Below are 72,089 nucleotides of genomic sequence, written 5' to 3'. Positions count from 1 at the left end.
TCCAATGGTTTAGACAGGGCAGAGTTTGTTAAGTGTGTCCAGGATGGATTCCTGTCACAGTATGTTGACAGGCCAACAAGGGCGAATGCCATACTAGATCTAGTACTAGGTAACAAACCGGGTCAGGTCACAGATCTCTCAGTGGGTGAGCATCTGGGGGACAGTGACCACCGCTCCCTGGCCTTTAGCATTATCATGGAAAAGGATAGAATCAGAGAGGACAGGAAAATTTTTAATTGGGGAAGGGCAAATTGTAAGGCTATAAGGCTAGAACTTGCGGGTGTGAATTGTGATGATGTATTTGCAGGGAAATGTATTATGGACATGTGGTCGATGTTTAGAGATCTCTTGCAGGATGTTAGTGATAAATTTGTCCCGGTGAGGAAGATAAAGAACGGTAGGGTGAAGGAACCATGGGTGATAATTGAGGTGGAAAATCTAGTCAAATGGAAGAAGGCAGCATACATGGTGTTAAGGAAGCAAGAATCAGATGGGTCTATTGAGGAATATAGGGTAGCAAGAAAAGAGCTTAAGAAGGGGCTGAGGAGAGCAAGAAGGGGGCATGAAAAGGCCTTGGCGAGTAGGGTAAAGGAAAACCCCAAGGCATTCTTCAATTATGTGAAGAACAAAAGGATGACAGGAGTGAAGGTAGGACCGATTAGAGATAAAGGTGGGAAGATGTGCCTGGAGATAAAGGTGGGAAGATGTGGAAGTGTACAAGGCCCTCTATGAATATTTCTCTTTGGTATTCACCAACGAGAAGGAACTTGATGAAGGTGAGGACAATATGAGTGAGGTTGATGTTCTGGAGCACGTTGATATTAAGGGAGAGGAGATGTTGGAGTTGTTAAAATACGTTAGGACAGATAAGTCCCCGGGGCCTGACGGAATATTCCCCAGGCTGCTCCACAAGGCGAGGGGAGAGATTGCTGAGCCTCTGGCTAGGATCTTCATGTCCTTGTTGTCCATGGGAATGGTACCAGAGGATTGGAGGGAGGCGAATGTTGTCCCCTTGTTCAAAAAAGGTAGTAGGGATAGTCCAGTTAATTATAGACCAGTGAGCCTTACGTCTGTTGTGGGAAAGCTGTTGGAAAAGATTCTTAGAGATAGGATCTATGAGCATTTAGAGAATCATGGTCTGATCAGGAACAGTCAGCATGGCTTTGTGAAGGGGAGATCATGTCTAACAAGCCTGATAGAGTTCTCTGAGAAGGTGACCAGGCATATAGATGAGAGTAGTGCAGCGTATGTGATCTACATGAATTTTAGTAAGGCATTTGACAAGATTCCACACGGTAGGCTTATTCAGAAAGTCAGAAGGCATGGGATCCAGGGAAGTTTAGCCAGGTGGATTCAGAATTGGCGTGCCTGCAGAAAGCAAAGGGTTGTGGTGGAGGGAGTACATTCGGATTGGAGGGTTGTGACTAGTGGTGTCCCACAAGGATCGTTTCTGGGATCTCTACTTTTCGTGATTTTTATTAACAACCTGGATGTGGGGGTAGAAGGGTGTGTTGGCAAGTTTGCAGAAGACACAAAGGTTGGTGGTGTTGTGGATAGTGTAGTGGATTGTCGAAGATTGCAGGGAGACATTGATAGGATGCAGAAGTGGGCTGAGAAGTGGCAGATGGAGTTCAACTCAGAGAAGTGTGAGGTGGTACACTTTGGAAGGACAAACTCCACGGCAGAGTACAAAGTAAATGGTAGGTTACTTGGTAGTGTGGAGGAGCAGAGGGATCTGGGGGTACATGTCCGCAGATCCCTGAAAGTTGCCTCACAGGTAGATAGGGTAGTTAAGAAAACCTATGGGGTGTTAGCCTTCATATGTTGAGGGATAGAGTTTAAGAGTCGTAAGGTAATGATGCAGCTCTATAAAACTCTGGTTAGGCCACACTTGGAGTACTGTGTCCAGTTCTGGTCACCTCACTGTAGGAAGGATGTGGAAGCACTGGAAAGGGTACAGAGGAGATTTACCAGGATGCTGCCTGGTTTAGAGAGTATGCATTATGATCAGAGATTATGGGAGCTAGGGCTTTACTCTTTGGAGGGAAGGGAGATAAGAGGAGACATGATAGAGGTTTACAAGATATTAAGAGGAATAGATAGAGTGGACAGCCAGCGCCTCTTCCCCAGGGCACCACTGCTCAATACAAGAGGACAAGGCTTTAAGGTAAGGGGTGGGAAGTTCAAGGGGGATATTAGAGGAAGGTTTTTCACTCGGAGAATGGTTGGTGCGTGGAATGCACTGCCTGAGTCAGTGGTGGGGACAGGTATATGGAGGAATTTAGGGTGGGAGGGTTATATGGGAGGCAGGGTTTAAGGGTTGGCACAACATTGTGGGCCGAAGGGCCTGTACTGTGCTGTACTATTCTATGTTCTAAGACTCTGCCTTTAACCTGAGAGCTCTTGACAATATTCCTCTTTGCACCATTTCCCCCAACCCTGACGCTCCCTGGTCCAGCAACAAATTGAAAACAATACAGCAAGGAACCTCAGCCTTGATTTCATGCTCAAACAAAAATGTGTGTCTGCAGCAAACACAGAGCAACATTCAGCAGGTTGCAATGAAATCCCTCTGTATTCTTCTAAATTCCAGTGAGTACAGGCCCAAAGCTGCCAAACACTCCTCATGTGTTAGCCCCTTCATTCTCGTGAACCTTCAATGACAACCCATCCTTTCAGAGATGTGGGTCCCAAAACTGTTGACCATACTCTAAGTGCGGTTTAGCTAGTGTCCTATAAAGTCTCAGCATTATCTCCTTGCTTTTATATTATATTCCCTTTGAATGCTCATTGCGGCCAGAAAGTTCTATTTTAACTTCATCAGTCCACAGGACTTGTTTCCAGAATGCATCAGGCTTGTTTAGATGTACCCTTGAATCTTTTGAATAGAACTTTTTGGCCACAATGAGCAAAGGTATGTTTGGAGAAAAAGGGGTGCAAAATTTCATGAAAAGAACCCCTCTCTATCTGTTAAGCACGGGGTGGATCGATCATGCTTTGGGCTTGTGTTGCAGCCAGTGGCACAGGGAACATTTCACTGGTAGAGGGAAGAATGAATTCAATTAAATACCAGCAAATTCTGGAAGCAAACATCACACCGTCCGTAAAAAAGCCGAAGATGAAAAGAGGATGGCTTCTACAATAGGATAATAATCCTAAACACACCTCAGATCCACAATGGACTACCTCAAGAGGTGCAAGCTGAAGGTTTTGCCATGACCCTCACAGTACCCCGACCTAAACATCATCGAGAATCTGTGGATAGACCTCAAAAGAGCAGTGCGTGCAAGACGACCCAAGAATCTCACAGAACTAGAAGCCTTTTGCAAGGAAGAATGGGCAAAAATCCCCCAAACAAGAATTGAAAGACTCTTAGCTGGCTACAAAAAGAGTTTACAAGCTGTGATACTTGCCAAAGGGGGTGTTACTAAGTACTGCCATGCAGGGTGCCCAAGCTTTTGCCTCGGGCCCTTTTCCTTTTTTGTTATTTTGAACTGTAAAAGATGGAAATAAAAAAGTTTTCTTGCTTAAAATATTAAAGAAATATGTCATCTTTAATTTTATGCCTTTTGGAAATCAGTTCATCTTTTACTCGCTTAGCTATTCATAGTAACAGAAATTTTGACAAGAGGTGCCCAAACTTTTGCATGCCACTGTAAATGACATCCATGACTTCTCCTTTGTCCACCCTGCTTGTTACTTCCTCAAACAACTTTAACAGATTCATCAGGGAGGATTTCCCCTGACAGAAACCATGCTGACTTTGACTTATTTTATCATAGAAACATAGAAACATAGAAAATAGGTGCAGGAGTAGGCCATTCAGCCCTTTGAGCCTGCACTGCCATTCAGTACAATCATAGCTGATCATCCAACTCAGAACCCTATACCTGTCTTCTCTCCATACCCCCTGATCCCTTTAGCCACAAGGGCCTTATCTAACTCCCTCTTAAATATAGCCAATGAACTAGCCTCAACTGTTTACTGTGGCAGAGAATTCCACAGATTCACCACTCACTGTGTGAAGTAGTTTTTCCTCATCTCAGTCCTAAAAGGCTTCCCCTTTATCCTCAAACTGTGACCCCTCATTCTGGACTTCTCCAGCATCGGGAACAATCTTCCTGCATCTAGCCTGTCCAATCCCTTTAGAATTTTATACATTTCAATCAGATCCCCCCCTCAATCTTCTAAATTCCAGAGAGAATAAGCCTAGTCGATCCAGTCTTTCATCATATGAAAGTCCTGCCATCCCAGGGATCAATCTGGTGAACCTTCTTTGTACCCCTTCTATGGCAAGAATGTCCTTCCTCAGATTAGGGGACCAAAACTGCACACAATACTCCAGGTGTGGTTTCACCAAGGCCTTGTACAACTGCAGTAGTACCTCCCTGCTCCTGTACTCGAATCCTCTTGCTATGAATGCCAGCATACCATTCGCCTTTTTCATCACCTGCTGTACCTGCATGCCCACTTTCAATGACTGGTGTATAATGACACCCTGGTCTCGTTGCACCTCCCCTTTTCCTAATCGGCCACCATTCAGATAATAATCTGTTTTCCTGTTCTTGCCACCAAGGTGGATAACCTCACATTTATCCATATTAAATTGCATCTGCCATGAATTTGCCCACTCACCTAACCTATCTAAGTCACCCTGCATCCTCTTAGCATCCTCCTCAGAGCTAACACTGCCGCCCAGCTTCGTGTGATCCGCAAACTTGGAGATGCTGCATTTAATTCCCTCATCTAAGTCATTAATATATATTGTAAAGAACTGGGGTCCCAGCACTGAGCCTTGCGGTACCCCACTAGTCACTGCCTGCCATTCTGAAAAGGTCCCGTTTATTCTCACTCTTTTCTTCCTATCTGCCAACCAATTCTCTATCCACAGCAATACCATACCCCCAATACCCTGTGCTTTAAGTTTGCATACTAATCTCCTGTGTGGGACCTTGCCAAAAGCCTTTTGAAAATCCAAATATACCACATCCATTGGTTCTCCCCTGTCCACTCTGCTAGTTACATCCTCAAAAAATTCTATGAGATTCATTAGACTTGATTTTCCTTTCACAAATCCATGCTGATTTTGTCCGATGATTTCACCGCTTTCCAAATGTGCTGTTACCACATCTTTGATAACTGACTCTAGCATTTTCCCCACCACCGATGTCAGGCTTACTGGTCTATAATTTCCCGGTTTCTCTCTCCCTCCTTTTTTAAAAAGTGGGGTTACATTAGCCACCCTCTAATCCTCAGGAACTTCAATTTACCTAACACCACTTCCCTACTAACATGTATTTACCTCAGTTCCTCCATCTCACTAGACCCACGGGCATCATCACTCTCCAAGTACAGTACCTCGAAACCTTATCCTTAATAATAGACTCCAACACTTTCCCAATCACTGACGTTAAGCTAACTGACCTATAGCTTCCTTTCTTCTGCCTTCCTCCTTTCTTAAAGAGTGGAGTGACATTTGCAATCTTCCAGTCCTCCAGGACCATGTCAGAATCAAGTAATTTTTGCAAGATCATGACTAATGCATTCGTTATCTCTTCAGCAACCTCTCTCAAGACTCTGGGATGTAGTCCATCTGGTCCAATTGACTTATTCACCATAAGACCTTTGAGTTCGCCTTGCAGTTTTTCCTTTGCAATAGCAATGGCACTCACTCCTGCTCCCAGAAACTCATGGAACTCTGGCACACCGCTAGTGGCTTCCGAAGTGAAGACAGATTCAAAGTACCCATTAAGTTCATCTGCCATTTCTTTGTTCCCCATTGCTACCTCACCAGCATCATTTTCCAGTGGTCCATTATCAACTCTCACTTCCCTTTTACTCTTTATATAACTGAAAAATTTTGAACTACACAGAATATAAATATTGGATTGGGTACCTTTGCTCAGGGCCTATGTTACCATGCTCTAATATTCTTCCAGTACTCAGTGCATCCTGTGATCGTCAATATGCAAAGCATTTTAAGGCTCTGAAGACTTGAGAATTCCCAGAGGTGAAAAACAGCATTTAGCATTCACAGAAAAAGCAGGAACACAACCTGTGAGTTCCACACTTTGAAGCTGTTTAAAGAGCTATATGGCCACAAATCTCACTGGAGATGCTTACACATCTTCCAGAGATCTCAGACAGAGCTCAAATTAGTAAAGACTGTTAACACATGAGATTCTGCAGTTGCTAGAATTCCAAAGCAACACACACAAAATCCTAGAGGAACTCAGCAGCTAGTGCAGCATCTATTGAGAGGAATAAACAGTCGACATTTCAGGCCAAGACCGTTCATCGGTCCTGGGAAGGAAGGGAGAAGTAGCCAGAAAAAGAAGATGGGGTGTCATGATTGTGATCAAGGTCACCGGGGAGACACTGAAGCTAGTGATATTGAAGTCTTTATTCATCACAATAAGCAGGCATCCTTCTGGAAACACTCATTGTAAGGTCTCACAAACTCCAAAACACATCACATTTTTATACCCTTAAGGTCAAAGGTAACAGTACCAAAGTCAAAGTCAAATCAAAGTACACTTATTATCAGATAATGTATAAATTATACACCTTGAGATTTGTTTGTTTACAGGCAGGCACAAAGCAAGAAACCCGAAGAACCCAATTTAAAAAAAAGACTGTAATCACTGCACAGAGAAGGAGAAAAACAAACACATCATGCAAACAACAGATGCAAATGACAGTATTCTGAACCAAATTTAGTCCTTAGATCTGCTCCCCAGAGCAGCCAGAGTAGTAGGCCCAAGCCTTGAGCTCAGTTCATCATATTAAAGGGGGGAAGACGTCGCAAAACTCACAGAGATGACAGCCACCAAAGCGAGGAATGAATGTCATTCACTTCTACAGCAATACCACCTTCGTCTGTGACTGTGTCTTGAATATGTTGTGGTCCTGCTTTGTGATACACCAGTATGGCTCATCCTTCAAATCAGCTTCACCTCCCCTTGCTTCATCATTGTTTGTGGTGATAGTTGACCACAATTTACTTCAGAAAAGGTGTTATTAGTAATGTCTGTTGTCGTATTTCTTGCCTTCTGGACTATTGGTAAGCTGTCACACAACTTCAATAGCGTCATCTTAAACTGGTAGTTACAACCAGAAGTAAGTGATACAAATACAATTTCAATAGTTAAAATGACATCGCATACTTCTATAATTTGGATTGCCAATGCTTCCTTTGAATTACAATAAAGTGGTCACCATTTTTCAAACCGCATCTCTTAGTCTGTGGGCCAGCCTGTGCTTTTAACTTCAATTTACTACTTGCAATTTACAATGTACATCAAGAGCTAAACAATAGACACAAAATGCTGGAGGAACTCGGCAAGCCAGGCAGCAGCTATGGAAAAGAGTAAAGAGTTGACATTTCAGGCTGTCAAGAACTAGAGACTGGTTCTTGTTTGAATTATTATCTGCTGTGTTCACATAACTCCAGAATACTCGTTAACAGAGGGGAAGGAGTACAAGCTGTCAGCTGATGGCAGAGATTGCTGTTGTTTTTGGTGTTGGACAGTTTAACTGCCAACAGACTTACTTAATGAATGTCCCATTGGCAGATTGTCCTCCAGCCTGGGGATCTCCCCTCCAGATGATCTGCCAATTCCTGACAGTTTGTACCTCACTGCAGATTGTGAAGCAGACAACCCTGGGTGCAGAGATAAGAGTGTGAGGGTGATGAGGGACATCTGGGTGGTCATAATGAAAGAACATTGATCATAGTGCTGTGAAGCTTTTTACATATTTGCCTTATTTAGTGGCATAATGTTATTTTTCCACAATTACTCCAGAGAATATAGAATAATGCATCCTCTTGGCATACATTCCATTCACTAGCACATCGTCACCTCCTTCAGGGAGCCTTTGCACTCTGTCCTCCATGGCAACTATAGTTTGTATTGCTGCCATCTGGCTACCAAGGGGAATATGCCTTTAAGGCTTAACAGCCTTCTCTGATTATTTCACAGCAATGTGGTGACAGCTGTGATAAATTGACAGTGCTTTCATCTGGATGTGTGCAAAGCATGATGTAACACACTTTATGAATTATATTCATAAAAACATACAGCACAGAAGATGGCCATTCAGCCCTCTGTCCATGCCACCTCAAGATGGACGTGTTAATCCTTCTTCTCGGGTTTTGGTCCATAGCCTTGCAGGTTGTGGCTTTTCCAGCATGGTACTTTTCAACTCTGGTGAGAGTTTCTGCCTCCATTGCCACTTCAGTTCCCCAGCGTCCATCGACAGAAAGGCCCCTTTTGTCTCAAGTTCTCTCCAGTCTTTCTAGCCATTTATTTAAATATATGTTTCCTAGTTATTAACATCTGTGCTTTATGAAACAACTCCTTACAGTTTAACTGTCAGAAACTTACAGAAACTTGTATATGTTTCACATTTTTTCCCTAAATCTTTGTACTGAAGAAAACCCCAGCCTGGACCGTCTTTACTCATTACTAAAGTTTTCCAGTCCTGACAACATTTTTGTGAATCTCTTCAGCACCCTCTCTATTGCTTTTATATCCTTATTGTAGTGTGGTGACCAGAAATTAACAAAATACAAGCTATAACAATGAGGGGGTGACCTCATTGAAACCTATGGAATGGTGAAAAGCATTTCCATAAGGCAGAGGATTAAAGTCAAAGTAAGATTTATTATCAGAGTACATACTTGACACCACGTACAACCCTGGCATTCTTTCCCTGTGGGCATACTTAGCATATCTATAGAACAGTAACTGTAAACAGTAAACATCAGGGACTGCTAATGATAAACAAACTGCAAACACAGATATAAGTAAATAGCAATAAATAATGAGCATGAAATAACAATACAACAGAGTACTTAAATGAGTGTAGCTATCCCCTTTTGTACAAGCGTCTGATGGTTGTGGGGTAGTAACTATTCTTGGACCTGGTTGTGCGAGACTTGAGGCACCTATACCTACTTCCTGTTGGCAGCAGTGAGAAAAGAGCATGGCCTGGGTGGTGAGGATTTTTGATGATGGATGCTGCTTTTCAACGGCAACGTTTCATGCAAATGTGCTCACTAGTTGGGAGGGTTTTACCCATGATGTACTGGGCCAAACCCACTACCTTTTGTAGGATTTTCTACCCAAAGACATTGGTGTTCCCATACCAGGCCGTAATGCAGTCAATCAACAAACTTCCCACAACACATCTTTAGAAATTTGCCAAGGTTTTCAATGACATGCCAAACCTCCGCAGGCTCCTGAGAAAGTGGAGGTGCTGTCGTGCATTCTTTGCAATAATATTTATATGATGGGTCCAGGACAGGTCCTCTGAGACAGTGACACCCAGGAATTTAAAGTTACTGACCCTCTCCAACTCTGATCCTCTGATGATTACTGGCCCGTGGACCTCTGGTTTCCCTCCCCTGTAGTCTACAATCAGTTCCTTTGTCTTAGTGACATTAGGTGAGAGGTTGTTGTTATTACACCACTCAGCCAAGTTTTCAATCACCTCCTGTGTGCTGATTCATCACCTCCTTTGATACGGCCCACAACAGTGGTGTCATCAGCAAACTTGTATATAATGTTGGAGCTGTACTTAACCACACAGTCATAGATGTAAAGCGAGTAGGGCAGGGGACTAAGTACACACCCCAGCAGTGATCCTGTGCTGGTAGAGATTGTGGAGGAGATGCTTTTGCCAATCCAAAGTAACTGGGGTCTACAAATGAGGAATTCCAGGATCCAATTGCACAAGGGGGTATTAAGGCCCAGGTCTTAGAGTCGATAAATTCTTGTTCGGTCAGGGCATGAAGGGATATGGGGGAGAAGGAAGGAGATTGGGGCTGAAAGGAAAATTGGATCATCCATGATGAAATGGTGAAGCAGACTTGATGGGCCAAATGGCCCAATTCTGTTCCAATGTTTTATGGTCTTATGGTCTAATTAATGTTTTCGACAATTCTAGAAAAATGTCCTCCTTTGCCTTTGCCATTGACAGCATCATGACGATGATGATGATGATGTTGACTCAGGCCTGAGAGGCCAGCGTCAGGCATTTTCATGCCTAACAAGGCTTGGATTGGAAGGCTGCCTAGGGCGCCATTCCTCGCACAGACATTTCGCAGTATTTTTCTTTATTTTACGAGGTCAGGTTGCGAGCTCAACACTCAACCCGGCACGGATGGAAAGCATACTTGGGAGCGGCCCGACTGGATTCAAACCCAGGAACCTTTGTTCCGGAGTCTGGCGCTGATGTCACTGTGCCACCAGCCGACCAAAATATCCCATATTCCTTTTTAACCATCTTATCTATGTATCCCACCACAATCAAGGATTTATTGACATTTTGCACCAAGGTCCCTCATTCCTCTTCACCCCTTAGTGACCTACCACTTATTGTGCGTTCCATTGTCCTTTGCTCTGCATCACCATCTGCGTTTTCCCCATTTCCCCAGACTGACTCCACTTGCCTCTTATGTACCTATTGCCCTTTTGGTGTGCATGCTATAACTTTTGAAGATATACAGTTCTTTTTGGAACTTAGCTTCACATTTATCCAGGATACCTATCTTAAATAGTCAGGATTAATGAGTAGCCCTTTAACAATTGGTACCTGTCCTTCCCAGCTTACAAGTTTATGTACAGCCCTTACAAGTAAGTGTGCATTTGAGATATCAGCAAAATGTGGTCGATAGCTGCTGAGGGGCTTCAGGCTGGGAACTCAATTTGCAGCTAAGTTTCTGATCTGCAAACTGTTTGGGTTATGAATACTTCATTGGAATGGAATCCTGCCTTAGTCAGGGAGGGCAATTTGGTGTTTCAGATCTGAATTGAACGCTGTGCAGAATACCCAGAAGACATCCTTTCTGAGTCCGAGGTGCTGAGACAATTTGCAGATCCACTGACGTAGCCATGGTAAGCTTTTATCCTGCAGCCTTTCTGGTCCACGGCATTCACCTGTTATTGATTACTATCGGGCTGCGTTCAGTGGCTAGCTGTGCACTCCTGCAGATCGCTCCTTTATGCAGTTTGAAGTTACCTGGTGGGATTTTAGCACTGCAACCTATGATGGAGGTCCAGCCTTGCACATCAACAGGGCCTTTTGTGTTGTGGTGGGATCATATAGGGAGATGTGGATAGAGCACCACAAGTCTCATTGACAGCCAAACGAACCATTCCAAAATGGCTTATCCAGAACTGTCAGGATTATTACCCGCTCTGGGCATTCTCAAATGCTTCCACAATTTCACAAACACACAGAGACTTCAAAAGCCCTTTGTTTATTATTCACACAGCAACGTGCAGTAACAATGCTGACAAATAATTATGGTCCTGTTATATAACAATCCAAGTAAGCATTGGCAGAATGTGCAAGTGAAGAAACAAGAGTGCAGCTGTTCACCTGGCCCAGCAGGGCTCCAGTGGCACTGTTAATATCTGGCATCAGAACCCTCTGGGTGATGTTGGAGTGCATCAGCCAGGGGCCTCCAGGAATTATTCAACAACAACTTGTATTATATGAAGTTGGTCTGAAATTTCATAATATATCCTTGAGGGGTACAGAGGCAGCAAGGTTAAGAATTGCAGAAGTTGGAGTCTTGGCAGCTGAGGGTATGGTGCCATTAAATTCAGAGTGCAAATATCTAAGGTGGTTGGAGACCTGAAGAATCTTGCAGAGCTAAAGCAAGATGAAGCTCAGTATCAATTTCATTCAAGATGAAGGTGGAAGACCAGGGAGAAGGATGGAGAGGGCAAGTGATCAGGGAGAAGGAAATGGAGAGAAGAACAAATGTGTTTAGAGATAACGGTGGGGGGGGGGGGGGGAGGGATACCAATTAACAGACAAAAATATCTTAAACTTAGAAAATGCCAATTGGTATATTTCCATTATCAGTTGGTCCATTGTTATCTTTGTTAGATGTCCATATCCATCCTGTTCCATTAATAATCAACTTTTCAAATTTACTGTTGACAGATTGTTACCATGGCAGCTATTTTCCCAGCAAGCCACAGTCTGGTCTTCCCTGTAATTCCCTGTCCCTTTGTCCACCTTAAAAACCTTTTACCCCTTTCCTAAGGTCTGCATTTTCTATTATCCACCCCTACCACATTCTAGAGTTTATCTATTGAGTTCCTTGCTTCTACTCTGAATTATTCTGCATTGTTGATGATTTTGAAACTCTATCTTAGTCTCAGTGGACTGTTGAACTCTAATTGCCATGTTTCTGTCTTCAGATGAAATCCTCCCACCCACCTGCACAGCTACAGCATCTGGTGTCTTCTTGCCTGGTAAGGCAATTCATAAAAGAAGCAGAATAAAATCCCCTTAAAACAGCAAAATATCAGAGAAGATTTTAAAGATGACTGTGAGCTTATAATATCATTGACAGCAGGCAGCTATACTCTGTTCTATAGCAGGAGCTTGTGAATTTATACTAACTTTGATGCAGCACAGGAGTATTATCAAGCAGGTATAAGAAGATTTGAGGGCAGGTGACCTAAAACTTACTCTATTTTAAGGAGGCAATGGAGGTGAATGGAAGGAACAGTTTACAGGAGTCCCAAAACCGAGAGCCTTGGAGATAGTTACAACCGTAATAGTTTTAAGCTTCTTCTGAAGCAGTCAGTGATCGTCTGTCACTGAGTCAGCACTGAATTTTGAAAAAAGGTACTTAGGCTAATTAGAATCAAAATTCATACTGGCTGGAGTATATAAATTAATATATAATCTAAATAAAAATAGAAAATTTCTATTTTCCTAAACTAGTTGAAATGTCATCCTTTCTGGCAATAATTTCAGCTACCTATTGTCCCTGCAATTGGAATTCTGTTTTCAACTATGTCCGACACACCATCCCAGCCTGGAGCCCTATAAGGGGAAGGCATGAGTTCCGACATCCAACACCCAACTATAATTAATTAAATTCCACTGATAAGGTGCAACTGATGCAGATGTTTTCACGTCCTTTGGGTCCAGGGATGCTCTATAAACTATGAAACTTGTGGACAGTGCAATTTGTATCTGCCCTCTTGCATTTGACACTGGGCACCGTTATTGCACCCATCATAGTCCCATTTATTTGAACGGTTTCACCAAGCTTCAGGCTGGTGGCGCAGTGGCATCAGCGCCAGACTCTGGAACAAAGGTTCCTGAGTTCAAATCCAAGTCGGGCCACCTCCCGAGCACGCTTTCCATCCGTGCCGGGTCGAGCATCGAGCTAGCCACTCAGCCTCGTAAAAAAAAAAAGGGTCGAGTCAGGAACGTTCATATCGTGACCCAGTCAATCCGAAAGGAGACCAATCCTGACACCACGTGCCAGGCAAATATGGCTGACTGTCTGGTGCGACATGATTAATATAAAAAAGATTAAAAAGGAAAGTTTAGGTAATTGTGTTATTTAAACTTACTAATTAAACGTAAGTATGTGGTGAAAGCTATTTGTGCAGCTACTGCATTTAAGTATGCTTCTGAAATAGTTATTTACTTTTATAATACTGATTATTTAAAAAATTTTCCAACTGTTTCTGAATTTCAGAAGACTACCAGGGGTATCAGTGGGCAGCACCACAGTTGCATTCTCCAACACCTATTCGGTGCTCATATTCTGCTTTAGCGTGGGCATGTTCTGTGAGCATTAGAAGCTCGGAGAACACAGAAGGCTGGTGTGGTCTTGAAGCTTGTGCAGGTCAAATGAGAGAAGCAGCTGTGGTCTGCAAGATCGGTATTTTAAATAAACAAACTGAAGGCTTATTGGAAGGCCTGTCTATTGTGCAGGTTTGTGCTTAAACCTCACAAGGGTCTTCTTTGTTTGTTATCTGTTTTATATTATTATCAGCTATGAATTATACTCCATTTAGTACCTTGCTTTTTCATAACAGGTTTCTTGTGCCGACACTCAGTCCAAATCTTCAACTCTCACTGCCATAGTTTGGACATGTTGGATCTAACTGTTTAATTGTTATTTTCTTTGCAATTTAATGCCTTTAATTGTCTGCTGTTTAACATGTTTCCGATTGGTCTCAATATGTATAACCAACTGTTCTGTATGTTCCCTGCTGATTACTTTTGTATGATTCTGGAAAGCTCTGGAAACTCCTCTGGTGCTGCATTATTCGAATAGAGGCTTTCTGACTCTTATCTGCAAATCTGAATGGAATGTTTCTTATCTCTATGTATAAACGGAGCTGACCACTAAGTCTTGCCATCATTGTCTCCTTTCGTCTTTTAATTCTATCTCCCTTCAATTCACAGACCTTATCACAGTCTGTATTCAATTTTCTTCATTCTCTTAACGCTTAATAAGTGGCTGTGAAGCAACAAGTTTTATGCCTCTTTCCTGTCTTCCAAAAAAAATCCTTGGATTAAAAACATCAAAATCCAATAGATACCTTTCTTGAAAGAGCTTCATAAATGATCAGGAAACTACTTCAGTTTCTCCGAAGTATTACAACCTACATGCGACAGCCCTCCAAGACAGTGCCACCATCTGAACTCCGAAAGAATTACAGGATAGCCAGGACATGGACTTGACAGCGGCCCCCTAGCAACTCAAGTGAGGATAACAGTGATAAAGCAATAAGATTGGAAGTGATGTCAATCCAAAGCTTGCTCCAGTAAAGACCAGGGAAGTGACACACAGGACTGAAGATGAAACCATTGTTAATCAATGTATTGACAAGCTAATTGAAGAACAGTAAGTGATCAGACAGTCTTGTGACTCTTAATGAAGAACAGCTAAAAGTGTTTCCGACTTTAAAAGTAACATGTCCTGAACGTACATTAAGAATCCCTAATACAAGTAAACTATGTATGTCAACGAGAAACACAAGATGACAGCCTTAACTCAAGAACATGGAGACTGATAACATCCTGTTTGTTATTACTCTGCCAAAGATCAGATTATGTACACTGATGGTCCCTCAACTATTGAGAGAGGAATTCGAACAGCTGGATGAACTGTTGTTTCTGGAACTGAAGTACTGATGTCAGGAACCATGGCTCCTGGAACCTCCACACAACAGGCAGAACTAAAAGCTCTGATTGAAGCCTGTAAATTGGCAGAAGGAAGATCAACTAGAGTACCAAGAACATGTGCAGTGAACCCAACAACTGGAATTATGGAAACAAAGTTTCACTCTGTAACATAGACAGATGAAGAATCGTGGGAATGGATGGATTATGGAGGTATGGAAATACTCATGGACTTGTAGCTCTAACTGTGATTTTTCTTATCTGACACAGCAGATGCATTCCCTAGGACACAATGGAGTGAAAAGGTGATTGATAGATTCTCCCAGTAATAGCGGAACCCAAAGTTCAGGGCACAAGCTTGACAAACATTTAGGAGATGCGTGACATTCGAGAAAACAAGTCATGGAGCAGGAGAAAAGCTACCACAATTAAATGCCCTTGTCCCATCTGGTCCATTTTTTCACATACAAGTGGTTTACATTGCTTTGCCAAAGCGTCAATGATACTGCGATGTACTGGTAATAGTGGACAAGTTTTCAAGATGGGTGGAAGCTATTTCAGCAAGAAAAGCCACTGGCACACACAAACAACAAAAACTCTGATCAAGGACTATATTCCTAGATGGGGATTACCATGACACACCGACTCTGTAAGGGTCACATTTCACTGTGAGTGTTTGTGAGGAATTATGTTGACTGGTGAACTTTGAGTGATCTTTTCATTGCCTACATCAATCGGAATCATCAGGACAGGCAAACAATTAAGTGAAATCATCAAACAAAAGCTGACCAAGTAACATAAGGAAGGTGTACCATGGCCTATGCTCTTGCTATAGTCTTGTGTAGCATCAGAGCAACCCAGACAAGAAAACTAATGTAATTCTATTTGAAGTGCTAGCAGAACATCCTATGTCATTGCCAGTAGCCCTCAATCTCAGAGAGGCTGATATACACATTAGGGCAGGCAATTTAGTTAATAATTGGAATTGGAAGTGCAAATCTGCAGAGAGATAGCAGGCAACTGCAGGAAACATAAAGTTGTGGTGGTAGGGGATTTTAATTTTCCATATATTGATTGGGTCTCCCATACTGTTAGGGGTCTAGATGGGATAGAGTTTGTAAAATGTGTTCAGGAAAGTTTTCTAAATCAATATATAGAGGGACCAACTAGAGGGGATGCAATATTGGATCTCCTGTTAGGAAACGAGTTAGAACAAGTGACAGAAGTCTGTGTAGGGGAGCACTTTGGTTCCAGTGATCATAACACTATTAGTTTCAACTTGATCATGGACAAAGATAGATCTGGTCCTAGGGTTGAGGTTCTTAACTGGAAGAAGGCCAAATTTGAAGAAATGAGAAAGGATCTAAAAAGCGTGGATTGGGACAGGTTGTTCTCTGGCATGGATGTGATCGGTAGGTGGGAAGCCCTCAGCAGAAATTTTGAGAGTGCAGAATCTGTATGTTCCTGTCAGGATTAAAGGCAAGGTGAATAGGAATAAGGAACCTTGGTTCTCAAGGGATATTGCAACTCTGATAAAGAAGAAGAGGGAGTTGTATGAAATGTATAGGAAGCAGGGAGTAAATAAGGTGCTTGAGGAGTATAAGAAGTTCAAGAAAATACTTAAGAAAGAAATCAGGAGGGCTAAAAGAAGACATGAGGTTGCCTTGGCAGTCAAAGTGAAGGATAATCCAAAGAGCTTTTACAGGTATATTAAGAGCAAAAGGATTGTAAGGGATAAAATTGGTCCTCTTGAAGATCAGAGTGGTCGGCTATGTGCGGAACCAAAGGAAATGGGGGAGATCTTAAATAGGTTTTTTGCGTCTGTGTTTACTAAGGAAACTGGCATGAAGTCTATGGAATTAAGGGAAACAAGTAGTGAGATCATGGAAACTGTACAGATCGAAAAGGAGGAGGTCCTTGCTGTCTTGAGGAAAATTAAAGTGGATAAATCCCCGGGACCTGACAGGGTGTTCCCTCGGACCTTGAAGGAGACTAGTGTTGAAATTGCAGGGGCCCTGGGTGAAATATTTAAAATGTCGCTGTCTACAGGTGAGGTGCCGAAGGATTGGAGAGTGGCTCATGTTGTTCCGTTGTTTAAAAAAGGATCGAAAAGTAATCTGGGAAATTATAGGCCAGTAAGTTTAACGTTGGTAGTAAGTAAGTTATTGGAGGGAGTACTAAGATACAGAATCTACAAGCATTTGGATAGACTGGGACTTATTAGGGAGAGTCAACATGGCTTTGTGCGTGGTAGGTCATGTTTGACCAATCTATTGGAGTTTTTAGAGGAGGTTACCAGGAAAGTGGATGAAGGGAAGGCAGTGGATATTGTCTACATGGACTTCAGTAAGGCCTTTGACAAGGTCCCGCATGGGAGGTTAGTTAGGAAAATTCAGTCGCTAGGTATACATGGAGAGGTGGTAAATTGGATTAGACATTGGCTGGATGGAAGAAGCCAGAGAGTGGTGGTAGAGTATTGCTTCTCTGAGTGGAGGCCTGTGACTAGTGGTGTGCCACAGGGATCAGTGCTGGGTCCATTGTTATTTGTCATCTATATCAATGATCTGGATGATAATGTGGTAAATTGGATCAGCAAATTTGCTGATGATATAAAGATTGGAGGTGTAGTAGACAGTGAGGAAGGTTTTCAGAGCCTGCAGAGGGACTTGGACCAGCTGGAAAAATGGGCTAAAAAATGGCAGATGGAGTTTAATACTGACAAGTGTGAGGTATTGCACTTTGGAAGGACAAACCAAGGTAGAACATACAGGGTTAATGGTAAGGCACTGAGGAGTGCAGTGGAACAGAGGGATCTGGGAATACAGATACAAAATTCCCTAAAAGTGTCGTCACAGGTAGATAGGGTCGTAAAGAGAGCTTTTGGTACATTAGCCTTTATTAATCAAAGTATTGAGTATAAGAGCTGGAATGTTATGATGAGGTTGTATAAGGCATTGGTGAGGCCGAATCTGGAGTATTGTGTTCAGTTTTGGTCACCAAATTACAGGAAGGATATAAATAAGGTTGAAAGAGTGCAGAGGAGGTTTACAAGGATGTTGCCAGGACTTGAGAAACTCAGTTACAGAGAAAGGTTGAATAGGTTGGGACTTTATTCTGTGGAGCGTAGAAGAATGAGGGGAGATTTGATAGAGGTATATAAAATTATGATGGGTGTAGATAGAGTGAATGCAAGCAGGCTTTTTCCACTGAGGCAATGGGAGAAAAAAACCAGAGGATGTGGGTTTAGGGTGAGGGAGGAAAAGTTTAAAGGGAACATTAGGGGGGTGCTTCTTCACACAGAGGGTGGTGGGAGTATGGAATGAGCTGCCAGACGAGGTTGCAAATGCGGGTTCTTTTTTAACATTTAAGAATAAATTGGACAGATACATGGATGGGAGGTGTATGGAGGGATATGTTCCGTGTGCAGGTCAATGGGACTAGGCAGAAGATGGTTCGGCACAGCCAAGAAGGGCCAAAAGGCCTGTTTCTGTGCTGCAGTTTCTATGGTTTCTATGGTTTCTAATTGTGTGAAATTAACCCAAACTGTACAGTCTTCTTCTCAACAGGTTTCTGCCACTTGGAGTGATCCAGCAGAAGGACACATTCTGAATCCTGGTGATTAGGTCCTGATTGAGAAACTGCATTAAAAAAAAACACTGGAAGCTCAATGGAAAGGTCTTTATCAGCACTGTTGATTGCCAAATCATCAATAAAGGCAGAAGGGTAACAGTAATTGGATACATGCCAGCCACTGCAAGCAAACAAAATTAATACCTACAAGGACAACAGGCATTTGTGGTTAACATGCTAGTAGCCTCTGCTATAGTGCTTACACTGCTGGGCTACAGTGAGCAAATTACTAACCAGCCAGAAGACTTTGAACAAAGTCAACAACTACTGGACATTCAACACACACAAAATGCTGGTGGATGCAGCAGGCTAGGCAGCATCCATAGGAAGAATCACAGTCGACATTTCAGCCCGAGACCCTTCGTCAGGACTTACGAGGTTTGTTCTAATCTTATTTATTGAGGCTATAATTCCGCTAATTTTCCCTACTCATAATGTGCCAGTTGAGATGTCTCATGATGTATACTTGTGAGTATCACATGAATTTGCTGATACTGTTAATGACTCCAGATGTTGAGTATGTCAATATATACCACACATGTCAAAATATTCACCAAAACTAGGCATTCCTGCAGATCTAGAACAAACATGCACTCTCTTCATTAAACATTCCAGCAATGGCAATGTTGACATTATGCCTATGATTCACTACCCTCAAGGGACAAATAAATCTACAATGATCATGACCCCCGCATACCATCATAAACTGGATCAATTGTGTAAATATAATCAGCATGATTTAGGAAATCATATCATATATGAACTATAGTCAGATCTGATATGATCATGTCTTATCTTGGGATGTATCTGCATCTAATGTTCATGACAAAGCTATTAAATATGTTCATGCATTCACTATAAAAGCTACCTTTTGCTTGTGTTCAGAAGGTACTATTCCAGTCGGGCATAGTTCATGCAATTACACTTACATTGTCCTAAATGGGTTAATGACTGGAAGTTTCATTGACCATATCCATCAGAAAAAATATTACAATTCAACAAGTATGCTGTCGAGTAATAAGCAACACACACACACACACACACACACACACACACACACACACACACACACACACACACACACACACTCACACTCACACACCTTACCTTTATCTCCCGAGTCTTGATGTAAACAAGACATTTTAGAACAAGATTGTTTTGCATCAGTCTTATTCCTATTTTATGGTGTCGCAAGGAGTATAAAAGAGTTTAAAAATGTTGCTACAGCCTTAGAAAGAGTAAATAATGACACTGTTGATGCCTTGGGAAAAGTAACAACAGAAAAGGTTGCCATGCATAAGATGATTCTTCAGAATCACATGGCATTAGAATCTTCTCTTAGCAGTTAAGTGGGCGAGGGGGTCATGCACAGTTTTAGGTAAAGAATGGTGTACCTGCATACTGTACCTGATGAGTCTGAAGACTTAACTAATTTGGCTGATCATTGTGTAAAGAAGCAGTTAAAATGCACCAATCTATTGGATTAGATTTTTCTAGACTCATTTAAGTCTCAGAAGCTTGGGTTGCTCAATGTTGTGAGTCATATTGTGCTAATCATAACTTACATCTTTTTGGCTTGTTTAAGAGTGATAAGTTAATAGAATAGTTCAAGCTCATGCAGGTGTGCCTACTAATCAGCCTAGCAAGAACACAAGTTTTTTCTGCCTCTGAATTTTGAGATGTAATGATTCTAAATGTGTGATTTAGAATCAAAGGGGTGGGGTACTGTTGGATCCACTTGTTTAATTGTTATTTTCTTAACAATTTAAAAATTTTAATTGTCTGCTGTTTAGTATGTTTCCTAGTGGTCACAGTATGTATAACTAGCTATTTAGTATGTCCCCCAGTGGTTCCATTTGTATGATTCTGGAGAGCTCTGGCAGCTTCTCTGGTGCTGCATTATTTGAATAGGAGTTTTCTGGTTGGCTGACTCGCATCTGTATATCTGAATAAAATGTTTCTTATCTGTGTGTATAAAAAGAGCTGACCATGAGGCAGCACCATCTTTGTCTTCTTCCTTCTATCTCCCTTCACATATTAGACATTTATCACTGTCCATTTTCAATATTCTTTGTTCTATAAACAGTTAATAAAACTATTGTGAAGCAACAAGTTTTGTGCCCCTTTCCTGCCTTTGGATTAAAAACATCAGAATCCAACAAATACCTTTCCTGAAAAAGCTTCATTGATGATCAGGAAACTAGTTCAGTGACCACAAAAAGTTTTAGTTTTAATGCATCATTTTTCTAACACAGTATGTTCTTGTTTCAAGTTATTTTCTGCTTTGTATTCTGAATGTGTGAAATGGACCAGTTTATCTAGCTCCCTGGCTATTCCCAGTGAGTCTTCTGTGCTGCTGAAACAGTGCTTATGGACTGGATTGAGTAAGTAACTTCAGACTCTGCACATACTTATTTCTGAAGGTCAAATTTTGAAGATCAGACAGAAGTAGTGTAGGAATCATTTCTATGAAAACATTTTCTTCTCTATAACAAAATGATTGTGATCAAACACAAAAGTATATATACAAACACTAAGGAACACTGACATTTTTAAGGCACATTTGAGAAGCTGTGGTAGGAGAATTGAATTAGAAAAGTATTAAGGGTAACATATAAATATTAGTTTTATCTAAAGATATTTTAAATAGAATCTACGATTTATATTGTATATTTTGAGAGCTCTAAAATCATCACTCCTCTTTATGTAATGGTAAATCTCCCTTTGTTATATTGCAGTTTGGGACCTTCTATTGTTTCAGTTATCCAGATCAGCTCAGCTTGTCTTTTCCCAGGACAAAAACCTTATAAAAGTGCTCGTTAAGCTAAAATAATGCCACAGAACTATCATAAGAGGAGAGACCTGCAGGCAATGACACCACATACCAGAGGCAATATGCCATCTCTGCAAAGCTCTGTGCATTCCATCTTCAAACAAAATCTACTAACATGTCATGGAATAAAGTGCACCTGTGACCTGGCTGACACAACAGTGGATGGCAAACTGTGAGGTGTTTCTAATATTTCAGCTCTATTCCAGAAGGAGCTCGATGCATAAATATTCATGGCCACGCTGACCTTTGCAGAGTGATAAAACAGGGAAATACAGAAATTCAGCAGTAAAATCAGAAAATGCTAGAAATTCTCATCTCCTAAACTAGTGCCTAGGGGGAGAGAAAGCAAGTTCATTTATTTTGAGTCAAAGTCATCTGAAAGGTTACCAGTCCTGAATTGATAACACTGGTTCTCTCTCTAGAGATCCTAGGATAACCTGATGATCACCCCCAGTGCGCTCTTTTTTTTTTTCTTATTTGAGTTGCAAATCAGGAGTTTAGTTACTTTTGTTAGATAAAGTTAGAACTAAAGTCATCCTAGCATGGATGTTCTGTCACCAAATCCAGATTCTGCTGTCACCAATATTCATTTGACTTTTGCAGCTTGCCTTCTCCTGGAACCACATTGTGTATCTAGGCAGCAGTCTGAGTACTAACCACGGGGCAATGGTAGGAGTTGTAATACAATAGAATGGGATCTTCCTCCAAGGAGGTACTGCCATTCACTTGAATGGTACAACAGCATTCTAATCAATCCATTGGACTAGTTATACCCTGCAGGCCCCTTCAATTGTTGGCATCCAGAGCCAATGACAGCAATCTTGGTTGGCGTTGCAGAAAATTGAACTTTCACTATCACACTTGGGCACTGGTTGGTTGCTGCCACTGCTACAGTGAATTTGGGCCATTGGTCAAAGGGCACCGTTCTGGTTCAAGCCAGCAATATGAAAGTTTGTCTCTCACTCCAAGGCTAAAAAGAAGGTTCTTTGAGCTCTACACCAACCTGCAGACAGAAACAGGTGAATTGATTATGGGGAGCAAGGACATGGCAGACCAATTGAATAATTACTTTGGTTCTGTCTTCACTAAGGAGGACATAAATAATCTTCCAGAAATAGTAGGGGACAGAGGGTCCAGTGAGATGGAGGAACTGAGCAAAATACATGTTAGTAGGGAAGTGGTGTTAGGTAAATTGAAGGGATTGAAGGCAGATAAATCCCCAGGGCCGGATGGTCTGCATCCCAGGGTGCTTAAGGAAGTAGCCCAAGAAATAGTGGATGCATTAGTGATAATTTTTCAAAACTCGTTAGATTCTGGACTAGTTCCTGAGGATTGGAGGGTGGCTAATGTAACTCCACTTTTTAAAAAAGGAGGGAGAGAGAAATCGGGGAATTATAGACCGGTTAGCCTAACGTCGGTGGTGGGGAAACTGCTGGAGTCAGTTATCAAGGATGTGATAACAGCACATTTGGAAAGCGGTGAAATGATCGGACAAAGTCAGCATGGATTTGTGAAAGGAAAATCATGTCTGACGAATCTCATAGAATTTTTTGAGGATGTAACTAGTAGAGTGGATAGGGGAGAACCAGTGGATGTGGTATATTTGGATTTTCAGAAGGCTTTTGACAAGGTCCCACACAGGAGATTAGTGTGCAAACTTAAAGCACACAGTATTGGGGGTAAGGTATTGGTGTGGGTGGAGAGTTGGTTAGCAGACAGGAAGCAAAGAGTGGGAATAAACGGGACCTTTTCAGAATGGCAGGCGGTGACTAGTGGGGTACTGCAAGGCTCAGTGCTGGGACCCCAGTTGTTTACAATATATATTAATGACTTAGACGAGGGAATTAAATGCAGCATCTCCAAGTTTGCAGATGACACGAAGCTGGGTGGCAGTGTTAGCTGTGAGGAGGATGCTAAGAGGATGCAGGGTGACTTGGATAGGTTGGGTGAGTGGGCAAATTCATGGCAGATGCAATTTAATGTGGATAAATGTGAAGTTATCCACTTTGGTGGCAAAAATAGGAAAACAGATTATTATCTGAATGGTGGTCGATTAGGAAAAGGGGAGGTGCAACGAGACCTGGGTGTCATTATACACCAGTCATTGAAAGTGGGCATGCAGGTACAGCAGGCGGTGAAAAAGGCGAATGGTATGCTGGCATTTATAGCGAGAGGATTTGAGTACAGGAGCAGGGAGGTACTACTGCAGTTGTACAAGGCCTTGGTGAGACCACACCTGGAGTATTGTGTGCAGTTTTGGTCCCCTAATCTGAGGAAAGACATCCTTGCCATAGAGGGAGTACAGAGAAGGTTCACCAGATTGATTCCTGGGATGGCAGGACTTTCATATGAAGAAAGACTGGATGAACTGGGCTTGTACTCGTTGGAATTTAGAAGATTGAGGGGGGATCTGATTGAAACGTATAAGATCCTAAAGGGATTAGACAGGCTAGATGCGGGAAGATTGTTCCCGATGTTGGGGAAGTCCAGAACGAGGGGTCACAGTTTGAGGATAGAGGGGAAGCCTTTTAGGACCAAGATTAGAAAAAACTTCTTCACACAGAGAGTGGTGAATCTGTGGAATTCTCTGCCACAGGAAACAGTTGAGGCCAGTTCATTGGCTATATTTAAGAGGGAGTTAGATATGGCCCTTGTGGCTACGGGGGTCAGGGGGTATGGAGGGAAGGCTGGGGCAGTGCTCTGAGTTGGATGATCAGCCATGATCATAATAAATGGCGGTGCAGGCTCGAAGGGCCGAATGGCCTACTCCTGCACCTATTTTCTATGTTTCTATGTTTAACTTTTTTTTCTAGCATCCCAATCAAATTGGGCGTGAGAGAGGAGGCAATTCACAGGTCTGTGAGAGAGATATAGAAAGGAGCATTCAATGGCTTTTGCTGTTTTTCCAGCGGCCCAACCAAATCAGGAGCTAGAGAAGCAAACTCACAGGTCTATCAGTGAGATTTAAAAAGGAACATTTATAGGCTTTTAGCAATTTCAAGAAGCCCAATCAAATAGTAATTCATTAGTAAGGAAATAAAAATAAGGTATGGACAAGCAGAACGGCCATTGTTGGAGTGGACCAGAGTTAGAGTGGGGATACTTTGGGCTTAACAAGCTTCAGCAAGGTGTGAATCTGGTCAGTTTCTTCTTCATTATTCATTCTTCATCTGTTAATACTTAGTTAGAGCAGTGAAAATAGCTTCAAGGGCTGCTGTGCTGTGTCCTTCGTGACACATGTGAGAATTCTGGGAGACCTCCAATCTCCCAGGTAATCACATCTGTACCAGGTGTACCAGGTGTACCAAGCTGCAGCTCCTCAGGCAATGTGCTAATGAACTGGAACTGCAGCTCGATGACCTTCGGCTTATGCGGAAAACTGAGGAGCTGATAGTTAGGAGCTACAGGAGGTAGTCACGACTAAGTTGCAGGAGGCAAATACCTGGGTGACTATCAGAAGAAGGAAAGCAAATGGGCAGCCAGTGTAGAGTACCCTGTGTCTGTTCCCCTTAAAAATAAGTATACCACTTTTGATACTGTGGGTGGGGTAGGTGTGGTGACCTACTGGGGGAACTGCTGTGACTGGGCCTCCGACACTGAGTCTGCCCCTGTGGCTCAGAAGGGAAGGGGAGAGAACTTAAGGAGCTAGCTGAAAAGCAGGGCCTCTAGGGTAGTAATCTCTGGATTGCTGCCCGTGCCACACTCCAGTGAGGGTAAGCATACGATGATTTGGCAGATAAAGGTGTGGCTGAGGAAGGGGTGCAGGGGCTGGTTTCAGATTTCATGATTGCTGGGATCTCTCCGGGGGAAGGTGTGACCTATATAAAAGGGATGAGCTCCACCTGAACCCAAGTGGGACCAATATCCTTGAGGACAAGTTTGCTAGAACTGTTGATTACATTAGATTAAATTAGATTATGAGAACACTCAGACCTCTTTTTATTGTCATTTAGAAATGCCTGCATGTATTAAGAAATGATACAATGTTTCTCTGGAGTGATATCACAGAAAACAGGACAAACCAAACACTAACACTGACAGAACCACATAATTATAACATATAGTTACGGCAGTGCAAAGCAATACCATAATTTGATGAAGAACAAACCATGGGCATGGTAAATAAAGTCTCAAAAGTCCCCAAGTCGATCGACTCCTGAGTCTCGATAGCAGGCAGCAAAAGGGAGAAACTCCCTGCCATAAACCTCCAGGCACTGACAACTGCCGATGCCTTGGAAGCAGCTGACCGCAGCCAACACTGAGTCCATCTGTCCAAAAACTTCTAGCTTCCAACCAGCCTCTCCGATACAGCCTCCTGAGCGAGCGCCATCCTCTGCCGAGCACCTTCGACCTCATCCCGGCCGCTGAAACACACAAAGCCAAGGATTTCGGGGCCTTCTGCTCTGGAGATTCCAGTTACCACACAGTAGCAGCAGCAGCAAAGCAGAGAGCTTAAACTAATTTGTCAGGGGATTGGGAACCGGAGTGATAGAGCTAAGGGTGGAGAAGTTGGGATACAAGCAGAGGCAGTGTATAGTGAGGCTGACAGGGAGGACGGGCAGATGATAGGGCAAAATTGCAGTCAGTGAGATGATGCAGTGTAACAAGGGGACACAATCAAAAAGTGTGATGAATACAGGACAGAAAGTGTTATATTTGAACGCATGCAATATATGGACTAAGGTAGATGATCTTGTAGCACAATTAGAGATTGGCAGGTATGACGTGGGCATCACTGAGTCACAGCTGAAGGAAGATTATAGTTGGGAGCTTAACATCCAAGGACATACATTTTATCAAAAGAACAGGCAGGTTAGGCAGAGAGGCCAGCATGGCTCTGTTGGTAAAAAAAATTAAATCAAATCCTTAGAAAGACTAACAGGATCAGAATCCTTGTGGGTAGAGTTAAGAAACTGCAAGGGTAAAAAGACCCTGATGGGAGTTATACACGTGCCTTTGAACTGTAACCAGAATGTGAGTTACAAATTTCTGTGGGAGATAGAAAATGCACGTGAAAAGAGCAGTGTTATGATAATCATGGGGAATTTCAATATGCAGGTTGAAAATCAGGTTGGTGCTGATGTTGGATCCCAACAGAGAGAATTTATAGAATGTCTACAGGATGGTTTTTTAGAGCAGCTTGTGTTTAAACCCACTACAGGATCGGCTATTCTGGATTGGGTGCTGTGTAATGAAATAGATTTGATTAGGGAGCTTATGTTAAAGGGACTCTGAGGAGGCAGTTTGAGAAGGAGAAGCTAAAATCAAATATTTCAGTATTTCAGAGGAGTAAAAAGAATTACAGAACCATGAGAGGGGAGCTGGCCAAAGTTAATTGGAAAGGGATGCTCGCAGGGATAACAGCAGAGCACTAATGGCTGAAATTTCTGGGAGCAACTCAGAAGGCACAGGATAGATACACTACATCCCAAAGAAGAAAAATTCTAAAGGCAGAATAAAGCAAACAAGTCTGACAAAGGAAGCCAAAGCCAACATAAAAGCAAAAGGAAGAGCATATAATAGAGCAAAAATTAGTGGGAATAGAATATTGGGAAACTTTTAAAAACCAACAAAAAGCAACTAAAAAGCCATAAGGAGGGAAAAGATGAAATATGAAGGTAAGCTAGCCAATAATATCAAAGAGGATACCAAACGATTTTCAGATATACAGACTAAAAGAGAGGTGAGAGTAGATATTGGACCGCTGGAAAATGACACTGGAGACATAGGGCTGGAGGACAAAGAAATGGCAAACTGTGGAAGATGCTTGCAATATGCTGTAGGTTTGAGAGTGTCAGGAGCAGAAGTGAGTGAAATAACTGAGATAACCAAGTAAAATTTACTTTTAACAATAAGGTGACATAATTTTGTTTAACTTAATGCATTTAAAACTGTATAAAGTGAATTCCAGATAATTGGGACATATCAGAATCAGTACATTTTGGTCCAATTAATCAGCTGCCCCAGTTAGCTAGAGATTCATGGAAATAGTTTAAAAAAAGATGAACTACTGTTGAACTGAATAAAAAATTATATATTTAAATGAAATGCAGAACAAATTAGAGCACTACCAATATTACTACAGTGGACTGTGAAGTCAAAAGTCCATCTTATACAAGGGTCCGTTAAGAACCTGATCACAGTGGGATAGAAGCTATCATTGAGCCTGGTTGTTGTGCTTTCAGGCTTTTGTATCTTCTGCCCAATCGGAGGGAGGAGAAGAGAGAATGTCTGAGGTAGATGTGGTTGTTGATTATGCTGGCTGCTTTATTCAGGCAGTGAGAAGTATAGACGGAGCCCATAGAGGGGAGGCTGGTTGCTGTGAAATGCTGAGCTATGTCTACAGCTTGCTGCAATTTCTTGTGGTCATGTGCAGACAGCTGCCATACCAAATTGTTATGCATCTAGACAGAATGCTTATTATGGTGCATTGATAAAGATTGGTGAGGGTCAATAGGGACATGTCAAATTTCTTTAGCTTCCTGAGAAGGTAGAGGCATTGGTGAGCTTTGTTGGCCATGGCATCAATGTGGTTAGACCAGGATAGCTATTGATAATGTCCATAACTAGGAGCTTTGAAGCTCTCAAACTCACCACCATTGATGTAGACAGGAGCATTTGCACCACCCCAACCCTTCCTCCCCCCGCCCTTTCTGAAATAAATGACCAGCTCTCTTGTCGATGTTGAAGGGGAAAATAATAAATTAATATATTTCTTTCAGATTTGTTTTAATGTGTCTAAATAATTCTTCAGTTTATCATAGTTTATTTATTTATTTTAAATTAGACATTGGACTTTAGAAAAATGTAAATAGAGATTCATGGCTTTGACAGGAGGTACAGCTGGCTGCAGAACTTTACCCTCTCTTAAAGGCTGTTCGATCATTCTTAGCCAGAACCTCAGCAGTGTATCTGCTCTGAGCTTTCTAAATATCTTCCAGTTGTGTAATTCTAAACACCTCCAAGGAGAACAGCTGTGCTTTTGTTTTCAGTTACAGAAAGTGAATAATTGTTGAACTCTGGTTTTATGTAATGAATTTGAGTTAGATATGGCCCTTGTGGCTACGGGGGTCAGGAGGTATGGAGGGAAGGCTGTGGCGGGGTTCTGAGTTGGATGATCAGCCATGATCATAATGAATGGCGGTGCAGGCTCGAAGGGCCGAATGGCCTACTCCTGCACCTATTTTCTATGTTTCTATGTTTCTAAATTATCATTACTAGGAAGAAGGTGCTTGGGAAACTGAGATGTCTGAAGGTAGTTAAGTCTGAACCAGATGGTCTACACCCCAGGGTCTGAAGGAGGTTGCTGAAGATATTTCGGAGGCATTAGTAATGTTCTTTCAAGAATTAGTAGATTGATGCATGGTTCCAAAGGACTGGAAAATTGCAAGTTGCTCCATTCTTCAAGAAGGAAGGGAAGCAAAGAAAGGAAATTACAGGTCAGTTGGCTGAACCTCAGTGGTTGGGAAGCTATTAGACTTGATTGTTAACAATGAACTTTCAGAGTACTTGAAGGCACATGATAAAATAGGCCAAAGTCAGCATGGCTTCCTTAAGGGGAAGTCCTGCCTGACAAATCTGGGGAATTCTTTGAGGAAATAACAGGCAGGATAGGCAAAGGAGAATCATTTGGTATTGTGTACTTGGATTTTCAGAAGGCCTTTAACAAGGTGCCATACATGAGGCTGCTTAGCAAGGTAAGAGCCCATGGTATTACAGGAAAGTAACTAGCATGGATAGGGCATTGGCTGAAAGGCAGGAGGCAAAGAGTGGGAATAAAGGGAACTAAAGGGATACTTTTTGGATTGGCTGACGGTGACTAGTGGTGTTCTTCAGGGTTCAGTGTTAAGACTGCTTCTTTTTGCATTGTATTTCAATGATTTAGATTTCAGAATTAATGGCTTTGTGGTTAGGTTTGCAGATGATACAAAAACTGGTGGATGGGCAGGTGGTGTTGAGCAAGCAGGGAGGCTGCAGAAGGACATAGATATATTAGGAGAACCGGCAAAGAAAAGGAAGATAGAAAAGTATACGGTCATGCACTTTGGTAGAAGAAATAAAGGTGGAGATTATTTTCTAAATGGGGAGAAAATTCAAAAAGCTGAGGTGCAAAAGGACTTGGGAGTCCTTGTGCATGATTCTCTGAAGGTTAACTTTCGGGTTGAGTTGGTGGTGGGGAAGACAAACACAGTCTTAGCATCAAATTTTGAGAGGACAAGAATATAAAAGCAAGGATGTAATGTTGAGGCTCTATAAAGCACTGATGAGGCCTCACTTGGAGTATTATGAGCAGTTTTAGGCCCCTTATCTAAGAAAAGATGTGCTGGCATTGGAGAAGATCCTGAGGAGGTTCATGAGAATAATTCCCAGAATGAAAGGGTTAACATTTGAGGAGCTTTTGGTGGCTCTGGGCCTGTACTTACTGGAGTTTAGAAGAATGAGGGTGGATCTCATTGAAACCTATTGAATATTGAAAGGACTAGATAGTGTGGATGTGTAGAAGATGTGTGTGAGTCCAGGACCAGACAGCACAGCCTCAGGGTATAGGGACATCATTTAGAAGAGAGTTAAGGAGGGATTTCTTTAGTCAGAAGGCGATGAATCTGTGACATTCTTTGCCACAGATTGCTGTGGAGGCTAAATCATTCAGTATATTTAAAGCAGAGATTCACAGGTTCTTGGTTAGTCAGGGTGTCAATGGTTATGGAGAGAAGGCAGGAGAATGAGGATAAGAAGGATAATAAATCAGCCGTGATGGAAAGATGGAGCAGATGTGATGGGCTGAATGGCCTAATTCTGTGCCTATATCTTATGGTCTTAATTTGATTGACTTGGTAAGTAATTTCCAGAATTCATAATATTTTAAAATCTTTTATCTTTTGTACCTATTCTGAAAATGGTTTGAGTGACTGATTAGCAAAATGTTTTAAAATGATGATTGTCCAAAAACCCCCATTTTAATGGGAGCTCTTCAGCAACAATTTCCTCCTTTTCCCTTGCACTTTTCTCCACCTAGCTTTGTTCTGCTGCATTTTGCTTCAGACTTTCTCTACGCATTGACTGTTAAATCAGATTATAGATCCACTAGCCTGAGGAGCCACCATCACTATAGGGACGTTGGCAAGCTCTTCAAGTATGGGAGCATCAGTTTGACTAGTGTCGTCCTCAGTCAGTAAATCCAGACTAACATTAGTGGAATTAGTAGAAACTAAGCTCATATATGAGGTACATTTAATTCATGACTTCAAAAGCTTCAGTCCCTTATCTGTAAAGTATTAATCTTGTGAACATGTTGAAAGTATACCTACTTCCTGAATTACGTTATTTAGTTGATAAAGACTAGGTCCATCATGCAAAACATCATGGTAGCAGTATGCAGGAAAGATTGAGTAATGATTAATGCACAACAGGTATCTAGATCAAAAACTTTCGGTGTATGCAGGACAAATGATTGAAGATTAAAAGCCGTAATACGGAGCTCTTTTAAGGAATGATTCAGAAGAAAAATTCTAGCAGTCTATTATCAACAGCATTGCATACAGCCAGGCACTATATCAAAATGCAATTAAAATATTTGGTGTTTTATCATCAGATAGCTTCAGGACAATGTACAAAAAAAAGGCTAAGACACTGAACACTAATTTTTTGTAGTTCAGTACACCTAAAAAAACTGCTGGTTTAAGCATCTCATTGCAAACAAGGAATACATTACAAAATAATGTACACATATTTAAAGAATTAATTATTATGCTTGTGTAAGAGGCTGTACATATCATATCTGCTCTTCCTTCATGCAAATAAATGAAATGGCACTGTTTTCATATCAGTAAGTTGCAATAATTCTGTATATTAAAAATAAGCAATATTTCATTTGCATGTATAGTGAGGGAGAACATTGAGCTTAAGTTCTAACTTAAAGGTCACTTTCACAAAGAAGCTAAAAGTCTTTTTTTTTGTTACTTCTGCTGAAGCATCATTGGCATACCATTCTTTGGCTGCAGATCAATACTCAAACACTAATGCAATGAAAAGCCACAATGATGGTGATTGATTCTCCTCCAGTAATTTCCAGCACAGTGCAGGCAGCATAAAGTAAGGTGTCTGGTCAGAGACTGAATAGGGAACCCTTTCTCTCACTAAAAGGTGCCTCAGGATAAAGGGCTTAGAGTAACACATTGATATTTTCTGTCAAATCCAACAGTGTGCAGCATCAACTTAATGGGATTCTAAGACATCAGAATCAAGCATTTATGCACTTTCACTCAGTTTTTTAAGATGCTTCAGATTCCTCTGTGCTTCCAATAACTTTGATTTGTGTGTTCATTATTTGATTAGACTTATCCCATTCAAAAGTATTCCATTAAACGTGTAAGAAAAAGACGAAATAGATGTTGGCAGTTTAGCCAGGCCCTCCAGAGAACCAGCTGCTTGCTTCATGGTATTCTGATCCAAAGGAAATGTCGGGGAGGTGGAGAATGAAAAGAGAACACTGCAAATTTGAGGGTTAGTCCACCAAGCATCTTCAAATGTGAAAAGGCTTTAAATTTAAGGTTTGAAATTAAAAGCTGTTTTCATTTTCTGTTGAAATGTCATTGTCTTGTAACACGAACTAAGTTCCTTTCTTCAGAGATGCTGCCTGTATGTTTTCAGCATGTTCCATTTTTATTTCAAATCCTCAGTGGCCGAAGTTTCTTGCAGTTGCTTTATTTCTCTTATCATTTTCAGTCTTCCCATGGGAGCCTTCACATTGAGGCCTCTATATTTCCTCACCAGACCAATTATCTCTTAACATTGTGGTTACTGTCAGATGTCAAATGTCACAAAGGTGCATGATTTACAAGATTACGACTTAAGACCAGGCTTAATGAGGTTTGCCAACTCAACGGTGACATTTTACTCAAAATAATAACTACAACTTTGAGATAGGACTGGTGCAAATTTACATCTAATATGACCTAGAGAAACTTAGGCATTTGAAGATAAGGTTTCATTTATTCCCTATGTGCCCTGACATTAGGAGAGGGTACAGTTAAAATAATGACAAGGATGTTGCAAGAGAACAGCTCCTAATCTCAAATAGGGTTCATTATTGAAACACAAAACCAATGTAAAAAGAATAATAGTAATCTAACCTTATTGTCTTCTTGATATTAAACCTGATTCTGATTCTTACACAAGTATTGCTCAAACAGTAGTTTGCTCTCAGTTTATTTGTTTTATACAGTACAGCTGCAAATCAGTATGTTTCAGTGAGACTCCATGAGTCACTGTACAAAGACAAACTGTACTCATTAAGTTTAAAAATAAGACATGCCAATAATTTTCAAAGGGACAAAAAGAAACTAACGACATAGGTTCCAACATCTTTCATTAGTGACAGAACACAATCCTTGTGACATCTCAAACTGAAAATAGCTCGACTGTATAAAATGTTCTATCTATCAGTCACAAAATCTCTGCTGAAGATTTACATGGTTGAGATAAGGGCTATTAAAATATGCTATATGTTTAAGTATGTCTATAAAAATGATACATATGTAACAATTATTATCCAAAGGGTTCAGAAATGCTTGTACCTGTTTGAGAGGGGAATTGAAATATATGGCTGATATTCAACTCATATAATTGCTTTCTCTGATAAAAACATAGTTGGCTTGGGTCAAAACTATCCAATTTGCTTGGGAATTGTTAGCATTTCTACACCCAACTGCTACCATTTTCCTGTCTAACAGCACACAACAAGGATTTTAGGTCCCAAAGTGAGGGTGAGTGTTTTCCCACTAGTTTTCAGAATGTGCTCAGTGATACAGGATGGAAGTTGACAGAAGGAATTGAGAGAGAAGAGGCAAAGAAATATGATTAAACAGATAGGTTCTTCATTTATTCAAAATGCAGTCAAAAACATAAGTTGCATTTTGAAAACAAGCAAATATTTCAAGATGACATAAGAAACTCTAAGGCTAGGGGTACTGGAGGCAGCAAAAGCTAACTACGGAACACAAACTAGGCTTCATTACTTTTCTTTGCAGAACCTTCTATAATTGGAGCAGTTTTTACAGTACAAACTGCATTATATGGAATTTATTGAGGATTATCCTCAAACCAGTCCTTTCTGCAACCTTTACATTTCCCCTCATCCACCATGTAACTTTGCACTTTTCTTCAGAAAGTTACAGAGTGAGATGCAGTAAAGGATTGTATAGGCACCTGATACCTAGAAGAAAGGTCACATTCGAAGCTTGTTGCGGAGGAGTTTGATGGGGCTGAACGGCTGTTAAGACCATAAGACACAGAGCAGAATTAGACCATTTGGCCCAGTGAGTCTGCTCTGCCAATTGATCATGGCAGATCCATTTCCCTCTCAAACCCATTCTCCTGCCTTCGTTCCACAATCTTTCAAGCCCTAACTTATCAAGAATCTCATCCTCCACCTTTAATACACCCAGTGACCTGGCCTCCACAGCTGCCTATGGCAACGAATTCCACCAAGTCACTACCTTCCGGCTAAAGAAATTTCTCTTCATCTCCATTCTAAATGGATGTCCCTCTATTCTGAGGTTGTGCCCCAGGGTCCCTCACTATAGAAAACATCCTCTCCACATCTATTCTCTCTAGTCCTTTTAACATTCTACTACTACTACAACTACATTGACTCAGGCCCAGGGGGTCGGTGTCAGGCACGATGACGGACTCTCCACTTCTCCCTCTCCCTCATCAGTGTGTTCAGTTCATCTACATTAGCCACGCCGCTGTCCTCTAGGAGCGTGTTGACCATAGTCTTGGGAGGGCGCCCAGGGTTCATCCTCCCATGCTTTGAGTCCCATATGATGACTAGGCTGGCAGGTAGCTCAGGGTGGCGTAGACAGTGCCCCACTAGTTGCAGTCTTCTGGCCTCGATTTTAGTGGTGAGCATCGGTAGGTTGTTATAGAGCTTGATGTTCATCATGTGCTGTTGCCAACTCACATCAAGAGCCATCCGGAGCATTCGTGTATAGCAACCATCTAGAGACTTCCGCATCGTCTTGGTGAGTGTCCACATCTCGCATCCGTACGTGAGAATGGACTCTATGACTCTATGAAAATCCTCCTTTTAAGCCCTCTGGTCAGGTTCGGCTTCATGTCGTTCATAGCCTTTAACATTCAATAGGTTTCAATGAGATCCCCTCTCATACTTCGAACTTCCAGAGAGTGCAGGCCTAGAGCCATCAAATTCTTCTCATATGATTCCTTTCATTCCTGGAATCACTTTCATGAACCTCTTTTCAACCCCCTCTAGTATCAGCACAGCCTTAGATAAGGAGCCTAAAACCGCTCACAATATTCCTGGTGCTGTCTTATAAAGTCTCAGTATTATATCCTTACTCTCAAAATGATTGCTATCATTGCCTTCCTTACCACCAACTCAATCTGCGTTAATCTTTAGGGAATCCTGCACAAGAACTTTCAAGTCCCATTGCAACTCTGACTTTTGAATTTTCTCCCCATTTAGAAAATAGCCTATTTTATCATGCACCTTCAAGTTCCCTGAAACCTCATCTTTAATAATGGACTCTAGCATCTTCCTAACCAGTCAGGCTAACTAGCCTATAACTTCCTTTCTTCTGCCTCTCTCTCTTCTTAAAGAGTGGAGTGACATTTGCAACTTTTCAGCCCTCCGGAACTATTCCAGAACCTAGTGTATTAAATATCAAGTCAGGTGCGAGCTACAGAGACAGAAGTAGTTAATATTTCAGGTCTGTAACTTTCCATTTGTATATTGTATAGGAGAGATTAGGATTTCCTCTAAATAGGCATTTCTAATTTTCTAATTTTAGAACTGATAGTAACACAATTGAAATCATGCTGGGGGAATATTTCAGGTTTACTTGGATATGTGGTGTGCTTGATTGTGTGTCTAAATAAGTAGTTCCCAAAGTGGGCAATATCACTCCCCCTGGGGCTGGTGAGAGTATCCAAGGGGATGGAAAACATGAAAGGAGCACAGGCGTGGGGAGGGGGTGCACTCAATAACAAGAGGCAGATGAAGGATTACAGGCTTAATTTAGGAAATGAATTACTTCTTATAAGTATTTGATCGTATGTGCCTCATAATTGATTACAACAATTACGTCATCACCTCATCACTTGCTAATCCACCATTCTCTTAAACTTTGCTCAAAGTGCATTATAGTTGTTGAAAATTTATGTGACACTTCCGTAACTGGCATATGATGAGAAATCTGAACTGAATAGATCATATTACTTCCGGGCCCAGCCCGCACATTATTGCCATTCACTACTGCAGTGCAGTGTCAACTAATGCAATTCCTATACTCTAAACATTCAGTGACGCAGTTTCCGTGAATTAAGGTATGGCATTCAATGAGGTAAAGTTCAGGATCTACCCTTTCAAATGGTCTTGATTGTATTTCTCTCACCTATGGCCTAACAGAAACATTGCGGTCACACGTTTTGTACCTACAGGTAGAGAGTCACGTTTTGCCTGAACTATTATGATGTCATAACTTTATTGGTTGTTATTGAGGCTGAAGTTAAATAGTAGGCGATTGACCATGGTCATCAATCCATAATGAAAATGGCAGAAGCAGACCAAATGAAAAAGTGTAGACAGTATAGTGTGGAGTATCTGAAATGTGGATTTATACCAGCACCATGCAATCAACAACAGCCAATCTGTCTGTTGTGTGAAAAAGTTTTATCAAATGAGGCAATGAAACTGTCCAGGCTTCTTGAACATTTCTTTGCTTAATGACTCTGATAAAGCAAAGAAGAACTTGGCTTATTTTCAGTTATTTCGTGAAAACTTATAGAAACGAAAAACACTTCAGAACATATTTGCCAGCACCTCACAACCAAACAGTGATGGTTTGCATGCTTCATACAATACTTCATTGCTCATTGCTAAATCTGGAAAACCCCATACAATTGGTGAACAACTGATTCTGCCAGCAGTACGGGAGATTCTGAGTACAATTTTACATAAGTCCAAATAATCAAAGCAACATATATAGGACAACAGAATTTGCTCTGCAGTTATATGAATCAACTTTGCCAGGCAACAAATCTTTGCTTTTTGGTTATGTTTGCTTCTTAAAAGGCAAAAGCATGGTTCAAGAGCTGTTATTTGCAAGGGGACTAGAAACAGATATGAAAGGGAAATCAATATTTTACGTTGCTGAGCAATTTTTTAAAGAGAAAGACATTTCCCTCACCAACATTTTTGCTTGTGCAACAGATGGGACACCATCAATGACAGGATGCCACCATAGGGGGTTATTACTTCCTTGATAAAAGTTGTATCTAACATATTTACCATTCGCTGTATAATCCACAGACAACCTTTTGTCACACAAAAAAAAAACTAAGAAATTGCCTGCACAAGTCATTAAATACTGTTATCACAGCAGTAAATAAAATCAAGTTCTACGCTCTCAATTCTGGACTATTTTGAGAGTTTTGTATTGAGAATGATGAACAGTTTGAATGCTTGCTGTTGTGCTCAGAAGTCAGACGGCTCTCTAAAGGAAACTGCCTGAGTCACTTCTATGCAATTTTTCAAACTGGGATAAAATTCTATGAAAACTCAAATGCTTCGTTCAGTAATCAACTCCAGGATATTAGGCATGACATTGCCTATTTGTCAGAATTATTTGCAAAGTTTAATGAAATCAATCTTCAATTGCAAGGAAATTATGTAGGTCTTATCAAAGTCAAATCAGTCTGCTCTATATTTCTGTCCAAGTTAACCTTATTTGAGGGCAACATAGACCATTGGGACCTTTTCCAATTTCTGAGCCTCTCTGACTTGGAAGAGAAAGGAAAAATACCAGATGATGATCTTCAAACATCGTGTGCCCACCTGGGTGAGCTGCGTAAAGACATGTCAGGTAGATTTCAGGATCTTCTCTCAATCCAGATTCCACATTGGGTAATAATCCATTCCTGAATACTTGAAATGAGGAATTAACGGGAAGGATGGAGGAAGAAATGATCTCGCTACAAAATAACTTAGCTGAAGCCAGGGTTCAGAAAATCACGTCGAGACTTCTGGTTACTGGAAGAAAAATCTCTGAATACTATCCTGCACTATTGAAAAGGGTCAAGTTACTGTTTAGTGCCTTTTGAACACCATATTCAGTGGACCACAGTTTCAGTGCAGTTGCCCAACTTTTTTCAAAGTAACGAAACAGACTGCAAATTACTCAGCATGGGGATCTGAGACCCCTTCAGAGAGAGATTCAGCCTGTTGTTGAGAAGGTGATGTCACTGCGCCAAGCCCATCCATCTCATTGAAAGGTGAAAAAGCAATGAAGTAGTGAATAGCTGGACTACCAATGTAAGCTCTAAAACTGCTGATGAAAATTGTTTTTACTGTAAGTAAATAAAGAAATGATTTTACTTGTAGATTTAAACAGGTTGAATATTTTTGTAATTATTTGTCACGGCTTTGAAATTGCAGTTCCTATTCTCTGTCACTGTGCACCGTAAATCAAAACTCTTTATAGTTTATATGCAGAAAGGGAGAGGGGTGTACTGGGAATGTGGTCTGGGAGTCAAGGGGGCAGTAACCCAAAAAAAGTTTTGGGATCCACTGGTCTAAATTATCTTAACAAATAATTGCTTCATTTCAACACAGAAGAGAGAGATAGAGAGGGAGGGAGGGGGAGGGGAGGGGGAGAGAGGGGGAGCGGGGGAGAGAGAGAGGAGGAGGGGGGAGAGAGAGAGAGAGAGAGAGAGAGAGAGAGAGAGAGAGAGAGAGAGAGAGAGAGAGAGACACTTCGGCCTCTCACTGAGCTGTCCGTGGTCCTGAATTGGCATGCTTTTGTGGAATCCTGGAAAACTCTAATCAGCTATCAAAGTATAGCAATCCAGCTATCAAATATATGAGTTTAGATCCACAAAATCACCACAATGATTTCTTTTTCATTTATAATTCAGTTACAACTTCAGCTTTGTTAGCCATTACTTTAATTCTACTTCTGTTTTCCCCTCACAGAGTTTTCATTAAAAGCAGCTATAACTAAGAGGGATTAAAAGCATTACTGCTCTGGTGATGCAAAGGTGATAAATAAACAAGCATTAATTGAGAAAACAGGATTGCTGAACCATATTGACTCAATGATATTAATTCATCCTACTCTCCCCTGAATCCTTTTCTATAACCCTAAACATTAATTATATGTTTATATAATTAGCATATATAAGCTATATTATATTAACATATATTAACATATAATTAATAAAAAATATTTCGCTTGTAATTACAATTTGTGATGATACAGTGATCTTTTAAAAATCTAATGCTTGTGTGACGTCTCTTTGTTGAGGTAGTTCTACAGATAGTAGACCTTTGCACACTTAGCCAAATGACCATTTCTCCCTTGTGAACCAAAAATAACTTTCAGCTCTATATATCCATGAGGGCATCATATAGAAACTTAACTCTTGAACAACAAACAGAAAATGGTGCCAAACTTTCAGGTGACATTCAGGAGATATCTGGAGTGTAGTCATTCATGATGCCATTGATGCAGCCTCAACGCATTTATGTCACTCAGCATCACAGAGTTCGCAATCAGGCCAAATCAATGTGTGGCTATTGAGAAGTAAAAGCCATCCTCTCTCCACATGACTCATGTTCATTGAGAAAATCAAGGACAAGCTCTCTGAGCACCAGTCTGTCACCTGCAGTCTCATTTGGCACATTTTCATATCCTCGGGCAATAATGCACTTGCTGTTCTAGAATTATCTTACAAAACAGAGTCTCCACACTCGACATTCTGGCAATATTGGGCTTAGCCCTTGACAGGATTGCTAAACTGAGAATGACGTAGAAGGAGGAAAATTAGAAGCAGCCTGTTTCAATCCATGCTGCATATGATTCAGGGACGGCCAGTCCAATAGCAACCATCAGTCACTCCTCCATGAAAATGAGCTATCAGAGATGCATTTTCCCTACCTCTGTAGTTCATTGCTGACTGTGCTGGTTGTGTAACTGCTACAGAGAAAGGTATGCAGTGTGCTTAGGTGACATAGGTATCTAATTGAAACAGGTAGCAATGTGTTTAAGTTGTGATATTTGGGGATCAGGCTTGAAGTATTTGCAATCCTGAAAATCTAATCTTTGCTAATGGTGAATATGAGAAAGTGGGCGACGGAGATGTGTTAGATTGAGCAGTCTGTGAGGCTAGTGGCTAGTGGGGAATAAATTCACTTGACTATGCATGTCAGGTCATTGTACCTTACCAGACCCTGACCCCCTCTCTTAAGGATTCACTACTAGTATTGAACAGAAAGGCTTTCTCCTCACTCTGTGACTCCTCTTCATCTTCTCTACCCATGCCTTAGAGATACATTCAAAATTCTGGGCGCCAGCTGATCTGTATTCAATTATAGTTTCCAGCTGTCTGCTAGGACCTTTGGAATGGCTTTTGCCACCAGATTCAGCTAACACATTGTGCCTTTAAGAATGTGGAAAAGCTTTGATTAGAATTAGTCACCTTGAACTGTCATTAGGCACTGATGAATATGGACCCAAGGGTGATAGAACATGAAACATAGAACGTAGAAATCTACAACAGATTACAGGCCCTTCAGCCCATAATGTTGTGTCGACCATGTAACCTACTCTAGAAACTACCTAGAATTTCCCTGGTGTATAGCCCTCTACGGACATGGAGGAGCCCAGGGGATAACACAGATTGATTACGTGCTTATAAGGAGAAGGTATACAAATGCTCTGAAATCATGCAAAACATATTCGGGTGTAGACTGCTACAGTGATCACGTACCAATAATCAGCGTGATGTACCTGAGACTCAGAAAGCTTTAAAGACCAAGAGTAGAGCCAAAGCTGAATTTGGGACTTTTGAGGAAAAGCAGTGACATCAAAAATGAATTCCAAATAACAGTGAAGAACAAATTTGAGGCTCTACAAAACATCACCATTATAGAACAGCAATGGGAAAACCTCAGAGACAACATAACACAGGCAGCACAAGAGGTGATTCCCAAACAACAGAAAAAAGCTAAAAAGAAATGGATGACAGAAGAAATTCAGAATCTTATGGAACAAAGAAGAAAGTGTAAGGAAAACGAAAAAGCCTACGTATCCTTACATGCACAGGTAACAACCAAGTGCAAGGAAGCAAAAGAAAACTGGCTTCAGAACAAATGTGAGTTAGTAGAACAATTGCAGAAGACCAACAACAGCAAACGTATGCACGACGAGATCAAAGAGGTCACAAATCAGAAGAAAAGCGGGGCAACAACAGAATGTATAAGAGCAAAAGACGGCTCTACAATTATGGAAAAAGGAAAACTAATGCAAAGTTGGTCAGAATACATCAAAAACCTATACGACGACAAAGACTGAAAGGATGCTTTGATTTTGGCAACAACAACGAGGGCCCAGCAATACTGAAAGAAGAAGTGGAACATGCTATGAAGAAAATGCGAAAGGGTAAATCATCAGGACCATATAACATTCCGGTTGAACTATATGAAGCACTTGAAGATTTTGGTGTAGAGAAATTAACAATCTTATTGAATAGAATATACAACAGTGGCAAAGTTCCAGAAGATCTTTTAAAGACAGTATTCATTGCACTGCCAAAGAAACCAGGTGCAACAACACAGAACAATTAGTTTAATGAGCCACCTCAGAAAATTTCTACTTAGAATCATCATGCTCAGAATAAGAAACAAAATTCAACCAGAGATCAGTGAAGAACAGTGCAGCTTTGTCGAAGGCAAGGGAACATCAAATGCCACTTATATTCTCAGGAATATTATCAAAAGGTCAATAGAAGTGCAACAAGACCTATACTTCTGTTTCATTGACTACACAAAAGCCTTTGACACAGTGAAACACCAAGTCATCATGAAAATGCTTAAAGATATTAACATCGACAGAAAAGATCTAAGAATAATCAGCAATCTCTACTGGCAACAAAGTGCAGCCATACGGATAGACAACGAGAATGGTGAATATCAGCCAATAAAGCGAGGAGTCAGACAGGGTTGTGTTCAATCACCAGACCTGTTCTACCTGTACAATGAAAACATCATGAGAACCATACAAGACCTACCTGGAATAAATATAGGAAGATACAATATCAACAACCTCCACTATGCGGCTGATACAGTACTGATCGCAAACAGTGAAGTAAATTTACAGAAACTAGTATCTACCATCAACACAGAGAGTGAAAGACCTGGCCTAACCTTAAACAAAAAGAAAACTGAAGTAATGGTAATATCAAAGAAACCTATATCCCAAACTGTAGGATCGTATTGGGAAATGAAATCCTGAAACAAGTTCACAACTTCAAGTACCTTGGATCATGGGTAACATCTGATGACAAATGCAAAACAGACATAAAAGCAAGAATAGCAATGGCAAGAACAGCATTTACAGAAATGAGAAACATCCTAACGAACAAGAAAATAGCAATTGACATCCGCCTTAGAACTCTCAGCTGCAACATTCTTCTGATATTGATGTATGGCTGCGAGTCATGGACCATCACAAATGCAATGGAAAAAAGAATCAACGCAGCAGAGATGTGGTTCCTCAGAAGAATGCTATGCATATCATATACGGACAGGATAACCAACGAAGAAGTTCTACAGAGACCAAAAACAAAATGTACATTACTTAAAAAGAATCAAGAAACAGCAATCAAAATTCTTTGGGCACATCATGCAAAGAGAGACATTAGAACATTTAGTTACAACTGGAAAGCTGGAAGGAAAAAGAAGCAGAGGCAGACAGAGAATAGAAATGATAGGTGGAATAACATCATAGTTAGAAACAGGGGAGGCAACAACTACAATTCGGAGGGTCAAGGACCATGATGGATGGAAAGACATGATGGCCCACGCCGAATGGCTAGGCACCTGAATATATATATAGCCCTCTGTTTTTCTAAGCTCCATGTATCTACCTAAGAGGCTCTTAAAAGACCCTATTGTATCCGCTTCCACTATCGCCACTGGCCGTGCATTCCAGACACCCACCACTCTCTGTGTGAAAAACTTACTCATGACGTTCGTCTGTACCTATTTCCAAGCACATTACAACTATGCACCCTCATGTTAGCCATTTCATCCCTGGGAAAAAGCCTCTGGCTATCCACACAATCAATGCCCCTCATCATCTTATACACCTCTATCAGGTCACCTCTCATCCTCCGTAGCTCAAAGGAGAAAAGGCCAAATTCACTCACCCTATTCTCATAAGGTACACCCTCCAATGCAGGCAACATCCTTGTAGATCCCCTCTGCACTCTCTCTATAGTATCCACATCCTTCCTGTAGTGAGGTGACCAGAACTGAACACAGTACTACAAGTGGGATTTGACCAAGGAATTATATAGCTGTAACATAACCTCATGGCTCTTGAACTCAATCCCACAGTCGATGAAGGCCAACACACCATACACCTCCTTAACAACACTGTCAACCTGCACAGCAGTTTTGAGTGTCCTGTGGGCACGGACCCCAAGATCTCTCTGATCCTCTACACTGATGTGATGTGCTGTCTTAATAGACAATGTGATAAGCACTAGCTTGGTGACAAAATGATGACAATAGGCCAATAGAAAGGTCTTCTGTGTATTCTTCCGTGAGTAAAACAGGATTGGATTACTTATACCATACAAACCTAATGCTAGCTTGCCAGTGTTATTCAATTTAGCTGCTATCAATATTTCAACAAAGAAAGGAGAAAAGTCAGGAGGTGATGTTTGAGGTGAGTGTGCAGTGGAAGAGATGGCATTGGGACAATGACCGTTTAGTGACAAATAAATTCCAATTAAAATTGTCTTCAAATGCCAATTGGGAAACAAGACCCATGCTTTTTGAGATGTTTCTTGTATCATTATTTCTGCTGGCCAGTTAGCATGGTGAACACAGTGGTAATCAGAAATTTAAAAGGCAAACCTCTCTCTTTAACCGATTATTTGTTTTAGTTGCTGTAGTCTTCAGATAAGTAGGTGGTACAAGTAGTAAGGCTCTTTTTTGGGTCAAACACAGGTAGGGGCATCACTAGCAAGGCCACTCATATGTGTCATCTTGCCTTTGAGGTGGGGGACTTGAAATTCCCTCCAGAAACTCTGCAGATGTTTTGGTGAAGGCATATTAACAGGACAATGAGATAAGCAGTTCCAGGAATTTGTCCCAGCAGTAATGAAGGAATAGAGATATGCTTCCAAGTTAGGATGTTGTCTGACTTGGATAGGGTGCTTTGCTCTTCAGCATCTACTGCCTTTCTCTTTGTAAGTATTGAGTCTAGGAATTGTAATTGAAGCCTTAATAAGTTAATGGGTTACATCTTGCGAATCACATTCTAGTGATGAAGGTGGTACTTGTTTAGGATTAAAAATTGGATCATAATCAAGTAGGTTTGGCTTTTGATGGTGTTTAGCTACTTAAGTATTGTTGAGGCTGCACTCATCCAGGTCAGGTGGAGAGTGTGCCATCACACTGCTGAGAACTTTAAAATATTGGTGTCACTTGTCACATAATACCCAGGTCCTGGCTTATTGCTGCAGCCACAGTATTTATGATGCAAATCTTGTGATTTTCTGATCACTGGTGACTTCTAGGCTGTAGATAATAGGGGTATGAGCAACGTAAGTGCAGAATTAAGTGTCAAGGAGAATGTTAGCTCCTGTCTCCCTGAAGAAGGGTAATGTTATTTATTCATTTATTGGGATACAGCTTGGAGTAGGCCCTCCTGACCTTTTGAGACACCCAACATACAACAACCCACTGATTTAACCCTAGCATGATCATGGGACGATTTACAATGACCAACTAAACCTACCAACCAGTACATCCTTGGACTTTGGGAGGAGACTGGAGTACCCAGAAGAGGAAACCCATGTAGTCACAGGGAAAACGTACAAACTGCTGGTGGAAAGTAACTGTTTCTTAGTCTGGTGGTCCTGCTGGAGATGTTACTTAGTCTCTTCCCTGATGTGAGTGGGACAAAGAGTCCATGAGTGGAGTGGGTGGGATCCTTCTTGATGCTGCTGGCCCTTTTCCAGCACTTTTCTGTATCTATGTCCTTGATAGTGGGTAGGCTAGTGCTGGTGATACATTGGGCAGATTTGACTATCCATTGTGGAGCCTTCTTGTCTGCCGCCACGCAGATTCCGTGCCATGCAGTGATGCAGCGTATTAGGATGCTCTCTACCGCACATCTGTAGAATGATGTGAGTATAAGTGTGCATACTCCAGTTTTCTTTAGCCCCCTCAGAAAGTAAAGGCATTCCTGATTGTGTAGAATGTGTTCTGGGACCATGAGAGGTTGTGTGAAGTGTGCTCTGCCACTGATGTAAAGAGGGTTGTGAGTGGTGCAAGTACTCCTGAAGTCAATAACCATCTCCATTGTCTTGTTGGCATTGAGGAAGACATTACTTCCCAAATATATGCATATCTTTCCACCTATATATTTCTCACCAGCTTAAAAGATTCAAAAGGAAGCTTGGTAGATAATAATTGTATAAGTAAGTGTCAAATTAAATATATGTGACACAGACAGTAAGAGTTTATGATAAATAAAGCACAGCTAAAGTTGATTGTAAACATTTCAACCTCAACATTTGCACGCATATCCTGGCCACCATTCCTGAAGTTCATTGTACCTCCTTCCTCTGTGGATTAATTATTCATTATAGATCCCTTTCTATTCCTATCATGGACCTTTTTTAACTGTTCAGTGCAATGGGATCGTGGTAGTGCCATCACATAATTACAGACTTAGAAACAGATGGAATCATCGAAAACTGACCAGGAAGAAAAACAAGGAAGTGTCATTTTCACTATCTACCTGAAGATGGCTTTACTGTGATATTATGTGCACCTACAGAGAACCATTAAAAAAATGACAAACTCATCTGAATTCACACATGCAATTTTTCTTTTACTCTTAGATTATTTGTGTGAGAGAATAAAACATATTAAATTTATAAGATCTATTTGTTTCTTGCAAGTCTAAAAATTGGATTACACTCCAAATTATTTCCCAAAACTCCCATCAGATTCTACACTAGGCACTTAAAGCCACATTATCAGAGAATGCAATGATGCTGTTGAAATGATGAACAGTGACAGACACATTTTCCCTTTAAGGGTCCCACCAAGAACATAACTGAGTCATTTTGTATAAAAATATGTTTTTATGCTATGTGGAATATTCTATTGCTGTTCTCCTAAAATTCATACATTAGGAGGCGAAGACAGAAGAGAAAGAAATTACCATATCACATTCCATTTTCTTTGCAATCATAGACTTCATTTTAAACTATTTCAAGTTTATTGTCATTCAACCGTGCATATGTATTTTGCTAAATGAAACAAGGTTCCACTGGGACCAAGGTGAAAAACATAGTACATATATTACATAAATTAATATTAACACAATAGTATTAATAGATAATACAATAATTCATACAAGTTGACATAAAGTGCATTATGACATATAGTTAAATACACAACGGTAAAACGCTATTGACACTGTTATAAATAATGTGTACTGAGTGGCAGTACAATGCACAGAAGTCTCACAGCCTAGTGGAACAAGCTGTTACCCAGCCTACCAGTCCTAGTTCAGTGGCTTATGCCTGATGGTAGGAGGTCAAAGAGATTGTGAGACAGATGGAAGAGGTCCTTGACAATGCTGAGGGCTCTATGAATGCGTGAATGGGGGTGGAGGGTGGTGAAAGAGAGACCCTGATGATTCTGTCAGTAGTCCTCATGATCCACTGCAGGGTCTTGTGGTCAGATGCCTTGCAATTCCCATACCAGATGGTGATATAGCTGATAAGAACATTCTCAATGGTGCTTCCTTCAATTAAAATCACTGATTTATTTATATTATATCGACATACGCAACATATTGCTGCTATATGCCTTTTTTCTGATATGCAGTTCGAGTAAGGTACTTTTAAAAGAGTCATAGAGTACGGCAGCATAGAAACTGGACCTTCAGTCCATCTAGCCTGTGCTGAACTATTAATCTGCCTAGTCTCATCAACCTGTATCCAGACAATAGCTCTCCATACCCCTCCTGTCCATGTACCTATCCAAATTTCTGTTAAATGTTGAAACCAAACCAGCACCCACCACTTCCACTGTCAGCTCATTCCACACTCTCACCACTCACATGTGTATTCAAGAGTGCAGGTACATGTATGTACTCAGAAAATATATTTATACTGCTTACTTTGTACATGGGCTTTCATGATGGTATTGGCTCTGGTTCCATAGCTGAGAGAAGAAGAATAAGACTGGGGTGGATCCCAGCCTGTGTCATGTTGTCATGCCCTCTTCTATCACCACCCCTGCGTTAAACCTGTGTGACAGTGCTGCTCCCAACATGCTCCCAATGTTACTACCGTAGCGAATCACGAGGGCGAGTGGGCCACGATTAGCAACTAAGCCACTGGCTACAAAAGTCAACACCCTGCACCTCTGCTATCTCTGCTTCCCCCAGATTTGGGGGAAAAATGAAAAATAAAGAAATTAAGTTTAATTAAGCAAATGATAACATGTGAGGTCAATTAGGAAGGATATCCAAGCCCTCCACTTATCAACAGGGAATCCTCCTGTTATGTGCAAACCAAGGAACTTTGTGCTCTTCACTCACTCCACAGCAGAGCCATTGATGAGCAATGGGGAGTGGTTGACCTCTGCTTTCCTGAAGGTCTACAATGGCCTCTTTTGTCTTGTCCATGTCGAGACTCAGGCTGTTCTCACACCATTTGACAAACCTCTCTACCGCTTCCCTGAATGCCGATGAGGCTGTCCGCTGTTCTATCAACAGCAAACTTGATGATGCACTTTGAGCTGGATCTAGCAGTGCAGTCGGGAATCAACAGCAGAGGGTTGAGCACACAGCCAGTCGTGGTACCAGTGCTCAGCGTGATGGAGCTTGAGATGCTGCTGCCTACTTGGGCTGCCTGGGGTCTCCCCTTCAAGAAGTCCGAGATCCAGTCACAGAAAGGGTTGTTGAGTCCTTATGAGGACAGTTTACCCACCAGCCTCTGAGGGATGATTGTATTAAACACCAAGCTGAAGTCAATGTTAATACATCCTGGAGCAATGAGGCAGCATTTTCTAGGTGGGACAGGTTGGGGGGGCGGCGGAGATCTGAGCCTATGGCAGGCTTTAGGAGAAGGAGCAAATACAGTAGAAGAGTCTAAGAGGCTCTTAGGATAGCAAAAAAATAAGGGTAAGGAGTTGTGTATGCAGAAGGAACTAGTTTAGTTGCTCATTTAATTACTAGTTTAATTAGCTTAGCAAAACATTATGAGTCAAGGAGTCTTCTGTGCTGTATTGTTTTATATTGGATGATAATTTAATACAATAATTTGACTTCAATAATCTAAGTTAATAAACTGAGAATTTAGGTTATATAAAAGAAATCAGTTAACTCAGTTGAGCAATTTTAATTCCCAGTGTCAATGTTAAAGCACTTCACAATTAAACACTGAGGTAGGAATTATAAAATGAAACTACGCTGATAGATTTTGTTGTAAAATCTGATGCTTAAACAATAAACCAACCTTTCTTTCAGTGAGACAATAGAGTACACCTGCCATTGAAAAACATGAAAACTGTTTTTTTGTTCAGTGAGGTGTGTGACATTTGACAAATATTTACAGACATGTCAATGGCTGGGTTGTTCCTATGCCACATTAACTCATTTCCTAGCTTGGCTAGCTCCATTTTCATTGAACAGAGTCAGATAACATCTTGGCCACAAATAAAGGACCCAAAGGATTTCTGTATTCCTTGAGGGCCTTTCACAGTGACTTCCATGGTTTCTAAATATCTCTGATATTGAGAGATATTTTAAAATCTGTTCAAATGGGATCCACATCCAAAGCTCTCTCAAAGTAGTCATGCAGGTTGACAGGATGATTAAGGAAGTATGTGGTGTACTGGTGTTTGTTAGTTGGGAGATTAAGTTCAAAGGTCATAAACTAATATTGCAGACTTATAAAACTCTGGTTAGATGACAAAAGGCGTACTGTGTTCAGTTTCAGTCACATTATAGGAAGGATGTGAAAGCTTTAGAGAGGTGCAGAGGAGATTTACCGGAATACTGCCTGGATCAGAGAGCATGTTTTTAATGAATGCAAACCTCAGGTTCCGCCAGCACATGTCTGTCTAGGGGAAGACAGCCTCTGGACCTGCCAAACTGAGAAATCTCGTTTGTGTGGATTCTGTGTGATGTGTTCCCCGGTTACAAATCCGAACTGCACAATATCAGACAGTACACCATATGCAACAAAGCAATTGGACTTTATAAACCTTAACCTGACTGTAGGGTTAGTAAAGAAAATAAAAAGAAAAAAGGGCCCATTTTAATGAAACAGACTATTGTGCACGTTGGAGCTCATGGTTCCGTCTATTCGTTCCCCCATCAACCTCCTCCGAGCGTCACTGACATCAGACCCTCACTCCGAGTCCACTCCATCCAGCAGTCTTCCAACTTTCTCCATTCGCATCTTCTCTCTTCATCTCCAGCTGACAAAAGACCACCAAATCCCTTCTCTCATACCCACAGGAAAGAACTACATGCCTCTCATTGGATGGTGCACATTCCAAAACCCCTGTTATCTCTAATCAATAACTCAAACATTGCTGCTACAGAGAAACCATTACATTAGCAGTGAAACATTACAGAGAGGCCATTACATGAGCAGTGAAACATTACAGTGCGTTACATGAAGAAAGGTTGAGTGAGCTACGGTTTTTGTCTTTGGAACAAAGGAGGATGAGAAGTGACTTGATAGTGGTGTATAACATGATGAGAGGCATTGATAGAGTGGACGGCCAGCACCTTTTGTCCCAGGGCAGCAATTACTAAGGTGAGAGGGCATAACTTAAAGGTGAGGAAAATCAATCCTCCAATGTCAGAAGTAGGATTTTTACATTGAGAATGATAAGTATGTGGAATGCAGTGCAAGGTGGCGGTAGTGATGGATACATTAAGGAGATTTAAGAGACTTAAATGGGCTCATAAATTATAGAAAAATGGAGGGCTATGTGGGAGGGAAACTTTAGACTGATTTTGAAGTAGGTTAAAAGGTCAGCATAACATCATTGGCCTGTACTGTGCTGTAATATTCTGTGTTCTGTAAATGCCATCTGGGTTAATATTCAGCTACAGAAGATGAAAGCAAGAAGGAAAGTGCTTCAAATTTATGCCACTGTCCAATTAAAAGTGCAACATAACAAGTAATCTGCAGTAAAAAGTTTTCTATAGATCCAAATTTATTTAATTTCTTGTGATATTATAGTAATCTTGTTTTGACCCTACAGCTTCTCAGCAGATGAAGAAAATAAGGTTTATTAAACTGAATTTTCATTTAAAAATTGACACATCGTTTTAATGAAATAATGTAAATTAATGTAAGTAAAATTTATATATCTCAGACCTAATGAGATCAACAAGTTGCAAGTTCAATATCCTTTATTCACCTTAAATAATTTACATTCTAATTAAAAGCAGAGACTTTTGCTTGGACCAATGCGATTGGTTGCAAGTAGTTATCACTCTGAAGGTTTGGAGTTGTTTCTTTGTCCTCATTTACAATATTTTCAAGCATTAAGTGAATCAGTCTTTATCCTTCTGAATCACTTTTATGTCAGTATAATTTATTTGGAACAATATGCAGCATTTATTTCTGGATTATTATTTATTCACAAGAGATTTACAAATTACAGCAAGTTTAAAGTGATTTAATTGATTTTTTTAAGCTTCACACAGCACTCACAGAATAGCTACAATTTTAAGATCAAAACAGAACATTTTTTGTATTTGGAAATTTAGTGACCCACTGGTGTAGCAGGCAAATATCTAGAAACGTAAATTAGTTTTGCTATAAACCTTGTCTGCACATCCACCATGTTTTCAATGTCAATGGAGTATTATAATTCAATTGCAGTTCCCACAAGCAATCCTTATTTCCTAATTCATCCGGTACAGGCTCATAATCAGTTTAGGTTCATTTGTTTTATCACTGGAACCCAGAAGACAAACAACTTTTGAGCACTATCTCTAAAATTAACCTAGTGTCTTCTGTAATTTGTATGCATTCTTCTTTATCTAAAGCAGAGGTCCTAAATAAAGCAAGGTTGCAAATATACGGCTTCCTTAAAGGGGAGAAATAATTCAAAATGCTGATTCTAACAAAGAAGCATTCCATTTTAAGATAATGTGGAATTATCCTACAGAAGACAATGCCAGGCTATCATAGCCCCACTTCAATTCTTCCTGGACATTACTTTATAAGAAGTAAGGTCTCAGTTATTAACTGGGGTTAAAAGCACAAATTCAAATTTCAGCCTTAAGGTGAACAGCTGGAAATCTTGTTCACCAAAACCAATTAAAACGATGAATCCCTCAAGGTGTATCACAGTGGAGATGTTGAAAGCCTGAGTACAAAACTTCAGAAAAAAATATTTTCAAGAGCCTCTGCTTCTTTTCAACTTCTTAATTTTGTTGAGATCTTCTTAAAAGCCATTACTTTGAATAAACATTTTGTGCCTGCCAACTATCCTAATATCTGCTCGAGCCCAGAACTCACAATTGCATGGGCTACACATGAAATATTACTCCACATTTAAAAGTGCAAACCGATGATATGATTAATGTATGCAAATTGGGGAGGGTCATGGACTTAAACTCCAAGAGAGCTAGAAAACATGAACAATAATTTTCAATTGCAGACAAAAGACATGAAGTTTGTGCATGGGATCTTTTGATTAAGGTTATGCATGAATCTCATGGTATCTGTTCATCAGTGTAGTTTCAGCAACTATTCAGTGTTTTTTTGATTGCATATTTCAAGGCTTTCTGAGTCAAGACTTACCCTCCATTAGACTTCTCTTTCTCTATAACGGAATTATTGACTTTGGCTACTATACCTCACCACTTAATCGCTTGGATTTCCTTTCAAAGTTTCGTATTGCTTCACTTGTGGTCTATAGTAATGCAATATTCAAAATCCTTATAATCTCTCTATTTACAGTTTGATGCCAAGTAACTATAATAAGATGAAAATCCTTGATGTCTCTTTGATCTTCTGTGGTCATTTAAATATGCACTGTGTCATAGAGTGATGGCAAATTAAAGTATGGTGGCTACTTTCTGAAAACTGAAAAATGACCAAAACAAGTAACACACCCAAAATGCTGAAGGAACTAAGCAGGTCAGGCAGCATCTGTGGTGGGGGTGGAATAAACAGTCAATATTTTGGGTCAAAATCTTTTATTAGGGCAGGAAAGGAAGGGGGCAGAGCCAGAATAAAAAGCTGGAGGGAGGGAGAGGTGTAAAAGCCAGATAGGTGTGCCTATGTGAGGGGGAAGGGGAATGAAAGAGAATGTGGGAGAAGTTAGAAGGTGATAGGTGAAAGAAGTAAAGGGCTGAAGAGGAAGGACTCCAAGTGGAGAGGACAATAGGCCATGGAATAAAAGGAAGGAGGTGGAGAACCAGAGGATAGTGATGGGCAGGATATGAGGGTGGGGAGGTGAAAACAAGCGGGAACAGGGGCACCGGAGTGCAGGTGAACAAAGTGGGCGTGTGGGGGTGGGGGGGGGGTGAAATAGACGAGATTGGTTATCGGAAATTAGAGAAATTGATCGTTCATGCCATCAGGTTGGAGATTACCACGACAGAATATGAGGTGTTGCTCCTTCAAACTGCATCCAGCCTCACCGTGGCAGTACAGGAGACATGTTGCTGTGGGAATGGGCAGTATAATTGAAATGTGTGGCCGTTAGGAGATCCTGGTTGTTGCAGCAGACGGCGCAAAGGTGAAGCAGCACCTCACCCGGAAGGTCCGTTTCCGCCCCGAATAATGGTGCAGGAAGAGGTGTAGGAGCAGATATAACATGGATGCAGGGCTAAGTGACCGGAGCAAGATCTGTGGGGATGGATGAGTGGGCATGGGAGCCGCCGCGAGTGGGATCCCTGCAGAAGGCAGAGAGTGGGGTGTGGGAGGGAAAAATGTGCCTGGTGGTTGAAATTAAGGAGAATGCATCTCTGCAGCATCAGGTGACCCTGTGATCTCTGACTTGGAAGCTGACGTCAGAATAGGTTTCATGAGAGTGATATCTTACAAGGCATCAGGCCCTGATGGTGCTCCTGGGGGGGTGGAGTACTGAAAACTGGTGTTGATCAATTGTCTGGAGTATTCGAGGACATCTTCAATCTCTCACTGGTGCTGTCAGGAGTTCCAAACTGCTTCAGAAAGGCAACTATCATACTAGTCCCCAAGAAGAGCAGGGTGAACTGCCTCAATGGTTAGCACCCATTTGCACTCACATCTACTGTAACAAAGTGCTTTGAGAGGCTGGTCATGGCCAGATGCAATCTCACTGGCTCCCCACTCGGCCTTGCATCATCTGGACAATGGCAGTACCTATGTCAGGCTGCTGTTTATTGATTACAGCTCAGTGTTCAACACCATCATCCCCTCAGTACCAATCAACAAGCTTCGAAACCTGGGCCTCCGTACCTCCCTGTACAACTGGATCCTTGACTTCCTCATCAGGAGATCACAGTTAGTGCCGATCAGAAATAATATTTTCTCCTTGCCGACAATCAACACGGGCGCATCTCAGGGATGTGTGCTTAGCCCACTGCTCTACTCTCTCCATACCTATGACCGTGTGGCTAGGCACAGCTCAAACACCGTCTATAAATTTGCTGATGACTCAACTATTGGTGGTGGAACTTTAGATGGTAATGAGGATGCATACAGGACTGAGGTGGATCAGCAGGTTGAATGGCGTTGAAAAAACAATTTCGTACTCAACATCAGCAAGACCAAGAAATTAATTATGGACTTCAGGAAGGGGAAGTTGAGGGAACACACTCCGGTCCTCATTGAGGGATCAGCAGTTTCAAGTTCCTGGTTGTCAATATCTCTGAAGATCTGTCCTGGGACAACATATTGATGCAATTAAAAAGAATTCATGACAGCAGCTACATTTCATTAGGAGTTTGAGGAGTCTTGGTATGTCACTAAAGACTCTTGAAAATTTCTACAGATGTACTGTGGAGAACACTGTAACTGGTTGCAGCACAGCGGGTATGGAGAGACCCCACAGCACAGGATCGGAAAAAGCTGCAGAAGGTCACAAACTCACCGAGCTCCATCATGGGCACCAGCTACCCCAGCATCGAGGACATCTTCAAAGGGCAATGCCTCAAAAGGGCAGCATCCTCTTTTGGTAAGGATCCCCATTGCTCAGGACATGCCCTCTTCTCATTACAGGGGCAGGAGCCTGAAAACACACACCCAATGTTTTAGCAACAGCTTCTTCCCCACCACCATCAGATTTCTGAATGGAAAATGAACCAGTATACGCTATCCTCACTTTTTTTCTTTATTTTTGTCCTCTTTTTGCACTACTTAATTAATTTAATTTCATTCAATATACTGCTGCCACAAAACAACATGCTTCATGATATTGTACCTGACTCTGAATGATGTGTGGGATACAGAGGTTCATGGGGTGGTAGGTGTGGACAAAGAGAACCCTATCCTTGCTATGTCATGTGGGGATGGGGTGAGGGTAGATGTACAGGAAATGGAGTAGATATGGGTGAGTACAGCATTGATAGTGGTGTAAGGGGAACTCTGTTTTCTGAAAATAGAGGATACCTTGGTTGTCTTGGTATGGAAAGCTTCATCCAGAGAATAGATGTAGCAGAGATGGAGGAATTGATAGGAAGGAATTGCATTTTTACAATTGACAGGGTGGGAAGAGATAATGATGCATGAAAAATGCTTGCACACGCACTGTCCATTCAGGGAATCAAATCTCTTCTGGTTACAATATGCCTCAGAGTACACAAGGCAGTATGACATGAGAGTGCTGAAAAGTGTCCTGTGCCAACAGGAGCTTTGGCGCTTCACAAATCTATGTTTTGTGACTGTAAAGAAAGAAAGTGGAAATTCTGTCCTCCTGAGAATGCAATGCAGCTGTGAACTACAAATTAAAATGTTGCAGTTATCCATAATCCAGAAGCATAGAATCTGAAGGCTACTGTAAACTTAAAAACAATGGGCAATGCAATCTCAGTTGTGCTTTGCAGCTGCAGTTTGACCTCCTGCAAGTACAATCTTTCTGTTAGGATATCAGTACAGAAGCACTCATAGATGATCCTTAATGAGGTATATTCAGGCCCTGAATACCCTTGGAGAAGAAGTCTTCCAGGTATATTTGCCTTGTATTCCTCCCAATGTTCTGCTCCACAGTCTTCTCCTCACTCGGTTTATCGTACTACACTCCCAAGCATACGATGATCAACACCCCCACGTCTGAAGGGAACAGATTTTTGAAGACATCTAATTTTTATTTCAGACATATGGATCATTTTACCCTACTCTTGACAGTTTATTTGTTTGTGAGAGGGAAATGTTGGCACATCATTACTTATAGTTCATCTTTATTGATCATGAGGGACCAGAGTAATCTGTCAGATCAAGTTGGGTAGCAGATTTTCTACTTTGAAATGCTTCAATAAAGTAATTGTCCTAACAACAGATGAGTGATTTATGAACAGGATGACATGCAGACCAATTTTCAGACAGTTTTAATGTTTATTTGGGACCTTACTCATGATTTCTGCATAAACGTGTCCCCATGTGCTTAAAACAGTGACTGGTGGTAAACATAGATTTTTGTACTAAAGTGCTAAAACTAACCTACAAAATTCCTTGAACTGTATGGCCTACAGTATAATAAGGGACTACTTTATGTTGTAAGGACACATTGTTGCATGCACTATTAGGCACGTATTGAGTATGCACTATTAGGTGCATATTGATCTGTACGTGTGTGCGGAGTTCGGTTTCTGCCAGTAAAGAACCATGCACCTTAGCTCCCATCTCCAGCGTTTTCATTGATAGCATTGTTGTGTAACCAGGCCACATACACAACAAATTGGCAATGAAGTTAACCTACATCAACGATGTAACCTACATTGTATCGGAATGCTGTGTTTTAATTGATAACAACACTCGGAGGAAGAGAGCAAGGAATGAGCCAAGAAGCGGGAGAAGGAGGTAGAGTGAGGCCGTGAGTCTAAAAGGAAGCGAGAGTACAGCCGGGTTCGGGAACGTCGGGAGACCAAGAGACACAGTCGAAGCTGCAGCATGTCCAGCCGAAAACACAGCTGGCGCTGACCTCCACAGGCTGAGGGTCTGCCTGCGCCAGAAGGGAGATAAAAAGGAGCGACACACACACATATCTAGACGGAGTGCGCTCATGGCGCTAGCAAAAGGGTCACGTGAGTCAAAAAGGAAAATAAGAGGAAAATGGGGCTAAGCCAACGTAACAAAGATGGCAGTGATTGGAACCATTACAGCATTTGATAGTGGCATTGAAGACTGGGCAACTTACATTGAAAGAGTGGAGTTATATTGTGAGGCTAATGGTGTTAAGGATGAAAAGAAAGCCAGTGTCTTACTCAGTATTATGGGAACAAAAACATACGGCCTGCTATGGAACTTGTTTACCCCCTGAAAAGCCAGCTGACAAAACATTCAAGCAAACAGTAGACACTCTCCAACAGCATTTAAACCCCAAACCACTGGTCATTGCTGAAAGATTTAAATTTCACAATCGGAATCAGAGCAAAAATGAAAGCATTTCTGAATATTGTGCTGAATTGGGCAAATTATCAGAACATTGTCAATTTGGAGCTGGTCTATCGGACGCATTGAGGGATAGGTTAGTGTGTGGCATGCACTGTGAAATCACACAGAAGAAGCTTCTGTGTGAAAGAGACTTTACATTCAAGAAAGCGCTAAACATTGCAATATCAACGTAAACAACGGCAGAGGGTGCTTCCGAGATACAACAAAAATCTCTGGAATATGCCACAAATAAAAAGTCACTGAACAGGAACGGAGGAAAGAAATATTACCGTTGTGAGAACAGGTCACATGACCCAGATGACTGTTGGTTTAAAGACAAAGAATGCAGAAACTGTGGCAAGTAGGGCCACATTGGCAGAGTATGCAAAGCTAGCCAACAGCAGAAAAAGAGCAAAATACAGGGAAACAAGAAACCCCAGAAAGGAAAATACAACAAGGTACACAAAATGAAAGAAGGCAGTTCTGATGAAAACAACTCCGATGAAAGTGGATTGCCTTGTTGGCAACTTCACAGCGTGAGAGAGACAGATGATCGAAGAGTAATATGGATCACTCCACAAGTGGCAGGAGTGAGACTGAAAATGGAGTTGGGCACAGGCTCAGCTTTAACAGTGATCTCTGTATACGACTACAAACGGCTGTTTTCACACAGAACTCTGAAATGAGCTAAACTTCTACTAAAGACTTACACAGGACAGAAAGTGCATCCCGAAGGCAAAGTTAAAGTGACAGTAACCTACGGAGATAAAACACAGCAACTGAACCTCAATGTACTGAAAAATTAAGGACCACTGTTTCTGGGACGTCAATGGCTCAGGAAAATCCAGTTGGATTGGCATACCACCAAGGCACTAAATATGTCAGCAAAGGAGGGCAGCCAGCAAGACTACATCTGAGAGCCGTCACAAATACTTGCTGACTCTGAGGAAATGATCATGAAAGGGATAGGAACACTTCAGGCCATGAAGGCAAGAATTGAGATTGAGGAAAATGCAGGTCCAAAATTTCACAAAGCCAGGCCAGTGCCATATGCATTCCCTCCTACAGTACAGGCAGAGCTGAAAAATCTGGAGCAGACTGGCGTCCTGTCGAAGGTGGACTGCAGTGAATGGGCCATGACTATTGTTCCAGTGATGAAGAAAACCTCCAGCACAAAACCAAAAATACCAAGCAAGGTGCGCATATGTGGTGATTTTAAAGTGACTGTTAACCCAGTTCTCTGCACAGTACAGTATCCACTACCTTGTATTGAGGACATCTTTGCTTCCCTGTCCAGAGGGAAACATTTCACAAAAATCAGTTTGACCCAGGCTTATCTCCAAATGGAAATCAATGAAGCATCCAAGAAATACCTAACAATAAATACACACAAAGGACTTTACCAGTACAACAGGTTGGTGTTCGGCATAGCATCAGCTCCTGCAATCTGGCAGAGGGCAATTGACCAGGTCCTGCAGGGGATTCCAGGTGACATCATTGTCACCGGCAAAGATGACGACGAACATTTTTCTAACCGTGAACAGGTGCTCACCAGGTTACGAGAATATGGGCTCAGAGCTAATCGACAGAAATGTGAGTTTTTCAAAAAGAAAATTTCATACTGTAGGCATGTGATCAACAAGGATGGCTTACACATGTCTCAAGACAAGATAGAGGTGGTGCACCACCACCCAAAAATGTGTCTGAGCTGAGAGCATATCTTGGACTAGTGAACTATTGCCGCAAGTTCTTGCCTAACCTATCCACAGTCCTAAATGCACTATTACAGACAGGAACACAATGGAAATGGACTGAGAGCTGTGAGAAAGTGTTTCAAGGAACTAAAAGACGCATAACTTCAGAAGGGGTACTTGCACACTTTGACCCCTCCTTACTAATCCGACTAGCTTGTGATGACCCCATGGGATAGGAGCTGTGTTATCGCACAAGTTTCCAGTTGGCTCAGAAATACCAATAGCCTTTGCCTCAAATACGCTAACTTCAGCTGAACGCAACTATGCACAGATTGACAGAGAGGCCCTAAGCATCGTGTGGGGAGTCAAGAAATTCAGTCACTACCTGTATGGCCAAAAGTTTACCCTGTTGACTGATCATCAGCCTCTCATGTCAATCTTCAATCCGAGAAAAGGCGTTCCAGTGATGACATCACAAAGGCTACAGCGATGGTCTCCGTTCTTAGGGGGTCACAGGTATGACATTGAACACAAGGGGGCCAAGCAATATGACAACGCAGATGGGTTGTCATGTTTACCACTGCTGACTTCCGAGGTAACTACACAAATGGATTCAGCAGAGGTCTTTCACACAACGATAGTTGAACAATTACCAGTAACAAACAGCCTCATTGAAAGGGAAACACGCAATGACCCTACGTTGTCAAAAGTGTATGACATCACGGTAATGGGATGGCCAGTGCGGGGTAACACACTGTTTCCAGCCTTCTCAGTGAGGAAGGAGCAGTTGTCAGTGTGTCGGGGAACACTAATGTGTGGCTCATGATTCCTCCCAAGCTACGCACCAGAGTGCTGGAGGAACTGCACGAGGGGCACCTGGGTACCATGAAGATAAAAGGTCTTGCCCGTGCCTCTGTGTGGTGATCAGGAATCGATAAACAGATTGAGGACGTGAAAAGATCCAGAACACACCACCACAAGCCCCTCTCCATCTGTGGGAGTGGCCCTCATCACCATGGCAGCGAGTGCACAATGACTTTACTGGACCATTCATGGACTCTATCTTTTTAATCGCCATTGATGCACATTCCAAATGGCCGGAGGTCATCAAAATGAAGACAACCACATTGGAAAAGACCATTACAGTGCTGAGGACCATGTCCGCCAGGAATGGCATACCAGAGCAAATCTGCACAGACGATGGACAACAATTTGTCTCTGAAGAATTCCAAAGTTTTGTGAAGAACAATGGAATCAAGCATTTTACATTGACCCCTTAGCATCCATCCACAAGTGGCTTGGCAGAAAGATTTTGTACAAACATTCAAGAAAGCCCTCAAGGCAAGGGACAGTGAAAATCGACCACTACAACACAAGATAGACAACTTCCTCCTTGCCTATGGTAATGCAGTAAATGCAACCACTAACCAGACTCCAGCGATGATGTTTCGGAGCAGGAACCTGAGGTCCTACATGGATCTTCTCAAACCAGATGTACGGCGTGATGTGGATGAACAGACAGTTCAAACACTCGAATGCTAATCCAACATGGAGCTTCAGTGTGGGACAGTCAGTTCTTGCACATGAGTACTGGACTGAAAAGTGGCAGCCGGGTATAATTTCCACCACAGACGACCGCTGATGTATAACGTACAGGTGGGAGAGAACGTATGGAGACGGCATGTGGACCAAATCCCGGATGCTTGGGTGAAAAACACAATACCTTGCCTGGACTCTCATGACATAGAGGCATATCACGTGGATCAAATCCTGAATGCTCAGGTGAGAAACACAACAACACCTTGCCTGGGCTCCCCAGACATAGAAGCAAACACGCCTGCTGTGACCACATCAGCCTCCTCCACAGATGAGCCTATCATCAGTGCTGAGGACTCACCTGAGGTACCTGTGGAGACTCAGTCCCCAAAGCAAACATTTCAGGTCAGACGTTACCTGGGGAGGCAGAGGAGACTTCCCCAAAGACTTGAGTTATAAATGGGTCTTAGACCAAAAGTATAAAAAGTAAAAAAAAGTTAAAAAAAACAAACAAAAAAAGAGGCTTGTTATAATTTGATATTATTATGTTACTTTGTTATGATTTGATATTAATTAGGGTACTAAGTAAACAAATGGTAGGGGTTTGTATGTTAAGGGTAGACATATTTGTTTAGCATAGTGACCCAGTAAAAAAAAACAGTTGATACACTACTAAAATAAAAGGGAAGGAGTGTACTGTATGGCCTACAGTATAATAAGGGACTACTTTATATTGTAGGGACATGTTGTTGCATGCACTATTAGGCACATATTGAGCATGTGCTATTAGGCGCGTATTGATCTGTACGTGTGTGCCAAGTTCGGTTTCTGCCAGTAAAGAACCATGAACCTTAGCTCCCATCTCCAGCATTTTTATTAATAGCATTATTGTGTAACCAGGCCACATACACAACATTCCTAAAGTAGGATACAATGGTAACAATGAGGTTAATCTTATGGTAATTGTTGAGCAATACTTTTTTTTCTCTCTGTTTTCTAAAGTGCATTTGAATTTGGTTAATAAGCTCCTTCTTGGACATTACTCCTTAAAGGGAATCATTAACCACTGGGAAAATAATAAAGGATTTTTTATGATTAATGGATATTTAATAAGGTTATATAATAGTTTTACTTTAAAACATAACCGACTGGGTTGGCCTATAAAAATTAACAAATATAGTATCTCCCAATTAAGATATAATTCATCTGTACTGACACATACTCACTGGGGATCAATTATTATAACAAATTTTCAAATAAATTATTGAATCGGCTTTTCTTTACTTTACTTTATATTAGTTAACCAAAAGTAAAATTGTTGAATAACAAAGAAGCGAAGCACAATATAATAAAGGTCATAAAGCCGTAAGATATAGGAGCAGAATTAGGCCTTTGGCCCATCAAGTCTGTTCTGCCATTTCATCATGGCTGAACCAATTTTTCTCTCAGCCCCAATCTCCTGCCTTCTCCCTGTATCCCTTCATGCCCTGACCCATCAAGAATTTATCCACCTCACCCTTAAATATTCATAAAGACTTGGCATGCACGGCTGCCTGTAGCAAAGATTTCCACAGATTCACCACTCTCTGGCTAAAGAAATTCCTCCTCATCTCTGTTCTAAAAGGACACCCCTCTATTCTAAGGCTGTATCCTCCGGTCTTAGACTGTCCCACCATAGGAAACGTCCTCTCCACATCCACCCTATCAAGGCCTTTCACCATTCGATAGGATTTAATGAGGTCACCCCTCATTCTTCTAAATTCTAGAGGATAAAAGCCCAGAGCCATCAGGTGCTCTTCATATGATAAGCCGTTCAATCCTGGAGTAATTTTCATAAATCTTCTTTGAACCCTCTTCAGTTTCAGCACATCCATTCTAAGATAAGGGGCCCATTACTGCTCGCAATACTGCAAGTGAGGCCTCACCAGTGCTTTATAAAGTTTCAACATTACATCCTTGCTTTTATATTCTAGTCCTCTTGAAATAAATGATAACATTGCACTTGTCTTCCTCAGCACAGACTTTACCTGCAAATTAACCTTCAGGGAATCCTGCACAAGGACTCCTAAGTCCCTTTGCGTCTCAGTTTTTTGTATTTTCTCTCCAATTATAAAATAGTCAGCCCTTTCATTTCTTCTACCAAAGTGCATGACCACATATTTCCTGATACTATATTCCATCTGCGATTTCTTTCCCCATTCTCCTAATTTGTCAAAGTCCTTCTGTAGCCTCTCTACTTCCTCAAAACTCCACCTCCACCTATCTACATATTGTCTGCAAACTTTGCAACAACGTCATCAATTCCATCATCCAAGTCACTGAAATATAACATAAAAAGAATCGGTCCCAACACCACTAGTCACCAGCAACCAGTCAGAAAAGACTCCCCTTATTCACACTCTTTGCATCCTGCCAATCAACTACTGCTTTATCCCTGCTAGAATCTTTCCTCTAATACCTTGTCAAAGGTTTTCTGAAAATCCAAGTACACAACATCAACTGATTCTCCTTTGTCTACCTTGCTTGTCACTTCTTCAAGGAATTACAACAGATTTGTCAGGCAAGATTTTCCCTTGAAAAAACCATGCTGACTATGGCCTATTTTATCATGTGCCTCCAAGTACCCTGAGACCTCATCCTTAATAATTGACTCCAACATCTTCCCAACCACTGAGGTCAGACTAACTGGCCTATAGCTTCCTTTCTTCTGTCTGTCTCCCTTCATGAATGGTGGAGTCATTTTCAATTTTTCAGTATTCTGAAACCATTCCAGAATCTAGTGATTCTTAAAAGTTCATTACTAATGCCTCCACAATCTCTTCAGCCACATTTTTCAGAACTCTGGAGTGTACACCATCTGGTCCAGGTGACCTATCTACCTTCAGACCTTTCCGTTTCTCAAGAACCTTCTCTCTAGTTATGATAACTTTATGCCCCCTGACACCTGGAACTTCTACCATACTGCTAGTGTCTTCCACAGTGAAACTGACACAAAATACTTATTCAATTCATCTACCATTTCCTTATCCTCCATTACTACCCCTCCAGCATCATTTTTCAGTGATCCAATATCCACTTTCATCTCTCTTTTACACTTTACATATCTGAAGAATCTTTTGGCATCCTCTTTAACATTATTGGCTAGGTTTCTTTCGTATTCCATCTTTACCTTCTTAATGACTATTTTAGTTGTCTTCCGTTGGTTTTAAAAGCTTCCCAATCCTCTAACTTTTCACTAATCTATTATACGCCATCTCTTTGGATTTTATGTTGGCTTTGACTTCTCTTGTTAGCCATGGTTATGTCATCTTGCCTTTAGAATATTTCTTCCTCTTTCGGGTGAATAATTCCTATGCCTTCCAAATTGCTTCCAGAAATTCCAGCCATTGCTGCTCTGCTGTCATTCCTGCCAATGTTCTTTTCCAATCAAGTCTGGCCAACTCCTCTCTAACGCCTCTGTAATTCCCTTTACTGCACTATAATACTGTTACACCTGACTTTGGCCTCTCATTCTCAAATTTCAGTGTTAATTATATCATATTATGATCATTTTCTCCGCAGGGGTCTTTTACCTTAAGCTCTCGAATCAATTCTGGTTCATTGCACAACACTCAATCCAGAATAGTTGATCCCTCTAGTGGGCTCAGCCATTAGCTGCTCCAAAAAGCCAACTCATAGGCACTCTCGAAATTCCCCCTCCTTGAATCCAGCACCAACCTGATTTTCCCAATCTACCTACATATTGAAGTCCCCCAGGATGATTGCAACATTGCCCTTTTGGCATACCATTTCTATCTCCCATTGTAATTTGGAGACAACATCCTTATTATTGATTGGGGGTCTGTGCACAACTCCCACCAGGGTCTTTTTAACCTTGCAGTTCCTCAGCTCTGTCTGTCTACAATGATTCAACACCTTCTGACCCTATGTCACCTCTTTCTAATGATTTTTTACCAACAGAGCAACACCACCCCCTCTGCCTTCCTGCTTACCCTTTCGATACAATACGTATCCTTGGACATTAAGCTTCCAGCCATGATTCCATGATGCCTGCAACATCATACCTACCAATCTTCAACTGTGCTGTAGGTTCATTTTCCTTATTATGTATACAGCACGCATTCCGATACAACACCTTCACTCCTGTATTCACTGTTTTCAATTTTCTTGCACCATGCCCAATCTTTTGATCCCTAACTTTGTCTGAGGTCTTACCAATGTCTGCCTCCACAAACTCTCCACTAACTCTTCAGGCTCTCTGGTTCCAGAGTGAAAGAATTCTTGTTCCAAAAATGTATATATATTCTATATAAGACATGAGGCTTACAAAATCATGAGTTAAAGTTGTTCCTATCCCATAAGTACAGATATTCCAGGTTACATGATTCAGAATCCCAAATGAACCACTTTGGTGTCCACTGAAAACATACTACTGTAGACATGCGCAAACGCGCTACTAAAGAAACACACGGAGGCAGAGAGAGCTGAACTCAGAATGCCCTTACTGATTCAAAATCACGCACTTAAATCTCCCTTCCCATGGGCCCCTGCGACCCGCGGGGCGGGCGTGACGTCAGACTGTCCCCGGAAGGTCTGCCCCAAGCAGGTAGTTCCAAACATGCTACCGCCTGTCTGCCCGTGGCTCCTGATGGTGGTTTGAGTCCCGTGTGTGTGGGCCAACCCAGAAACGTCCATCGAGGGAGTGGAGCCCCCAGTCTGTGTGACTTGCCTGGGTGGCCGGCCTCGCAGGCGTGGTGCAGGTACCCTCACTAGTTGCTCAATGTCCAAGTGTGCCGGTTTGAGGCAGCCCACTGTAAAAGTCTCTTCCCAGCCACCTACCTCCACGACACACGTGGTTCCATTGTGCCAGATCACCTTGAAGGGGCCCTCGTACGGCCGCTCTAGGGGTGACCTGTGCATGCCCCTGCGAATAAAAACAGACGCGCAGTCTCGGAAGTCTTTAGGGGTGAAGGATGGCGTGGGACCATGCCTGGAGGTCAGGACCGGTGCCAGGGTCCCTACTTTGTCCCGCAGCCTCGTTAGCACCACTGCTGGAGTTTCTTCCGAACCTCGGGCCTCTGGTACGAGCTCGCCTGGAACGGTCAGGGGGGCGCCGTAGACCAATTCCGTCGAGGAGGTGTCCAAGTCCTCCTTGGGGGCTGTGCAGATGCCCAGCAGGACCCAGAGAAGCTCATATGTCTAGTTGGGTCCCCTGAGGCGAGCCATCAGGGCTGACTTGAGATGCCAGTGAAATTGCTCTACCAAACCATTGGACTGGGGATGGTACGCTGTGGTGTGATGCAGCTGGGTGCCCAGGAGCTGCACCAGTGCTATCCACAAACCAGACATGAACTGCGCCCCTCTTTCAGAGGTGATGTCCGTTGGGAGGCCAAACCTGGTGATCCCATTTGCAATGAGCATCCTGGCGCAGGATTCAGTGGACGTATCTGTGAGTGGTACGGCTTCCGGCCATCTGGTGAGCCTGTCTACCATAGTAAGGATATACCTGGCGCCCTGGGAGACTGGCAGGGGGCCGACAATGTCCACGTGGATGTGTTGGAACCTCCTGTGCGTCGGCTGGAACTGCTGGAGGGGAGCCTTCACATGCCGCTGGACTTTGGCAGTCTGGCAGTGTATGCAGGTCCTGGCCCAGTGTCTGACCTGTTTGCGCAAACCATGCCAGATGAATCTGTCCGCTACCAGCTTGACAGACGACCGGATGGACGGGTGGGCCAGGTCATGTAGCGTGTCGAACACCCGGCGCCTCCATGCTGCTGGTACCGCGGGTCAGGGTTTGCCAGTAGACACGTCGCACAGGAATCGATCTGCTGCCTGGCCGATGGAGATGTCCTCCAACTGGAGCCCCGAAATGGCGGTGCGGTAAGCCGAGATCTCGGTGTCTGACTGTTGTGCTTCCGCCAGTGCTGCATAGTCTATTCCTGAGGACGATACGCCTACTGAGTGGAGGCAGCGGCGAGACAGTGTGTCGGCGACGACGTTGTTCTTCCCTGCGATGTGGCGGACGTCTGTGGTGAACTCTGAAATAAAGGACAGGTGCCTCTGCTGCCGAGCTGACCATGGGTCCGATACCTTGGCCAGTGCGAAGGTGAGGGGCTTGTGGTCCGTTTAAACAGTGAACTCCCTTCCCTCGAGGAAGTACCGGAAATGCCAGACAGCCAGGTAGAGCGCTAGCAGCTCTCTATCAAAGGCGCTGTACTTCACCTCTGGTGGCCGTAAGTGCCGGCTGAAGAAAGCGAGTGATCGCCACTGGTCCTTGACAAGCTGCTCCAGGACTCCACCAACTGCTGTGTCGGAAGTGTCGACTGTGAGTGCCATGGGTACGTCGACTCTCAGGTGCACTAGGAGGGCCACCTTTGCCAGCGCCTGCTTGGCCTGCTCGAACGCCTCCATGGACTCCGCATCCCATGCCACTTCTATGGCCTTGCTGGCCATCAGGCTGAACAAGGGTCTCATGACGCGTGCCGCCGCCGGCACAAACGGATAATAAAAATTTACCACCCCTACGAACGCCTGCAGGCCCTTGACCGTGCTGGGCTTGGGGAACTGGCGGATGGCCTGGACCTTGTCCGGTAGGGGAACTGCGCCATGTCGGTTGACTCTGTGGCCCAAGAAGTTGATCTCCGTCAGCCCAAGCTGGCACTTCGCTGGATTGATTGCCAGCCTGTGGTCACTCAGGCATTGGCAGAGCTGGTGCAAATGTGCCACTTGTTCTTGGTGCGAAATTCTGGTCACCAGGATATCGTCTAAGTAAATGAAAACGAAATCCAGGCCGCATCCCACCGAGTCCATGAACCTTTGGAAAGTTTGGGCTGCATTCTTGAGACCGAAAGTCATCCTCAGGAATTCAAACAAGCTGAACGGGGTGATGAGGGCTGTCTTGGGCACATCGTCGGGGTGCACTGGGATCTGATGGTATCCCCTGACCAGGTCGATTTTCGAGAAGATGGTCGCTCCGTGCAGGTTCGCCGTGAAGTCCTGGATGTGGGGTACCGGGTATCTGTCAGCAGTTGTGGCGTCATTGAGCCTTCTGCAGTCTCCGCAAGGCCTCCATCCTCCTGCGGAATTGGGCACCCTGTGCAGCGGGGATACCCACGGGACCGGCGTACGGTTCCCATCTCTTCCATCTTACGGAACTCCTCCTTGGCGAGGTGGAGCTTGTCGGGTGGGAGCCTGCGAGCTCAGGCATGCAGCGGCAGTCCTTGCGTGAGGATGTGGTGCTGCACGTCGTGCTTGAGGTTGGCCGTGGAGAACTGTGGGGTGACTATGGAGGGAAATTCTGCCAATGTTTAACGGCATTGTCTTTTGCGATCCATCCTCTATTATTTATCAGTTTTAGTGTGCAGGACATGCAGGCTTCACTTCATCGCAACTGGCTGGAGATGGATTTTGTTAAAGTAACCGTCAGCTGATGGCAAAGCTCCCAGTTCAATGCATTAAAACATGCAGGTTCAGTCAAGAGCTTCAATTGTTGTTCAGACCAAACATCAGAATGAGGCAGAAATGTGACCTAGCTGACTTTGACCACGGGCTGATTGTTGGTGCCAGATGAGTGGTTTGAGTATCTCAGATACTGCTGAAATCCTGGGTTTTTCGTGCACAGCAGTGTCTGAAGTTTACAGAGATTGGTGTGAGAAACAAAAAAACATCCAGTGAGTGGCTGTTCTGTGGGCGAAAATGCCTTGTTAATAATGAGAGAGGTCTGAGAATGACCAGACTGGTTCACGCTGTCAGGAAGGTGACAGTAATTCAAATAACCACGTGTTACAACGGTGGTGTACGGAAGATCGTCTCTGAATGCACAACACCTTGAAGTGGACGGGCAACAGCAGCAGAAGACTATACTGGGTTCCACCCCTGTACCTAACAAAGGGGCCACTGAGGATATGTTATTGATCAATAAGTACTGCACTCATTAACTCAGGGGAACCGATCTGGTTCTGTATGTGATATTTGAATGTTCTGGAGTCTGCAGCACGTGACATACACTTTGTTAGGTGCATCAGTATAGCTGCTCATTAATAGAAATACCTAATCAGTCAATTCTGTCTCAGCATCTCAATACATAAAAGCATGCAGAAATATTCAAGAGGTTCAGTTGTTGTTCAGACCTAACATCTGAATAGGGAAGAAATGTAATTTAAGTGACTTTGACTGTGGAATGATTGATGGTGCCAGACAGGGATGATTTGAGCATCTCAGAAACTTCTATGCTCCTGGGGTCTTTACTCACTACGGTTTCTAGAGTTTACAACAAATGGTTGGAAGAAACAAAAAAACTTCCAGTGAGCGGCAGTTCTGCAGGTGGAAACATCTTGTTAATGAGAGACATCAGAGGAGAATGACCAGATTGGATCAAACTGACAAGAAGAGGACAATAACTCAGATTACCAAGCATTACAACAGTGATGTGCAGAAGGGCATCTCTGAATGCACAACATGTTGACCCTCAAAATGGCTGGGCTACAGCAATGTAAGACCACGGACATACATTCAATGGCCACTTTATTAGGTACTACAACAAATTTTAACCCAAATATGAAATTTAAATGGATTAACTTTGCATCATCATTGGGATAACCAAGTATCCAGGTGATCTAACAATACACAAAAACTATTTTCTCATTTGCAATATGGACAATTAGATATTGTGTGCGATATTGTTTTACACCAGTTTCCTGTATTTACCTTGTCTGATCTCTTGCTTGGGAAACAAGTTAGACATTTGTTTCTTGCATTACCTACTTGAATCTTTTTAAATCAGTTCATTTAGTGGATACTAAAAATTGGCACAACAGAACTCAACCATATATCTATGTAGAGGTGAGTTTGTGAGTATTTATTCATCTCTGTTAATTACAGCTTGGCACTTTTGCCAAATTACTAGCATAATAATATTGCAGAGCAGATTAAACTCTCACTAATTGTCCAACATCTTTTTTAAAATATAATTACTGAATTCTTTTAAAACGCGTTTCATTATAATTATGACATTGATTTATTTTTGGTTAAATTGAGCTATTTCATTGTAACTAAATGCTGAAAAATCAATAAAAACAGAAATTGCTGGAACCATTCAGCAGACCAGGTAGCAGCTGTGGAATTAATTCTTTGCATTAAGTCCTTTTCTCAAAGAAAACAATTTCTTTTAAACACTGCATCAGGGCTTGGTTGGTGTAGATGATTCAAGGGTGGTAGCGGTCCAGGGTGGAAGAGAGGGTTAAGACAAATAGAATATCTTTCATCAGGTCAGGCCAGAGTTGCTATGGAGATAACCTGCAGAAGGGGTCATTCAGTTGATGGGTTGATGAGAACACTAAGAGAGAAAAACATGAGCAAAGGGACATTAAAGCCATGAAATGGGGGCAGTTAGAGAGATCCTTAACCTTTCAGAAATAATGCCCTTGTTTTTCCAACGCTTCCCCATTCACCTTGTAACCTAAAACAAACTTGTTTTCTGTCTGACAGAGGGTTTCTCAGTTCTAACAGAAGATTTTCAACCTGAAATATTCATTCCATTTTTCTGTCAACAGAAAATTGGTCTTTCAACAGTTTTCAATTATTCTATTCTATTATAGATTTGTTGAGTATGCCTGCAAGAAAATGAATCTCAGGGTTATATATGGTGATATATGTATATTTTGATAATATATTTACTCTGAACTTTGAACTTTGAGATACTGCCTACTTGCAACACTTTTCTTTATTTCAGAATTCCAGCATCTGCAGCTTTTGTTTTCATTTTCAATAGCTACTAACATTTCCTCTAAATTCCTATTTTCATTGGTTTCTTCATTTCCCAGTTTATAAAACTAGATATAGCCTTATTCACATTTTTGTATTAGCCTTTAGTTGCTTTCCCTTGATTGAGATGTATCTGGTAAAAAGGCTTTTGAAAGCACCTGACAGGAAGTATACACAATGCACCCCAACAGTCCAGGTGAAGAAAGCTATCAATGCTGGATTCACTGCTAGTTTTAAGTGTACCAATCCCGATCCTATGTGATCCTGGTATATATCTAAAAATAAAAGCCCATGAAACTCAAGCTAGATGTCACAACTACCATTGAAGCAACACACATAAAAGTTGCTGGTGAACGCAGCAGGCCAGGCAGCATCTCTAGGAAGAGGTGCAGTCGACATTTCAGGAGTTAGTCCTGACGAAGGGTCTTGGCCTGAAACGTCGACTGCACCTCTTCCTAGAGATGCTGCCTGGCCTGCTGCGTTCACCAGCAACTTTTATGTGTGTTGCTTGAATTTCCAGCATCTGCAGAATTCCTGTTGTTTGCGTTTAAAAGCAGCTACCATTGATATGTCTTTTTGGCATCACAGCCTGTTAACGGTCTATTGTTTCCTCATAGTTTTATGAAAACTTCACATACCATTTCATAATTCCTAAACACCAGATGTGGTTTATAATGATCTAATGCGACAGTCCAAATTTGAAATATTGCACAGCAAAATACTGAGTGATTTTACATTAGCCGTTGTTAATCTTTTAGTGTTGACAATTACCAACATACATTATAACCCCATGTGTGATTAAGACATACTTGAGAGTCTTGTTTCGACCACTGATTTTTTTTTTATGACGAGCAGAGAGTGCTTATAAAGCCATGACTACATCAATCTTACCTTGATGAAGGAGGCAGAAGAATCTAAGTAATCATTTTCATTTTACCTTTCACTATAAGTCACACCTTGTTTCCATGAAGAGTGAGTCAGGTTTTCAGTTTTTGTTATTGAACTTGTCCCAGAAATTAAATGTGACAGGAGGTTAATATAGACACAACTCTTTTACATTAATCTGACCTGACTGTAGAATTAATAGAGAAAGAAATATATATTCAATAAGTCTTAATCAATGTTTGAACAGCTTCTTACAAAATGTTGTTCTCATTTATCATTCCCCTGACTAATATTATACTACACTATGGAGAGCAAAAGGACACCTGGCTTCCTTTGTAGATGTTTCTATCAATGGTGGGAAAAAGGCAATGTTCCTTCGTCAGTTCTCATGCTGTTCTTTGATATTCAGGTTAAAGCTGGCTAAATGAATCCCATCCCCTTGGAAATACTAAAGGGTAAATCTCAGCCAATGATGTGCAGTTGGAAATCTAAAGCTGCAGCTTTGTAGCTACCAGCAGAATATGACAGCCATGTTCATACATGCCTCTAGTGAAGCTTTTCTAATAAGCTTTTAATTAAAATACAGTCAACATTCACCTCCTGGTTGTTGATGATAAGTTGGCTTTGAGGGAAGTGGTGCAGGCCAAGGGACAGCCCTTCTCTATCTCCTGGTTAGGCATGCATAGTATAATTCAGATTAGGAGGGTTGTCTAACAGTTCTCATAATTGCATGTCCATTGCGGAATCCCAAACTCCAATGGAATTCCAACTCAGTTGTTGCTGGAAGTAAGCAAAAATAAATACAATAAATACTCAGCTGCATCAATACAGAATTTGTAATCAGGAACTATTGAAAAGTCATGAACCAGAAATTTAAGCTTTCTTTTGCTCCCCAAGATGCTGGAGGCTCTGTTGAGGATTTCCAGCATTTTCTGTTTCTATCCCTGAAAATAATGTTTTGATGAATTACTGCCGGTTCATAATTGCATCTGACAGAGATGGGGAGGAAGTGAAAATTGGGGTGGGTTCCCTATCCTGCTGCTCAATGTGATTTGGTACCAATGGTCTGCTGCTCTGTGACATAGCTTCCCTCATCTATTGGACAAGATGGTGAACGTTGGGGAACATTGGAAAGAACATGGTTGAGAATTCATCCCTTTCTTAAAAAAAGGTGGTCAGAGGTCGAACTGCAGAAATGGCGGGCATTTCCAAAGTGGTTGTTTTAAGAGGATAGAGATTTTTTCAAATGTTCCCTGCAAGCTGACAGTTTTATTGCAAATTTGCAGATGTAGTAAAAACTAAGATACCTAGAATGACTTGCTATTTGAGTGTTAAAAATGAGGTTATGCCATAGGACATCAAGGGACATATGTTTCATATGTTTCAGATCATGTGAGAACTTTCCTGCCTTCTCACTGAGTTTCACAGCAGCAAAACTCTGGTGATTGTTTTTTTCTCTTTGGACATCAGACATATGTCCATTAAAATTACATATGTCCTTGCACTTCACCCCCCCATACTCTTCCTACCCCACCCACTGCAATATATTTCATGCCTGATTTCACCCCACTCCTGTGTTCTTCCTTCATTCCATGCCCATCTCTACAAAGTTGTATTGAGAAACCTATCCTTGACTTTCAATGTCAATACCATCACTGAGTTCCCCACCACCAATATCTTGAGGGAATTACCATTGATCAGAAACCTCAAAGCACCGGAACAACAAAAATCAGAAGCATGTAATCATGTGATCAATGATGCCATCTACAAGAGTTCTTTCACAAATGAGAAGTATGATAAGGTGTGCTCTATTTGCCTGAAAGACTGCAACAACAACAGTACTTAACAAGCACGACACCTGGTTAACACTTTTCATCACTCTAAATAATTACTCTACAACATTGACACATCGTGACTACAGAGAGTTGCATCTACCCCAACAGCTGGTTGAATTTATATGCTATCCTTAGTTTTGCCAATAAACAAAGTCAATTTGTAGGCTGAGATATTGGGCGAGTAACAAGGAATTCAAAGATTTAGGTTTAAAACCTGAAGAAATGGCTGCCACTGGTGAAACAATTAGAATTGACTTTTTAAGTTAGCTCAAGTGGGAGAAA

The 72,089-nt window shown here is 41.8% G+C and overlaps 1 pseudogene; it reads left to right on the top strand.

The window, feature by feature from the left end:
• The first annotated feature begins 35,996 nt into the window (after window positions 1-35,996).
• On the top strand, window positions 35,997-40,797 carry LOC140203288 (protein FAM200B-like; annotated as a pseudogene).
• The last annotated feature ends 31,292 nt before the right edge of the window (window positions 40,798-72,089 follow it).

Source organism: Mobula birostris, chromosome 9 (genome assembly GCF_030028105.1).
Source record: "Mobula birostris isolate sMobBir1 chromosome 9, sMobBir1.hap1, whole genome shotgun sequence".
Taxonomy (NCBI): Eukaryota; Metazoa; Chordata; class Chondrichthyes; order Myliobatiformes; family Myliobatidae; genus Mobula; species Mobula birostris.
This window is presented reverse-complemented; position numbering and strand designations above follow the sequence as displayed.